The sequence below is a fragment of the Ursus americanus genome, chromosome X (genome assembly GCF_024610735.1).
Source record: "Ursus americanus isolate L20-20 chromosome X, mUrsAme1.1.p, whole genome shotgun sequence".
Classification (NCBI taxonomy): Eukaryota; Metazoa; Chordata; class Mammalia; order Carnivora; family Ursidae; genus Ursus; species Ursus americanus.
In genome coordinates, this window is record NC_142164.1 from 19018815 (window position 1) to 19090903 (window position 72089).

The 72089-nt window shown below is 36.4% G+C and overlaps 2 protein-coding genes across 2 annotated transcripts; both read left to right on the plus strand.

Moving 5' to 3' along the window:
- The first annotated feature begins 15330 nt into the window (after positions 1 to 15330).
- Positions 15331 to 16290, plus strand: LOC123780191 (olfactory receptor 5AP2-like). The gene has a single exon (XM_045778979.2). It carries the CDS (start codon positions 15331 to 15333, stop codon positions 16288 to 16290), a length of 960 nt encoding a protein of 319 aa, XP_045634935.1.
- An 18285-nt stretch (positions 16291 to 34575) lies between these two features.
- Positions 34576 to 35481, plus strand: LOC123780190 (olfactory receptor 11L1-like). The gene has a single exon (XM_045778978.1). The coding sequence runs from the start codon at positions 34576 to 34578 to the stop codon at positions 35479 to 35481; it is 906 nt and encodes a 301-aa protein (XP_045634934.1).
- Positions 35482 to 72089: the final 36608 nt, after the last annotated feature.

Consider the following 72089-nt stretch of genomic DNA (forward strand, 5'->3'; position numbering starts at 1 on the left):
AATGTCTAAGAATAGAGGTTTGTGTCCAACAGTTCTTTATATGTGCCAAACCAAACATTGTGTTAACTGAAAAAGAGAAACATGTCTACCAGAGATCCATCAATATGGGGAAAGCTTTAAAAACTCATTTCATCTGACACATGGGTGAGTGTGTTGTGTCTAATCAGTGGTCCGCTTAAGAAGGGTTGCCCAGAAAAGATGAAACAGGTGGGCAGGTGAATAATCTGTGTTGCTTATCCAGAAACCAAGAAGGTAAGAGCTAGAGGCTGAATAATCCATAGCGTTCTCAAGAACCAGGCCCAAAATGTTAACAATTCAAAGTTCTCAAGAGCCTGGTTAACAGCTGTGAGGCAGGCCCACTGCAGCTGCTGCTCAGGTTTTGGCCCTACAGCCCTTTCCTTGTTGGTTCTGCCACTGTCTGCCAAAGCTTGGGTAGGACCCTGAGAATCTAGAGATTAAAAGATATAAAAGGGACATGAGAACTCCTTTCAAAATCTACAGGGCTGAGTGGCAATTATTACTATGCCCAGTTTACAGGTGAGGAAACTAGAGCTTAAAAGGTTTAGGTAATGGTTCAATAGTCACATTGCTAAGGAATGGCAGAAATGGAATTCAAACCCAGGTTATCATTCATTCAGGACTTTATGTAATATTTCCTGAGATCTGCTTATGGCAAACAGTAGGGCTACAATGGTAAACAATACATAGTCCTTGCCCTCAGAATGCTTGTGTATACCTTAAAACAATGCAATCAGGTTTAGAATATTTCACATTATGTTATATATTCATGTGCTGAAGAATGGTAGCTTAAGTGGAGCTGGACTTTAGGGTACATGGAGAGAATGATGGGAAGTGCATCTGGAAAACTGATTTGGGTCTAGAGTGTATTGGCCTCAAAATGTTATGCCCAATTGAGTGGACTTTACACTATATAAAATGGATAATTCTAAGCATTTCCAAAACAGAAGAATGACATGATCAACTCCATTTAGTAAGATAACTCTAGGAGCAGGTGAAGAATGGATTTGGGAGAGCTGGGAAGAAAGACAATTAAACTCACCGTTACAATAGCCCACATAAGAGAAGATGAAGGACAGAACTAAGACAATAATAGTAGAGACATGCAAAGATGTGGATAAACAGATGTGAGAGCTTTTTGGAGGTTTGAATCAGTAAAATTTTGTGACTGACTCTACATAGGGGGTAAACACAAGGAAGCCAATACTGATACTGAATTGGTAAAATATTAGACAATGGAAATGAGGGATGCAGGAAGAAGGCTGGTAGAAGATTGAAGGAGGTAGAAGATATTTGGTTTGGGACACATTGATCTTATGATGATTCTATTATATCCAGGAGAGAATGTCCAGTAAACAGCTAGAAACAGGACTGAAGTTGAAGAGAAACTTTTGGGTTAATGTTAGGAATTTGGGATCATCAGCTCTTTTGAGTTGGTTGAAGGTATAAGAAAAGACTAAGACAATCTGTTTTGGAAAGCATAGAAGAGAGGAGAGGAGAGGAAGGGAGTGGAGGGCAAGAGAAAGGGGAGGAAGGAGGAAAGGGCAAAGGGAAGGGAAAGAAAGGGAAGAGAGAGGAAGAGAGGGGAGTTATAAACAATATGCACAGACTGTGCTGTGATACATAGTAGGTGCATAATAAGTGTAATTGTAAGTTAAATTAATATATAAATGAGTGAATGAAAGTACCTCCAAAATTAAAATTTGGGTAGAACGAGAGGAACCAGCAAAAGACTGAAAAATATTGGTGAGAGAAGTAGAACCTCCTAGAGGGAATGGAGTTGTGCACACCAAGAAAGAATAAAATTTTGAGACTGGAACTGACTGTAGGGAGGACTAAAAAGGCCATGGGAGATTGTCTTGAAGGGCTTGGGATCTAGTCAGGGGCCTGAATTCAGTTACTCATGGTAGAAATATATGCATGATTGTTAATAAATTCCAGAAACAGCAAAGAAAGGAAACTAGGTATACAGAGAAAGCAGCAATCAATCAGAGACACTTTTTCTGAATAACATTTTGAGCTGAAACTTAAAGGAACAGAATTTTGGACTACTGAAAGGAAAGGAAAGGAAAGGAAAGGGAAATGCACGTAAGCATATTGGTCAGTATGAAGACACAGAAGGTGGAATGAACTCAAAGAGTATGAAGTTGGAATATCCCTAATAGCTGGGTTAAGAAAATGCACATACACCCATACATACTCCTTGTGGCACCATTGTGGCACCACCTTGACCTGCATATGCTTGATGTTGCAGTCTGATCACCAAGAGATTGCGTTAATGGTCAGCATCCTGGTCTTCTCTTCTCCCCTCAGGCTCTGCTCCCCAACATTTACCCTAGGGACTGTGTAACAGGATCAGGATGGTGGTATCTTTTATCCCTCATGTTTTAATGCTTATACCTCATCCTGAGAAAGAATGTGATTCTTACTGGTTGAAATCTCCACTGTAGGTTTTGTAAATGTGAACAGTAAAAACCAAGGATGTCAAATCAAAAGATCTGGAGAAGAAAGTTTTGGGGGAAAAAAAACTGTTTCTTTTCAAAATTCCATCTATCATTGTTTTCCACCTGTTCAGATGAAACTTTCATTAAATTTTGAGTAACACTAGGCTAGTTCATTAAAAGTAAACAACGGCTGGCACATATTCCCTTACTGCAGACTATATATAGATTTTATAAAGTTCAATAAAGTAACACATTTCATATCAGAGGTACTGATTTTAATACACTACCATTAATGAAAGATTTGCTTAAAGGTAAGGGATATGTTCAAATATTTGTTATTAAAATATTAATGTGCAGATATGGGCCTGGTTTGTTGTCTCTGCTGAGTCTCAGAAATTTCTGCATGATTTGTCAAAATACAAACTTGTACTACCTGCTTCAGTAGCATAGCTGGTTCCTTATATATCATGATTCTGTGGAACGAAGTCCATTATACAAGAAACCAAGGCTCAAATAGGTAAAATCCCGGGGTCACACAGATGGTATAATGATAGCACTGGGATTGGAATCTTCTTATGTCTGTTTTCAGAGGTTGTACTCTTTGCACTATGTATTTCTGACTTGAGATCAGCAAGAATGCCCATCAAATGAGGATTAACTTGGAGGTATAACATTCATAGGGCACTTTAAAAGATCTTGAAATTTTAAGTGGCTTGATTGACCATTTGGAACTCACTTCTGACAGAGATTGTGAGACTTAAACCTCACATATAGTGATAAAGGAAGCATGTTTTTGAATCAACCATTTGGAGACTGAAATGTGATGTTTATTTTAGCTGAGGTAAATAAAAAGCCTACATCTCTCCAGTCATAATGGAAGTCAGAAAGAAAACATGATTTTATATATGGTAGGCTATTTACTTCACATTCCATTTATTATGAATGCACTTAATCTATAAGCCCTGCATGGCTGGTACCTGATTTCCTCCTGCAATCACTTACACATTTCCTTCTTGTACAATACATTTTAAGTTCACTAGTCCCCATTGCTAGGATAATGCACTGCCTGAGCTCAGATGGCACTCCATAAATATCAAATGACTGTTTCCCTGGTTCATGTTTCTCTATTTCCCATGTCCTTCCATTCTGCCACCAGAAAGTCTCATCCACAATATGAGGGTCAGAATCATCTTGACCTCCATATGCATTTGTTTGACACTGTAAAAGCCTCCAGGGCAGAAGGTTTCCCTTCCTTCTTCCCTGTCTCCCTCCCTTCCTTCCTTCTTTCCATTTTTTTTCTTTTTTGCATAATAGTATTCCATTGTATGTTTGTACCAAAGTTTGTTTCACCACTCATCCATTGAAGGACGTTTAGGTTGTTCCTAGGTTTTCATTATTATGAACAAAACTGCTATAAACAATCATATACACTTTTTCTCTGAATGTAAGTTTTCTTTTTTTTTTAAAGAAAAATTACCAAGAGTGCAATTGTGTGGTTGTATGGTAAGTGTATGTTTAACATGATAAGAAACTTCCCATCTGTTTTCTAGAGTGGCTGTACCATTCTGCATTCCCAAGAACAATGCGTAAGAACTCCAGTTGCTCCACATCATCACCAGAACTAGTGTTCCAGGATTTTTAAAGACATTCTAATATATGTATAGTGTTATTTTATCTTGGTTTTAATTTGCATCTGCCTAATGGCTAATGATGTTAAATATCGTTTCTTATACTTATTTGCCATCTGTATGTCCTTTTCAGTGAAATGTCTACTCACGCCTTCTTCCCATTTTCTAATTGGATTGTTTTTTACCGTCAAGTTTTCAGAATTATTTCTATATCCTGGATACAAGTCCTTTATTGCACACATGAATTGCAAATATTTTCTCCTAGTCTTCAGTTTGTCTTTTTATCTTCATTACAGGGCCTTTGACAGAGAAAATGTTCTTAATTTTCATAAGAACTTATTTATCTGTTTTTTCTTTTTATATATCATGCTTTTGGTTTCCTTTCTAAGAACTTTTTCCTAAACTCAGATTATATAGGTTTTCTCCTACGTTTTCTAAAAGTTTTAAAGCTTTATGTTTGTTTTTTAAATTTTTTTATTATATTATGTTAGTCACCGTACAGTACATCCCTGGTTTTTGATGTAAAGTTCGATGATTCATTAGTTGCGTATAACACCCAGTGCACCATGCATTATGTGCCCTCCTTACTACCCATCACCAGCCTATCCCATTCCCCCACCTCCCTCCCCTCTGAAGCCCTCAGTTTGTTTCTCAGAGTCCATAGTCTCTCATGCTTCATTCCCCCTTCTGATTACCCCCCTTTCTTTATCCCTTTCTTCCCCTACTGATCTTCCTAGTTCTTATGTTCCATAGATGAGAACAGACACTTTTCCAATTTTTTTTTAAGATTTTATTTATTTATTTGACAGAGATAGAGACAGCCAGCGAGAGAGGGAACACAGTCAGGGGGAGTGGGAGAGGAAGAAGCAGGCTACCAGCAGAGGAGCCTGATGTGGGGCTCAATCCCAGAATGCCGGGATCACGCCCTGAGCCGAAGGCAGACGCTTAACGACTGAGCCACCCAGGCGCCCCTAAAGCTTTATGTTTTATATTTACATCTTACACCATTTTGAATTAATCTTTGCATTAGTTGTGAGGTCGAGGTCAGGATTCATTTCTATTTTTCATTTTCTTTGCATATGGATGACCACTTGTTCCATTTGTTGAAAAGACTACAATTTATTTCTCCAAAGAATTGCTTTTACATCTTTGTCAAAGATCAAATGGCCACACTTGTGTGGGTCTATTTCTGAACTCTCTATTCCTGTCCATTGATCCAAGTGTTTATTCCTTTGCCAATGCACACCATATTCATTATTGTAGCTTTATAGTGAGTCCTAAAACTTAGTAGTGTGAGTCCTCTAACTCTGTTCTTTTTCTCAAAATCGTTTTAGCTCTTTTTTTATTTGTCCTTTCATATAAATTTTAGGATGTAGAGTTTTAGAAATTCCTGTTGTCTATAGTGATGATAACCACAAAAAACATTCTAGGATTTTCATTGCTATTGCACTTTGGGAAGAATTGCCATCTTTATTACATTGAATCCTCCAGTCCGTGCTCATGATATGTCTCACCATTTATTTATCTCTTTGTTGGTATCTTTCCTTAGCATTTTGTAGTTTTCAGCATACAAATCTTGTGCAAATTTGTTATATTAATACTTAATTTTTTCATTTTGGAGGCATTTTAATTGGTATACATATTTTTTATTTAAATTGAATTTAATTAACATATAGTGGATTATTAGTTTCAGAGGTAATTTAGTGATTCATCAGTTGCATATAACCCCCAGTGCTCATTCCATCAAGTGCTCTCCTTAATGTCCATTACCCAGTTATTCCCTGCCCCCATCTACCTCCCCTCCAGCAACCTTCAGTTTGTTGCCTAGAGTTAAGAGTCTCTTATGGTTTGCCTCCCTCTCTGTTTTCATCTTATTATACATATATATTTTTTATAATTTTGACTTCCAATTGTGCATTGCTTAAATTTAATTTTTAAAGATTTATTTAGTTGAGAGAGAGAGAGGGAGGGAGGGAATGAGATGGAGGGGCAGAGACAGAGGGAGAAAGAATCTCCAGCAGATTCCATGTTGTGCATGAAACCCTACACAGAGCTAGATCTTAAGACCCTGAGATCGTGACCTGAGCCAAAACCAAGAGTCAGACACTCGACTGAATGTGCCACCCAGGTGCCCTTTATTGCTTGAATTTGGAAATACAATTAAATCTTGTGTACTGACCCTATATCCTGTGACCTTGCTAAACTCATTTATTAGTTCTAGGAAGTCTTCATTTTACATTGCTGAGATTTTCTACATAGATAATCATATTGTCTAAAAATGGGGACTATTTCTTCCTTTCCAATGTACATTCTTTATTTTTCTTATCTTACACTATCAGCTAGAACTTTTAGTATGATGTTGAATAGGTGTTGTGAAAGTAGGTATCCTTGCCTTGTTCCTGATCTTAGAGGGAAAGCATTCAATTCTTCACCATTACGATGCTAGCCATAGATTTCTCATAGATGTCTCTTATCAGGTTAAGGAAATTTCCTTTTACTCCTAGTTTGCTTAGAGGTTTTTTTTTCTATATTATTTATTTGCCAGAGAGACACAGAGAGAGAGACTGAGAGAGCACAAGCAGGGGGGACAACAGGCAGAGGGAGAAGCAGGTTCCCTGCTGAGCAAGAAGCCCAACAAGGGACTAGTTCCCAGGACCCTGGGATCATGACCTGAGCCGAAGGCAGACACTTAACTGGCCAAGCCACCCAGGCATCCCTAGAGTATTTTTTTTAATCATTTATGGATGTTGTATTTCATCAAGTATTTTCTACATCTATTGCTATGATCATGTAGGTATTTTCTTCTTCAGACAGTTAAAATGGTGGATTATATTGATCAATTTGATTGATTTTTGAATATTGAACTGGCCTAGCATTCCTGGATTAACCCCTTATTGGTTGTAATGCTTTACTCATATTGCTGGTTTCAATTTTTAAATATTCCGTTGGAGTTTTTGGCCTCTATGTTCATGAGGGATATTGGTTTGAAGTTGTTTTTTTTTTAACTATGTTATTTTCTTTCTTTCTTTCTTTCTTTCTTTCTTTCTTTCTTTCTTTCTTTCTTCTTTCTCTTTCTTTTAATTTTTTTGCACTATCTTTGGTTTTGGTATCAGAGTAATGTTGTCATCATAAAGTAAGTCAGAAAGTCTTTACTGCTATATTCTGGAGTAGATTGGTATTATATCTTCTTTAATTATTTGGTAAATTTTATCTGAGCCTGCAGGTGTATTTTTCAGGAGAATTTTAACTACAAAATCAATTTCTGTAATAGTTAAAAATTATTCAAGTTATCTATTTAATCTTCAGTGAGTTTTGTTAATTTGGATTTTGAGGTGTTGGTGACTTCATCTACGTTGTTGAATTTCTATATGTAGAACTGTTTATTGTATTTCCTTATTTTCTTTTTAATATCTGCAGGATCTGTAGTAACATCCTCTCATTCCTGATATTGGAAATTTGTATTTTTTCTTTTATATCTTTTCAATATTTTTAGGCAATTATCAATTTTATTACTTATTTTCGAAGAACCAGCTTTGGCTTCATTTATTTTCTTCCTCTCTTTAAAAAAAATCTTTGGGGCACCTAGGCGGCTCAGTTGGTTAAGCGTCTTCCTCCAGCTCAGGTCATGATCCCAGGGTCCTGGGATCAAGCCACACATCGGGCTTCCTTGCTCAGCGGAGAACCTGATTCTCCCTCTCCCTCTGCCTGCAGCTCACCCTGCTTGTGCTCTCTCCCTCTTTCTCTTACTCTCTCTCTCTGTGTCAAATAAATAAATAAAATCTTTAAAAAATCATTGATTTATGCTTTTTATTATTTCCTTCCTTTTGCTTGATTTTGGTTTAATTTGCTATTCTTTTAGTAATTTCCTAAGACAAATACTTACATAATTGATTTGAGACCTTTTTTATTTTCTAACACATGCTCTTAATGCTATAAATTTTCTTTCTAAGCACTACTTTAACTGAAATCCACAAATTTTATGTTGCATTTTCATTTTCATTCCATTTCAAATAATTTCTAATTTCCTTTGAGATTTCTTCTATGATCCTTGAATTATTTAAGTGGTTTAATTTCCAAGTGATTGGATTTTTTTCTTTTGGCTATTTTTCTGTTATCGCCTTCTAGTTTAAATCAGTTATGGTCAGAGACCATACTTTGTATGATTTCAATTCTTTTCAAATATGTTATGGTTTGCTGTATGGCCCAAGGTATGGTCTGTCTTGCTAAATGTATTCTGTTAATTGTTGAGTGGAGTGTTCTATAAATATAAATTAGTTCCAGTTGGTTGATGATATTGTTCAGTCAAATACTTTTTATTATATAATGCTCTTGATGATAGAGAATGTTGTTTATTGAGTGCTTTCTATGTTACAAGTGCTGTATAGACAATTATTTGTAATACTGATTTAAACACTGCAAGGTAAAATCCCAGTTTACAGATTAGAAAACTGACACTCAGAGATGTTGACTACCATGCCCAAGATCACATAAAAATAAAACTTTGAGAACAAAATTTGAAATAAATTCTGTCTGACTCTGAAGATCATATTCTTTTCATTATGCCATCCTACTTTTGGCTTGATATATTTACTGGTTAGCATGTTCTTTGGAGGAATGTTAAAGTATATATTTTGTCTCTCTAACCAGATTGTGAGCTTTCTGATGTTAAAGATTGTCTTCTTTTCCTTTTACATAGTGCCCTTTAAAACTTTAGTGTACAGTAAGGGCTTGATAGTTCTGACTGACAAATTGACTGACCAACAAATTGACTCACCAACAAGTCCTTTAAACATTCTCAGTGGGAACAGGATGATGGTGATCGTAGCCACTGCCATTGAAGGGGCAAGAAGTCAGATCTCAGACCTGGATTATATATTATTTCTCAATAAAGACGCTATTGGTATTTGGAGTTTGAAGATTCTTGTCATGAGAATTGCACAAGACTCTTAAACATTATAGAACATTTAGCATCCCTCACTACCTATGACTTAATATTGGTATTTCTTAACAATTATTTTCACAATCAAAAAATCTTCCACACAATTCCAAGTTTCCTTTATAAGGGAAGTATCACTCTAACTGAGAGCTACTAACAGTTCCTGCAACATACAGGTGTTCAGTAAAAGTTTGTCGTATAAAAGAGAGAGAAAGTGCACCCCTCAGGAAAAGTACTTCATAGCTTTGAGAATTATGATCAAGGATGTGTCTCTCCAGATCTCCTGGTGGGGAAGGGATGCAAATGGTGTCTACAGTCACTCCTGAAATGCCTTCATAAGATTCCTTGGATTTGTCCAAGATCACAGTTCACTGTTTCAATGACAGTCAAGATTCTATAGATAAGGAAACAACTGTGAAGATCCAAAGTCAACCATTGTGCAAAGAGCTCTCCCTGATTGTTGTATTGGGTGAAATCTGTGAAGTCTTTCTCAGACCCTGTGAAGAATCAGGCAAGTAGGGTTAAGTATGCTCTTTATAATCAGGAAACAGGAGAAGGAACACAGCACAAAATTCTAAATTTGTAGTTTTCAACTCTGGTAGTACATTACAGTCACTTCAGAAGTTTTTTTAAAAATATGATTGCCTATGCCCTACCTCAGACCAGTTAGATCAGAATCTGAGAATGGCATCTGGGTATGATACATTTTTAAGCTCCCAGGTGATTATAATGTGCAACTAATGTTGAGAACCATTAGATTTAAAGTAAGGGGATGAGTAGATTAGCAAATAAGGTTTTTAAAAAGATGATTTCAATGTGCTATGGCAGAAGATTGCTAGACTGTGGAGTCAGAAGGACCTGGGTAATATTAGTTACATATCATCTACGTGATTCTGAGAAGAGTATTTACTTTCTCTGAGCTTCACTTTCTTAATCTGTAAAATAGAAATAAATATAGGATCTACCGTATAGTCTTGTTGTAATAACATAAAATTTGTGATTGAATTTAGCACATTTCTTTATACTGACTGATTCAATAACTCTTTTAAAAACATGTAGCATGAAACTGTAACTTTTGAGCTACACAATACACATTCAGAAGCCAGGGAGAAGTTAGAGAAAATTTCATTTGGGACAGCAAATGGCCAAGATGACATCATAATTAAGGTGGGGGGGATGCTCATTTCAAGGAGAATAGTAAAACTCACCATATTCCAGGCTCCGTGAATATGGATCTTCTGCCTTCATTCACTGCAGACCAGTGAAAGAACATCTCCCAGGATCTGTCGCCAGGATAGGTGATTCCTCCATCAAGCCATAAGCACAGTAATACAAAAGGGGGAAACACATTTGGGTATCATCAAGCCTGTTCCTCACATCCTTTCAAAATGCATAGCACAGATGGAGAAACAAATTAACATCAGAATGGTCACCTGCTTCGACATTATGAAGACGAGAATGCTTTCATCTAGGCATAAATTCACAGCCCTCACAATTTGGAGGACTGTTTTACTCCATTGCCCCCATCAAATAGTTTGGGATGACACAGTACTTGATAACGCACAGGGCTGAATGCCCAGCAGGCATTGCATCTACATTATTCAAATGTCTACAGGCAGTGACAATGGATAAAGACAACCCCATTAATATATCACAACATGGGAAAGAGATACAGGTTCTCTAGATGAAAATATTTAGGCACCAGTTTGGTCTGCTGGCACAATACCTCATCATCCCTGAGCATTAATGAGTTAGCCTTTAGGTTGTTATCCTGTAACCTCCATTTCAGCAAAGGCTGCAGTTGTGATGAACAAAATGGCTCATTTTATCCTAGGCGGTGCTGATGCCCCAAGATAATTAAATCTGGGGACAATGTTCTTCAATACGTAGAGTCAGCCCATCATGCCATAGCAGACGCTCATAAACTTGTTCAAATATCACCTAATGTACCACAATTTAACTAGAAAAAAAGAGAGTAATTTCTCTATTTAAAGTCACTACAAAATCCTGCATAGCCAAGCAACAGAATTAAATGAATCTGCCCACAAAAGACTTTATAAAGTCCACTTTTTAAACAATTTCTTTGCTTTAAAATCAATAGCACAATGACAGGCACATGACAGATGTTTGATAAACATTTATTGAATGGAAAAAATAAAATAAATGCATAGAAACAAGTCTTTCACAACTCAAACCTGGTTTAATAAAAAATGAAAAAGCATGGTACAAGGCAGCTGGCCACCACATACATCTCAGGTACAAGAGTATTTTATTAGAACACTGAATGGCAATTAGAGACTTTATTGACCACATAAAAACTAATTAAATAATTCTTTGATGTTTAAAAGTGATTTATAGTTTATAATCAGGATAAAGGGTTGAGTAAACAAGATTATATGACAGATCATAAAATGAGAAATACATTCTTACTACCATCTTCTGTATTGATCATTTATCTATAATTCCTTTAATCCCTATGTTTGGGGAAACAACTGGTATTTTAATTGTGACCAAGACTTTTTAATATGACTAAGAATGTATTTTACATAAAAAGTTTATGACACAATCTATCTCATAGTCAATTTAACTTTTCCAATTGTTCCCAAAGCATCTCAGTGGTGACTACAGGTCCCCAAACTCTCAGTATGAATCAGTGAAAAAACCCCATTGGGAATGGCCATTTTGGACGTCACAGCTACTCATCAGCCCCTGGGCTTACTTTTCTCAGCATCTCAGGAGAACAGTCAAGAAGGCAGAAACTTTGCTATATTAATGATTCTGCCAATTACACAGAAATGGCCAAGCTTGGAAGGAAGTTGGGAAAGAGAGTATAACTTGAAGCTTAGTTCCAGAGGCTTTACTGTTGTGGGCACATGAGCTTTTCTGGGCCTGTTAAGGGAACATCTGGAAAAAGCCCAACAACTGATGCTGGCCTGAAGCATTTTGGATAAGTACAGAAACAGAAAAGTGGTGAAAACTTGTGACTTCTAGAGACATTCAAAGAAGAAAGGTGGGTGATAAGGGACAGAAATGTTTGTAGATAAAAGTTTGAATGTTCCACTTACCTAGTCATTCCTAGTCAGCTTCTACTTGAGCCTTATCCCAACAGCCCTGGGTAGAATTAGGGGAACTGGGTTCTATTCCTGACCATGTCAGTAAGTGTGTGTGTACTCTGGATCTTTGTACGGCTAGCTCCACTCCATTCAGATTCCAGGTTTTATTTTTTTTTATTTTTTATTTTTTTGAATTTTTAAAAATTTATTTTTAATTGAAGCATAGTATATACAATATTATATTATTTTTAGGTGTACAATATAGTGATTTGACATTTATCTACATTACAAAATACTCACCACAATAAGTATAGTTACCATCTGTCACCGTACATTATTACAATATTATTGGCGATACCTGTTTTAATGTCAACTCCTTAGAGAGGCTTTCCCTTCCACTTTACCTAATGTTGCCCCTCCAAACCCTGAGCTCTTTTTATTTCATTAACCTGTATTGTTTTCTTCATAATTAAAAAAATAATTAATTAATTTGTTTGTTTACTGTTCATCTCTTCCTTTAGACTGTAAAGTCCATAACATTACCCCTAGTGCCTATCACATTGCCAGGAACACACCAAGCACCCAATGAATATTAGTTGAAAAAATAAATGCATGCATGCTCAAGAACAATGTACTTAACTTCTGTATAACTTAGATTCATCATCGGTAAAATTAAGAGAAATCATTTTGGTTATTTTCAAGATTAGCATGATAACAAAGGAAGAATAGGTTTATAAATCCCTTGAAAAAACTTTAATAATCTTTAATTGTATGACTCTACATTTTGAAAAAACAGAATGGATACAATAGTAGCATTAGAATATTATAGACCAATATTTAAATATAAATTCTGCCATTTAACCAGCTATGAGATCTTGAGCAAAGCATTGGAGTGCTCCCAGACTCAGTTACCTGGTTTGTAAGATGGGAATGATAATAGTGGTTATTTCCTAGGGTTGGTAAGAAGATTAAGTAAAATAACTCATATTAACCATCCAACATAATATATGGCAGTTTTGGGGTACTTTGTTTTTGGTAGCTATTAATATAGTCAGTATAATATTTTAAAACTTAACAACCAGTACTACATATTGTGGAAACTTCAGTTCCCAAAGATGGCTATAAAGGTGACTCTAGTGGAACACCAGTTATAAGCAGGCAGCCACAGGCTGAGAGTGGCAGAAGGGCATCAGACATTTACTTACAAGTTGTGAGAGGCTAATCTAGTTTTCTCTTTCAGGGTCTGATTTGGAGCCCACAAGAAGATGGAGGTCAGTGTTGTGAAAACCAAGGTGGACTGACAGGTGCCAGGGCAGCTTTTAGGGAGGAGCAGGCTCCAAAGGAGCAATTTAACAATTGTTATAGAAGTTTTTAAAACTTAATTTGATTTTCCCATTGCATGCTTTCTGAGTATTGACTCTGACTATATTGACACTTCACAAGTATTTTCCTACATATTTCACTGGATCTTTGCAGCAATCCTGTGAGATCAGAAAAACAAGTGTTATTGTTCCCATTTTATAGATAAAAATCCTATGACTCAGAAAGGACTTGCTGAAGCCTATAGAGATAAAATAGTATGGAATCAGAATTCAAACCCAAGTGTTCTGACTCTAAATCCAATTATGTAAATCCTCTGTGCAATGCTATATATTGTCCCTCATTATCCCAGCTCTTAACAGGAAAAACTATATAAAAATAAAATACAGGTAGACAAACACTGTTACAGAAGGGAAGGGGTGGAAGAATGGGGTAACTGGGTAATGGGTATTAAAGAGGGTGCATGTTGTGATGAGCACTGGATGTTATACGCAATTTATGAATTGTTGAACACTACATCAAAAGCTCATGATGTGCTATATGCTGGCTAACTGAACATAATAAATAAATTAATTAATTAATTAATATCTCGACTGAAAAAAGAATACAGCTAGACATTGGCAATCTCCCTGATTAACAGAAAAGATAGAAATGGCCCTAAGAAGAATTCGACATTGTGATTTCTCAAAGATCTATGGGTGAAGCAGCCCCCTATGTTTTGATAAAGACATGGATGCTATGTTTCTGAAAAAGGAGGGGTCTGAGGTTGTTATCTCTCCCAAGTAGGAGGAATACTGTAGACAGGACACCTGGGTCCCAGTTCCAGCACTTACACCACATCTCTGGGAAACTATGGGCAATTTGCTTTCCCTTTAGAGGTCCTGGTTTCTGGATTTCTCCATCTTTAAATCATTAGATAAAAGCAGTAGCTCTTACCATTTTTACTGATGCAACACACACACTGGAGAATTACAACACAATGATTAGTAACAGGAGCTCTGTTAGGAAGGAATACTTTGCGGGGGGCAAGTGGGACAATCTAAAAGAGGCTTGTGTGTGGTCTGAACAGACTTACCAGGAGATTCCCCCAATCATAATAATAGCTAATATTTACCACATGCTTATTGTGTGTTAGGTGCTTTACATGAATTATCTTATTTAATCTTCACAGTGAATTAATGAAGTAAGAAATATTTGGTAATCTTGTCTTAAAGATAAGGAAACTAAGTCTCAGAGAGATTAAATCCAGGGTCACACAGCTAGCATGTCATAGAATTGGATTCTAACCCACATATAATTGACCCTAGAGTCCTCTTACCTCTATATTATATTTTTTGATATTTCCACTCTAGTCATTCCCCTGCTGTTCCTCAAACACATAACTGATAATGAAAAAACTAGTAAGTTTCTAGAGTTGCTCCCATGTCTAAGATTTCTGTCCTGCACTTTATGCTCAAGTTAAGCTTTGGCCGAGAACAGGTTCAGTGTTAAAAAGAAAGGTGTAGAAGGAGGAAGGAAATCAGAATTATTTAAGTACCTACTCTTCTCTTGCCTTGCTAGACATTGTACATACATCCACCATCACCTTTAATTTTTACAACCAGTCTTACAAGATTGGTGTTTTGTCCCCATTTACAGAGAAGACTCAGGTTAAGATACTAGCCCAAGATCACAGAGACAATAAGTGGCAAGGTTGAGATTCAGACCCATTCTTCTGGCTCCAGATTTCATCCTCATGCCTTTAAACCTTATATCCAATAGGCTGGAGGATGGCAAGAGATGAGTAAGCCAGAGTGAAGCCATAGTTGACACACCCAGTAGGGTGTCCTAGGTAGCCAGGGCCAGACCCTGCTGGTCTCTGTTTAAGGCCTTGAGCCATACATGTTTCGCTATTGTCATGCATGTTCCCTTTGCAGACCTGTAGTGGCACAATGGGTGCAGGCAACGGCAGCAAGTTGAGTGAATTCTTCCTCGTGGGCCTCAGTGATGATCCTCAGTTTCAGCCTGTATTCTTTGCCCTCTTCTCCCTGATCTATGCAATCACATCGGTGGGAAACCTGGGCCTCCTTGCCCTCATTGTGGTCAGCCCTAGACTCCACACTCCAATGTATTTCTTCCTCAGCAACCTATCTTTTATTGACTTCTGTTATTCTTCAGTCACTGTTCCAAAAATGTTGATGGGACTTTTCTCTGGTTGCCAAACAATCTCCTTCTCTGGTTGTGTGGTACAGACAAGCTGCTTTGTGATCTTTGCTGTCACTGAGTTCTTCCTCCTGGCTTCCATGGCCTATGACCGCTATGTGGCCATCTGCAACCCTCTGCTCTACCATATCATCATGTCCCCAAGGTTTTGTTTGCAGCTAGTGGCTGCCAGCTATGCAGTGGGCCTGATGAACATGGTGCTCCTCACGAGCACAACCTTTTATCTGACCTTCTGTAAATCCCATGTCATCACTCACTATTTCTGTGATATCCCTCCCCTTTTAAAACTCTCTTGCTCTGACACGCAGATCCTCCAACTTCTCCTCTTTGCATGTGGTGGTTTTAATGTGTCTGTGTCCCTGATAATCGTCCTGGTCTCCTATGCATGTGTCTTCTTGGCTATCATCAGAATCCCCTCAGCCCAGGGAAAACACAAGACATTCTCCACTTGTGCTTCCCACCTGACTGCTGTCAGCCTGTACTATGGAACCACGGTGTTCATTTACTTGCGCCCATCCTCTGAGTACTTACTGGGCAGAGACAGGCTGGTCTCTGTATTCTACACAGTGGTCATTCCCATGCTTAACCCCATGATCTACAGTCTGAGGAATAAAGATGTGAAGGAAACATTTGGGGATGTTCTCAAGAAGGCCTCACAATTCTCCCTCCCCACACCCAGATTTCCATGATGTCAAATGCAGTAAAGAAAGGGTAGTAAAGAGAAGGAGAGAGAGGTGACATATATTTGGCCATTCACCATGTCTCAGGCATTATTCTAGGATTTTTAAATAGATTATGCCTTGAATCCTCTTCATAACTCTGGAAGTCAAGTATTATTATCTTCATTTTATAGACGAGGAACCTGAGACCCTGAGAGCTTTGGCTATTTGCCCAAGTTCACATAGCTTGTATGCAGAGGAATTTGAAATTCAAGTCAGCACCGTCTGACTCTGAAACTCCCTTTCTATTACATTACACTGTTTCACTATAAGGCAAGATGCCACCCTCTCTCTCTCTCTTTTAAAGATTTATTTATTTATTTGATAGAGAGAGCATGCATGTGGGCAAGTAGAGAGAAGGGCAGAGGGAGAAAATCTTCAAGCAGACTCTCTGCTGCGCTAGAGCCTGACTTTGGGCTTGATCTCGCAATCCATGAGACCCATGAGATCATGACCTGAGTCAAACCAAGAGTCAGATGCTTAACTTCCTGAGCCACCCAGGCGCCCCAAGATGCCACCCTCTCTCTTTATCCTGAGTCAAGGGTTTCCAAATTTTTTCCCTTTCTGGTAAATCTGGTCCCTAAAATTTGTAATAGATTCAGCCCCCTAAGACCTATTTCCTTTCCCATAGCCAATTTTCTACTTCTGGCTTTGGATCGTGTCTAATCAGGTCACTAAATTAATTGAATGCCTATTACATACAGAGCCCTATACCAGATGCGGGGTGGAGACAAATCACAAGGAAGAAAGCTGTGACTATTTATCTTTTGGCAGCTTACAACTCATTTAGGGAAGACAGAACATCCCACCCAAAAAGGAACCGAATTATGACTTTTTATTTAAATTGAACTTTATTGAGTTTTTTTCCTATGTGGTAAATGCTAAATCAGTTATTTCATAATCCTCCCAAGAACTCTATATTGTAGGTAAAATTGTTGCTCCCACTTTATGGATAAGAATGGTGTAATTAAAAACGCTTAAGTAAACCACTCAAGGTCACACAGCTAATGAATTTTGAATACAGGACTTGAATCAGGCCTGCTTGTCCAAAGAGCTTGTGTTCTTGCTATATCACCTCCTGGATTACTAGGATGCCTATCAACAAGCACCAAGAAATATAAGTTGTGAGGTTGGGACTCAAGTCAACAGAAGCAGGTTGGGTTGTGTTTGTAAGAAAGCATCTAGAAAGAGGTGTGTAGTTTGAATAAAGTCTATACAGAGTGAGAAGTGGTAGGAATGGCTGAGTAAAGAAGGGAATGAGGGAAACTAGGAATCAAAGACTAAGACAGAAGAATCTAGATGCCTAGAGGGCTGGTTTGGCAGAATGGGCAAAGTTAGAAGCAAAAGATATTGATGAAATGGGGAGATAGTTGGGTAAACACAAAAGATATTAAGGAAATGGAGAGATGGTTGGGTAGGACTTACATACCTTCTCTGAAGGTCTTACTAATATCTAATCAATCCCTTGCCATCATAGGTGGGTAAGTTTCAAACAGAGCTTTGATTTCCCTAATTTGACCCAAGATGGCTTTGAGCATATGGTTGCTTAGAGTTGTGGTAAAAGTCATGTTTTATGGAGGCTAAGACCTCTATAAAACTTTATTCTGTTCTCTATCTACAGTTCACATTCCTCAAATTGGCTAGACAACTAACAAATTTTGAGTCCTTGGTCACAAGGGGTCATCAAGGGATTATTTCCTGACTGAAAACTTATGTTCGAGTTAGTTTGGGCAAGATCTAAGCAAGTGTAACCTAGTGAAGTCACTTCAAATCTAAAGGCACCCAGATATAGAGGAGGATTTTGCAGGGTGACACCAGATTGGGAATTCCTCTGTCCTAGAGCAAGCTTTTCTTTATTTTATCATTTGCCTGGACAATTGCAGTATCCTCCTAACTGGTCTTATTGTCTCCAGGCTTGTCCCTGAGTGATTTATTCTCCACACTGCCGGCTTATGAATATTCTAAACAGAAATCTGACCACATCAACTGTTCTACTTTAAATTCTTCAGTAGCTCTTAATTGTCCTGAGAATAAAGTCCAAATCCCTTAACTTACAAGGCTACCACAGTTAGAAACTTACCTCTCAGACCTTATCTTTTACAGCTCCTCTTCCCTTCCTTGCATGTCGTATCCTCCCCTTTGCACTTACAACTTTCCTCATTTACAACTCCCTTACTTTTCATCAGTGAAGAATCCTCCTCCTCATATTTTTAATCAAAAGTATTTACTCATTCCTTGGAATTTTAGGACCAATGGTTGCAGCATGCAATCATCCTATACTCATATACTGCCTTATTCCATTTCCCTTTTCTTACCACCATTTGTTGCCTCCTCTATAAGATTGTATGCCTTGGCGGGGAAAACTGAGGTATCTCAGAACTATGTAACCTAGTACCTGGGACCAAGTTGGCATTCAATAAATGTTGTTTATGGGAAGAATAATGGATTCGTGTGTACTGCGTCTTTGGACTTTTCCATGGGCATATATGTCTACTTTTGAATCCTCCGAAAAGTCCAGAGATGTTTCAGTAATCCATCCCCTTTCCTTTATCAATATTCTACCTCTTCTCCAATATTTATTTCTAGTTTGATCTTTTCCTATGCCTCTGCCCCCAGCATTATAACTCATTTGCAAATCCATTGTTTTCTATTGATCTGATGTATGTGTATGTGTGTTGTATTCCTAACTAAATTAAAATCCCTTGAGGTAATGAGTCACATCTATATTTGTCTTTCCCAGTAATAGTGAGCCATGAAAAATAAGCATACATTAAATGAACAAATAGGGGCTTGTAGTACCTAGTTGATGTGGAATTGAAGACGGTTTGTGTAGAGCTTAAAGCAGGGCAGAGTTAACTAGATGTGATTTTAAGAAAGAAGTAGGGAGATAGCATTTCTTGTGGGCCTACCAAATGCTAGATCCTCAGATTATCTCATTTAGTCATCACAAAAACCTGATTTGAAAAATTTTTTAATTAAGACTTTGTTTTTGGAGTTTTCTGTTCACGGCAAAACTGAGGGAGAAGGTACAGAAAGTTCCCATATTCTCTCTGCCCTACATATACTTTCTACATTACCAACATCCACTTGAAGAGTGGTACATTTGTTACAATTGTAGAACATACATCGACACATCATAATCCAAAAGCCATAGTTTACATGAAGGTTCACTCTTAGTGTTGCACATTCTATGGGTTCAACAACCTAATTTTATCCTGATTTTTTACATGAGGAAAAGGAGTATCAGAGAAATGGTGATGTGCTCAGTCACACATACACAGCCAATATGGGATAGAGTCAGAATTTCAAACTCAAGACTGAATCTAGAGCCTCTGTGTTTAACTACTTTACCAGTTTGCATCAGGGTGATCATTTCACTTTCTTTAAATACTTGATTTGTCATGAGCACTATGACATCAAGACACTGTGTGATGAACACTGAACTGAGTGAATAGCAACACATTTTGTTTAGATCGAGTTCTCACATAACATATCTGAGGCACAACGGAAAGAAAAATAAGGAACTCAGGCAGGCAGGAAGGAAGGGAGTGAGGGAGGGAGAGAGAGAAGGAGGGAAGAAAGGGATTAAAGCAAGCAAGCAAGAAAGAAAATATCCTGAAATATCTTGCCATCTTATTCTTTCAGAAAGTGTACAGTTGGGAATGGAGGGTCACCATATCATCTGGTTTCTTCTTTGGACTCTTTCCTGAAACTAGACCCAAGAAGGAGAAAGAGAGCTTTTCCAACAGTCTCTTGCTCTGATACTTCAGAAAATACAATTTCTCATAGGAAAAGTGCCAAAACCTCTGAAAACATATTTTAAGAAAATGTCCCTTGGTAGTGTCTAGAATTTTAAAATATTTTACCAGTATCCATGTGTTCTTCAACTTCATGAGGCTCCAGGGCCCTAGAGCCCCACTTAGCTAAAGCAAGGATTCTGAGGTCTGGCCCCTGCCTTGTTCTGTCATTGCTCACTCTACCTCCAAACCTTAGATGACTTGCAGAAAGTTCCTAAGACATGCTCACTCTAGAAGCAACTGTTTTTCTTGGTGAATTGGATGACCCCTAATTACCACTGGTCCTGCCTAGGTAATATGACCTAGTTAACTTGATGTAGTATATCTTGCTTGGGCTTTATTTTGGCTGATGTGCCTCTCCATCCAAAACTAAGCCATCTTGAGGGCAGGGCGTGGATTTACTAATAATATGTATAATAGTAATAATGACCAAGGAAGAGCACCTTTGGCTGATTGAGTGCCTACAGTCCCGGTATCTGTTGTTTTACCCACAACTTCTCATTTCGTTTTACAGATGAAGAAAATGAGGCTCTGAAAGATGAAGCAATTTGACAAAAGAAGAAATTTGACAAATCTTTACTAATAGAGAAGAAATTTTAACACACCCTCTCAGAAACTGATAAAGCAGATATATAAGAAAATATAATATTAACAAAATTATGAAGCTTGAGTTAATACATATACACAATACATACCTAATCTTGGGCCCCAAAATATAGGGTATATGTTATTTTCTTTTTTTATATAATAATATTTTTAAATTATATTATGTTAGTCACCATACAGTACATCCCTGGTTTTTGATGTAAAGTTCGATGATTCATTAGTTGCATATAACACCCAGTGCACCATGCAATATGTGCCCTCCTTAATACCCATCACCAGCCTATCCCATTCCCCCACCCCCTCCCCTCTGAAGCCCTCAGTTTGTTTCTCATTGTCCATAGTCTCTCATGCTTCATTCCCCCTTCTGATTACCCCCTCCCTTTATTCCTTTCTTCTCCTACCGATCTTCCTAGTTGTTATGTTCCATAGATGAGAGAAAGTCAAGCAGAGAAAGACAATTATCATAGGGTATACGTTATTTTCAATCACATTTACAAAACTAGAACACAAGTATCAAAGGAAGTCTCAATAAATTCCAATAAGCTAATCATATTAATAACATTCTCATAAAGATGCAATAAAATGGAAGCTAAAAAAATACTCAAAAAGTGGATGTACAGAAAAAGGAATCCTTGTGCATTGGTCATCTTGCCATATGATCCAATAATTTTGCTATTGGGGGATACTTACCCAAAGAAAATGAAAATACCAATTTGAAAAGATATATGCATCTCTATGTTTATTACAGTATTATTTTTAAAAAAACTCCATGTATTTGGACACAAATTCTTCTAAATGGAATAAAGAAAAAATTAATTGCACATAATTATTACTGAATGACATACCAAATTGTAGAGTGTACCTGATGTGATATTTCGACTGATGTGACATATTGTGTGCAACATGAAACAAAATTACTGAATATTAATATATTAAGAATTCAATTCAAAGGGCGCCTGGGTGGCACAGCAGTTAAGCGCCTGCCTTCAGCTCAGGGCGTGATCCTGGCATTATGGGATCGAGCCCTACATCAGGCTCCTCCGCTATGAGCCTGCTTCTTCCTCTCCCACTCCCCCTGCTTGTGTTCCCTCTCTCGCTGGCTGTCTCTATCTCTGTCGAATAAATAAATAAAATCTTTTTTTTAAAAAAAGAATTCAATTCAAGAAGTTAGAAAAGAACCATGAACTAAACCAGAAGAAAGTACAAGAAAAGAAATAAATATCAAAAGAAAAATTAATAAAATAGGAAACAAAAATTAAAAATGCTTAATAAAACCAAAACCTAATTTTTTAAAAAGCTTAATAAATAGGCAATACTCTGATAAGATTAAGTGAAAAAAGAATCAAGACCTGGATAACCTTTATTAGCAATGAAAATGGGAGCATTACTAAACAAATATTCATATTTTTTAAAATAATAAGAGTATGCTATAAAATTTTTTATGCCAAGCAATGTGAGAACTCTGATGACATGGACAATTCTATAGAAAAATACAAATCAACAATTTTATTCAAGAAGAAATTGAAAATTTGAGTAGGCCATTAGACATTGAAGAAATTCAATCAGTAACCAACATCTCTGCCATCAAAGGCACCAATCCCATATTCTTTTAGGCAAGTTTTATCAAACTACTAAAGAATAGACAATCTCTACATTATATAAAATATTCTGGAGAACAGAAAAAGAAGAAAAGTTGCCCAATTCATTTTATGAATTTAGTAAAACCTTGATACCAAAGCCAGGCAAGCTTGTTAGAAAGATGAAAAATTATACCCCAATCCACTTTTGATAAGTCTCAAAAGTCCTAATTAAAATGGTACTTGAACTCAACAAATGTATAAAAAAGTACAATATGATCAAATGGGCTTAATTTTAGGAATTAAGGGGTAGTCTAATTTTAGAAAATCCATTACTACAAGTTACTACTTAAGCTGATCAAAGAAAAACAATATGCTATTGTGGACATTGCTGCTATAAACATTGAGGTGCATGTGCCCCTTCAGATCACTACATTTGTATCTTTGGGGTAAATATCCAGTAGTGCAATTTCTGGGTCATAGGGTAGCTTTATTTTCAACTTTTTGAGGAACCTCCATATTGTTTTCCAGAGTGGCTGCACCAGCTTCCATTGCCGCCAACAGTGTAGGAGCGTTCCCCTTTCTCCACATGCTCACCAACATCTGTCATTTCCTGACTTGTTAATTTTAGCCCTTCTGACTGGTGTGAGGTGGCATCTCACTGTGGGTTTGATTTGTATTTCCCTGATACCAAGTGATGTTGAGCACTTTTTCATGCGTTTGTTGGCCATTTGGATGTCTTCTTTGCAGAAATGTCTGTTCATGTTTTCTGCCCATTTCTTGATTGGATTATTGTGAAATAAGTCAATCAGAGAAAGACAATTATCATATGATCTTTCTGATACGTGGAATTTGAGAAACAAGGCAGAGGATCATGCGGGAAAAGAGGAAAAAATGAAATGGAATGAAACCAGACAGGGAGACAAAACATAAGAGACTCTTAATCTCAGGAAACAAACTGAGGGTTGCTGGGGTAGAGGGGGTGGGAAGGATGGGGTGGCTGGATGATGGACGTTGAGAAGGGTATGTGCTATGGTAAGTACTGTGAATTGTGTAAGACTGATGAATCACAGACCTGTACCCCTGAAACAAATAATAAATTATATATTAATAAGAAAAAAATATGTACTCATCTCAGTAGATTTAAAAAATTAAATGAAATCCAACATCTCTCTATAGACAAAAAAAAAAACCTCTAAACAAATCAAGAATAGAGGGAAAAGTTTAACCTGACAAAGGACATCTACCAAAACCTACAATAAACAGTATACTTAGTGTAGAAATTTTAGAAACATTTTCATCAGAGCCATGAACAATATGAGGATACCCCCTCTCCAAATTACCATTAAACATTGCATTGGAAAGATCATTGTCAAATTAATAATACAAAGAATAAAAATAGATTTAAGCATTGGAAAGGAAGAAAGTGTCATTATTCATGGACTATCTGACTGACTACACAGAAAACAAAAGAGAATTTTCAGACAAATTATTTTTACTATTTAGTGAGTTAATCAAGGTTGCTGCATAGATGTTTTTTAAAAACTGATAATAAGATGTTATGAGCACCAGGGGTTATACACAACTGCTAAACTGTTGAACACTATCTGAGACTAATGCACTGTATGTTGACTAATTGAATTTAAATTTTAAAAAATCGATAATAGTCCTATAGAGTAGTTGGGGAGCCTGGGTGGCTCAGTCAGTTTAATGTTTGACTCTTGGTTTCAGATCAGGTCATGATCTCAGGGTCATAAGGTCCAGCCCTGAACTTTGCATTCAGCAGGGAGTCTGCCTGAAATTCTCTTCCTCTCCCTCTGTCCCTCCCACACGTGCTCTCTCTCTCTCTCAAACAAATAAATCTTTAGAAAAAGTCCTATATGGTAGCAAAAACAATTAGAAGATATAATTTTTACAAGTTACCATTCACTGGCTAAAATTTTAAAAAATTTATAATGTTAAGTATTGTTGAGGATGTGTGACAACTACTAAAATTTGCATACATTGTTGGTGGGAATGCAAAATGGTATAGCCTCTTTATAAAACAGACAGGCAATATTTTATAAAGTTGAACATACACTTACAACATGACCCAACAATTTCACCCTTGGAGTTTTCCCAAGAGAGATGAAAACATGTTCACACAAAGACTTGTCATGTGAATGTTTATAATTGCTTTCTTTATTACAGCTAAGACCTGGAAACAGCCATGAGCTGGTGAATGGATCAACAAACTGGTACATCCATACAAAAGAACACTAGTCAGCAATAAAAAGGAAACTACTGAAACAAACAAAAACATGAATAATTTCAAAAGCATTATGCTGAGTAAAAAGCATAAAAGACTATATACTATATAATTCCACCTATATGAAATTCTAGTAGTTATATTATTGTGTCAGGCTACATATCAGTAGTTGTCAAGGACCCATTGTGGGTGGAAGAGACTCACTTTAAGGGGCATGAGGAAACTTTCTGGAGTGGTGGAAGTGTTCTACATCTTGGATGTAGTGATGATTACACAACTGTATTCATTTGTCAAGACTCATCACATTTTAATTGGTGAATTTTATTGTTTATAAATTATACTTCAATAAAGCTAGTTAAAATAAAGCTACCATTTGCAACAACAAGCAACACTATTAAGTAACTAAGTATAAATCTAACAAAAGATGCCCATGATCCTTATGGAAAATATTGTAAGCACTACTGAAGGACATAAAAGACTTTAATAAAGGGAGATAAATATCAGTCTACATATAGGAAAGCTCATTAACTTAAAGATGTCCACAGTCCCAAAAAGTAATCCATAAGTTCAATGAAATTCCAAAGTTGCAAAACTATTTTTTAAGGGAACTTAACAAACTCATTCTAAAATTCATATGAAAAATTAAAAGACCAAGAATATTCAAGACAATTATAAAGAAGCACAAATAAGAAAGACTTATCCTATAGATATCAAGACTTAGACAACTAGAGTAATTAAAAGAGTGTAGTATTTGTGTACAGAGAGGCAAACAGAAACTCAGACACAAATCTGAAAAAATAAGTAACCTTGATATATGACAGAACTGGCATTGTGGATCATGAGAGGAAAGGGTGGATTATGCAATAATTGGCATAAGAATAATTGCTTGTTTACACTGGAACAAATAAAATTAGTTTCCTACATTGCATTATATACACAAATAAATTCCAGATGGATTTAATAACTAAATGTTTTTTTTTAATTTTTACATTTTCAAAGAAATTTAGAATAATATATGGTATCAAGGTAGAAAAGGATTTCTTGAATAAGACACAAGCAACACAAATATTAAATGATTGATGAATCTGACCACATCAAAAAAAACCCTCTACCATTCTATGTTATAATAAACAAAGTTAATAGGCAACTGACAGACTTGGAGAAGACATCTGCAAAAAATATATACCAGACAGATACAAACTATATAAATGACCACCTTTAGTTAAAAAACAATCCTAACTAACAATGGACAAAATATTATTGGACAATGCACAGAAGAGAAAACATGCTTTTATCCTTGCTAATAATCAGGGAAATGCATATTAACTTAGCACAGAGAAACTATTGGGTAGACATCAGATTGCCCCAAATAAAAACATCTGCTAATACCAAATGTGGGCAAGAATGTGAGGAAATAGATACTATTATACGCTGCTTGTGGGAATGTGTGTTTTTACACCCATTTTAGAGAGCAATTTGGTAGTACCTAGTGAATATGAAAATATGAGTATACTCTGAATCAACAATTCAACTCTTAGGTACCTTAAAGAAATCCAAGAAACATATTCAAGGATATTCAGTGCAACATTGTTTGTAATGACCAAAGTTTATTAATAGAAATGTCCATCCTTTTCTAGACCAAAACATTTTTAGGTTTTCAATTTATTAGAATCTTTTATCTTTTTATTAATCCATCCAGTGCAACCTCAAAACAAGAATGTGAGAAAAACAATTCCAGTTGCAGGACTCTTCATTTTAGCAAGTAAGCTATAAGGGAAAACAAACCCACAGTATTCAGTATAACAAAGAGCAAGGTAAATCAACAATAAGTAAATGAGAACTACATGTATCGACAGGGATAGGTCCGAAAAAAAACAAATGGAGAGGAGGGGAGAAAAAGCAAGTTGCAAAAAGTTATGATGCCATTTGTGCAAAATTTAAAACATACAAAATATTACCACGTATTGTTTATGGATACATTCATATGTAGTAGAAGGATAGAAGCATAAACATGGAGGATACACATCAACTGTAGGATAATGGATGCTTCTGGGGCTCAAGAGAAATGGGATTGGAGACAAAAGGAATTTTCACTGTACTTACAATGTTTTACTTCTTAGAAAAACAAGCTCTATAACAAAAATAAATAAATAATGGCTTATCCATATGCCAGAGCACATTGCAAATGTTACAATGAGTAAGACTGATTTGTGTATGCAGATACAGAAAGATCTCTAAGATAAATTAAAAGCTCTGTAGAATTATTATGTACTGTGCAATAACTTTTGAGTAAATATGAAAAATGTAAATGTATATAATGCATAAGCATACAAAATTTCTTGAAGCACCAACAACAAACTGTTTACAGTAGTTGCCCCTGGGGAGAGGGACTGGTGGCCTGAAGTTGAAAGGAAGATTAGTTACACTGTTTTAATTTTTCACTATTCACAAATTATGTGTTGTTCATTAAACTGAGTTTTTGAAAAATTCACAAACTTAAAATCAAAGACCTTATGCCTTGTGTGATCTTTAGGTTAGTATTCTTTGTGTATTAAAGATTACGTAACATTTACTGGATTTTCTTTTAATAAAACTTCCCGCTGGGCCTTTGTGATGAGCAAACTGGCAATTAAGTAAAAGGTGTCACTTCGGTGAGCTGTCCAGCTGAAAGATTTTTTTCATTTCCCTCAAGGCCAAGAGCTATATCTGAGACATCTTTGTACCTCCCACCATAACTAGCACAGGCCCTTGCTTGTGTTAGTAAATTATACCCATACATTTATTCTTTCACTCATTTATTCATGCAACAAATGTTATTAGAGAACAAGTATATTTCACTGCAAAGTTTTTAAAAGAACTTTGTACTTTAAACAGCTTTCTCTGGGACGGCCAGGTATTTGGAACTGCTGTTGTTCTATGGGAAATGTGAGTTGACATTAAATAAGCAAGTCACACACGAATTTCAGGGTTATGATCCATTTGCATGTTTGCAAATATTCAGAAGAATTATTATCTGGGGCATCTGGGTAGCTCAGTTGGTTGAGTGACCAACTCTTGATTTGGGGTCAGGTCATGATCTCAGGGTCATGAGATTGACCCCCACATGGAGCTCCGGGCTGGGCATGGAGCCTGCTTAAGATGCTCTCTCTCTCTCTCCCTCTGCCCCTCCCCCACCTCTGCTCATGCATGCACATGCGTGCTCTCTCTCTCTCTAAAAGAAAAAAGGAGTTATTTTCTTCCACAAACTACTTTTGATAAATTCGAATGATGATGAAGGGAGAATATGGTCTTAGTGAAAATGACAATGTTGTTACTATTGTCTGAAGCCATTGCTCTCCTTTTCTGATGACCACCATCCTCTCCTGAATTCCTCTCCTCCTCCCTGGACTTCCTGCCTTGAGTATTTTCCTTTGCCTCTAATTTATCATTTGCATAGCCACCCAAAGTATATAGTTTTCTAAAATACAAATATGACTATGCCACTTCCCTATTTAAAAACTCTTTAATGGTTTCTTATTGACTTCAGGGTAAATTCCACACTCTTTAAGCAGTGTACAGGAACCTCTGTGCCTGTCTATTTCTCTGCCTCCTCTGCCATCACTCCTTAAGGGGTGCATGCTAGTCTCTCTGACTGAAACTCTCTTCACCCCCTTATTGGCTTAAAATACTTCTATTCATCTTTCAAAACCCAATGAGCTATAAAGATTAATGAAATAATAGATGAAAAAGTGCTTTGAAAAAAACATGCAAACCAAAAATCCCAATGCAGATGGCGGGCCCTCCAATAGATCTTCACTGCTACTAGTTCTTCTGCAAACTGATCCCCAAGCTCCTTTCCCTGTGCTACATCTACATGTTATACAGAGTCCTATTGTATTCATTATGTTGCAATTCCATCACTTTCTTTACACATCTGTCACTTCCACTAGTCATTGAGCTCCAAAGTCATGAGTTCAGCTTCCCAACCTTCCTTCACCTTTATATCACCAGCATTTAGAGTACTGTTGAACACAGAGGGACCCAATATTGTTTGTGAACTTCAAAACCAAATGATGACAATGATGGTAGTCTGGGGTAACAGGCAGTGATCACATCTCTGCAAGTGCTCTGTCTTATATGATGTTTACATAGCACTATAGGATGTTCACATAGACATCAAAGAAACTGGAGAGAGGACTCACCAAGTGCTATACAAAGAGGTTTTACTACCTCCAACCAACACTTTTCTGTATAGCCTAGAAAGAAGATAGAACCAGCACTAAAGAAATGTGCTCAGGAGGCCAGATGCAGTCTGTTCACCTAGGATGGAAAAATGACAAGTTAACTAGTTTAAGAAACTACCTCCAACAGCTTGTATAAGAGGACTTTTAATTTGATTTTAAAAACCAAACCATAGCAGTTGTGCTTTTAAGTATAATATAGAATCACTTAAAGTTGACTGAAGGCTTTGGGGCAAGGGGATTTAGATGTTTTCAGATTAAATTTCATGATGTAAAAAAGTAAGGGTTTTACTTCCAGCTTTAGGAATCCAGATATCTTTGAACTTAAGGACTAAACTTCTATGATCAGCAACATCATTCATGCTTCTCAAATATGATATTAGCATGGAGCATGTAAATTCTAGTTGATAAAGCCTTTCCCACACAATCATCTCATCTGAGACCCACACAACCCTGTGGAGTCAGCAGAGCAGGGATTATTGCCCCCATTCAAAGGAGAAAAAACTGGGATCCAGTAAAGATAGTGAGACACCAGATTGCACATGCAGTGGGAAAACCAGGTCTAGAACCTAGATTTTCTGTCACTAGTTCCAGTGATTTTTACATTTACCCTCCCCAAGCTATCACTTAGTGCTTTCAGTAGCCTCTGGAGGCTGGCTTAGATGGATTGTGGCTCTCTGACCCATGTGACAATGTCAGATACTCCAATATCCAATTTCACACCATTTAGTCAGCAGTCACTGAATGGAAGTTCAGGATGTCATGAGAATCAAACATTGATCTTTCAATTAAAAAACAAAACTCCCTCAGGAGCCAAACTTAAAAATAATTGGTTTTCTTATTTGAACTGTATCTTACCAGTCCCTGCTTGCAGAAGGTTAGGAGTGCTTAAAAGATAGGTACATTGGCAAGCATTATACTCTTCCTAAACCCAAAGGAGCTAAAAATGTTTTGGCTACAGCTACCTGAAAACTGAAAGTGCTTTTATGTGATGAACACTTAGTTCTTCCTTTTGGAAGAAGTATAGTTGCACAGAGATGAAGGGTTGGAAAGCTGTGATTTTTAAGGTCCTATTGAATCTTTCTAAAGGATATATAATAACATATCTGTCATGCTGTTGCTGGGTCTACTCCTAGTCAAACAACATAGTAGTGGTGCAGCACATAGCTACCTGTCTTAGCAACCCACTTTGGTTTCCACTAAGTATTTTGGGCTCCACATATACAGATGAAATCAGGAGACAGGCTCTGAGGAAGCAAAGAGAACATCTCTACCATGGGCTCATCATAGTCATCTAGGGATGGCTTAAGTTTCCAAACTCAAGTGGAAGGAAAACGATGAGGTAATTATCTTGATAATCACTATCAACACCTATCTTTACTCCCTCTCCTCTTCTGAAAGGCAATCTTTCATTCTTGCTTGAAGATGATGCCTCCACTTGTGTATTCCCCATGCCATCCCCTCTAACTTTCTGAGAACCTCTTTGCTCCATCACTTATCTCTTTGCATGTCATTCATATTTTCTTCTCTCTGGACTTAGATTCTTTGCCTAAAATCTTGTTCAAGTTTTTCCTTTGCTGAAAAACAAAAGTAAGAATAAACAAATATCTTCTGTCAATCCTCTTTGACCTCTAGTGTTTTTTTGTTTTGTTTTGTTTTGACTCTCTCTCCCTCTCCTTTACTTCACCAATAGTCTTTTTGAAATAATAGCCCACATTTGTGGTTTTTACTGTTCACCTCCCCACCTCAGTACAGTCAGGATCCTTGCCCAAGTGTGCCAATATTCAGGGACCCTTCCTTACTAACAATTGTGATGGTGCCTTTCCTCCCTTGGACTCCATGGTATCACCCTCTTGGTTTCTCCCACTTCTGTGACCCATTTAAAAAATCTTTTTTCTGGTCTTTCTTTCTCCAAAAATACATGTGCTCCTCCCTTTTCTGTCCTCAGCCTCCTACTCATTTTGCTCAAGCAATGTTTCTGAAATCAATGGTCAACACGGTCCGCAGGTTACTGGTTCTTTACTCACATTATTCCCTCTTCCTGGAATGTCTTCCCTCTCTTATCCTAAAAAGGTACTACTTTTGCTGGGCACCCACCATAGCTCTGAAATAATTTCCTTAATCCTGACCTCTAAAGCCCTTTTTTCTAAAGCAGAATTTGTTACATCTCCATCATGGAAATCTGCCTCAATTTCTTAATTTGTTGTTCAGCTTGAATGATGGCAATCTCCATATGGCTCCTATTATCCAGTTACCTGACAAAAACTCCTGGCTCATAATATAATTAGGATCTTGTAAATTTACATTTACACCAACATACATAAGATTAACTTTTTATCTCCAGGAGAAAGAGTTATAATTGAAATACAAGTACAATGTAGTAGTGAAGTAATCATTATTCTCAGTTTTTTCATCTGAAAAATCAATTGAGACAAATTAAAGACCTACTCCCAAATACCTAATAAGATAGTTGGGAAGATTAAAAATGATGATGGATCTAAAAGTTCTTTGAAAGATATTAAGCTCCCGACATGTAAATTACTAAATTGAAGGTAAGTCTTTCTTCAGGTACTTACGTATTACACATTAAGGGCGGGGCACTAAAGGGAGATTAAAAGAGAGCAAAAAGTATAAAAGCGTGCTATAATGGAAGGAGCAGAACTGAAAAATGAGACCTGGGTATCCATTCCTACTCTGTTACTGACTAGATCTGAGATGCTAAAAAAGGCACTTTACCTGCCTGGATCTTCTTTTTCAGTTACAAAATTAAAGTGTTGGTCAGATGATATTTTGAAAGTCCGTTCTGTCTTTAATAATCCATGGAAGGAAGTGGGAGAGACTTAACACTTATCATATGGTTCTTCCTTAGAACTGTTATTTTCAAATACCCCCCAACTCTCTTGCCCTTCTTTTCTTCCATTGTTTTCATTTGGCCAAATTCCAAACCTGATTGAAACCAACTATTTGCCTACTCCACCCTGGAAGCTAAACATTGCCAGAGAATATCATTCAAGAAAGCAGTTTGGTTTCACCTTCTTAAATTTATGATCTCAAAGATCAAATTGTCAGTCAATACTGCCTGACAATCATAGTATTTGTTCTAGTAAGATAGCCTTTTTATTTCCAGATATGACTATTTTACAGTTTTTCCTCCCTCAAACTTCCCATATGTCCTTCTCTCCCCTCACTTTTACATCCTACTTCTTTGAGAAAACAGAAACCACTAGGAACAAACTGCTGCATCTTCCTACAATTAAATGTACCAACTTAACTATGAATCCGTCCATTTTATCTAGCCTTCTTGTTAAAATAATGAAGTGTTCCTGTCTTTACCAAAGATTAACCCCTCCTCTTGTGCACTGTATCCCATACCCTCCCACTTTCTAAAAGATTTCACTCCCAAAATTTGTTCCTTATTTACTTGCTCATCATCAATATCCACTCTATGCTGGATCATTTTCATTAGCATACAAAAGATAGGGTCAATGCTCATTTCTCTATAGTTACCACTCAATTTCTCTGCTCTCCTTCAGTCTCCACCCCTCCACTGACTCTATTAGTCGTGTAACCAAATACAAGAGACTATTCCCTGTCTTCTCTTAATCTCACAACTGTTTTTGTCACACTCGATTCTCTTGAAACATGGCTTCTACTATTCTATTTCCTCTTGGTTTTCATTCTACCTTATCGACTCCTCTTTTTCCATCTACTTCTCTTGTCCTATATCAGGTCTAAGAGAAAAAATAAGGTCTTAAATATCAGTGTAAGGCATTTTTGTATATCCATAATTTCTCTGTAGGTCAGCTTGCCCATTATCATGGATTTGAATATTATCTATATTCTGATAATTCCTGAATTTATATTCCATCCTAGCCCTTGACTCTCAAATCCAACTGTCAGCTTGTCCTCTCCACTCAGAATTCTCAAACATCTCAAACTTATTATCTCCAAATTGATCTTGTGTTTACCCTAAACTTTTCCCCCACATTATCACCATCTAAGTAAATGAAACCAGTTACTCAAACCAGAAACTCGGTGGTTATCTTTGATATTTCACCTTTTAGCACTCCTCACATTGAATTTATTAGTAAGTCCTAGTATTTCTACTTCCAAAATGTATCTTGAACCTGTCTTCTGTCCATTTTTTGTGCAACCACTTTATCCAGGATTACTATCATGCCACTGAAATTGTCTCTTAACTGTCTCATTCTCATTCCTTAAATTTTCCTTTTAACTCATTTATTAAACAGAACCAAAAGTGATTTTAAGCTCTAAATTTGATTACAATGCTGCTTAACACCCTCCAATGAATTCCTATAGTATTTGAGTTTATTTTTATTTATTTATTTTTAAGTAATCGCCACACCCAATGTGGGGCTCAAACTCACAATCCTCTGATCAAGAGTTGCATGCTCTTCCAACTGAGCCAGCCAGGGGCCCGCCTGCAGTATTTAAAATTTTTGTGCCACGGCATGGCCTACAAGGACCTAAATGATCTGGGCCTTTCCAATTTTTCCTACATCCCTCTTCTTCATTTCTCTGTCTCTTTGCCTTTCTGTTTATTTTTCTCTCTCTCCAACTCCCCCTCTACCATATGTTAGGGGTTTTTTTTCAGTTTACTTCAGTTTTTCTAACACATTAAATAATTCCCTCAAGTCCTGTTCCCTCTGCCTAGAATACTCTACTACCCCCACTCTCAACTCTTACATGACTATCTCCTTCTCATTTTTTTAAGTCTCGATTTTTCATGCTTTTATTGACCACAGCAACCAAAATAACCCTCTCCCAAACACACATACATATAACATATTTCCTATTTTGGGTCCTTGTTTTTTACATTCATCGTAGACAACTTAAAATTATTTTATGAGTCTCTTTCCTTGGTTTTAGTCTTTCTTTCCCACTAAAATTTTAAGTCCATGAGACTTAGAGAGTATTCCTGACTTGCTAAAAAATTCTTGACTTTTTCCTTATTTTACTCTAAGCATCTTTCAAAGAGTTTTGCACATAGTAGGCATTTAATATTGTTGAATATCTAATATGGACCAGTGATTGTGAAAAACATGTAATACAGAATCAATATGCTATTCTACAGATGAAGAAACTGACTGTGAGATAAGTGATGTGACTTATTCAAAGGTACACGGCCATTAAGTAGCAGAGCTGGAATTTGAATTCAGGTATGACTCTTTTTACTATAACCATCATCTTACCATCAGTAGTTCACTTTCACTCCACTATTCCTCTTCTACTAACATTTAGAGAACTTGTTATCAAATAAGTTTTAAGGATTAGACATCCTTCAACATAATGCATTTCAATTCATGTGATTTAATTGGTATGGAATTTCTAAAACAAGAAACAGATTTGATCATAGACCTTATACAATTTATACATAAGTGATTTAGAATACTCACTGCTGATGAAAACAACACTAGCAGCTTTAGAAACAAGCAGAATAAGATCTCCAAGGATAGAACATTTTCCCTCTGTTTTTTTAAAATAAATATCAGGAAATATGTGCATATTTATGTCACAGTCACAGTTTCAAGGGCCTATACATTCTATATATAATGGGGTAATTGAAGTAATGGATGAATTTTCCAAATGGCTCCTGGGGGGACTGTGGTCAAATTTATTAATTAAGATTAAGAATCTTGAACTTCCAGAAAGAAGCCAATTATGATTGATACGTATGATGCCTCTAAGCAGTTTGATACTTTGTCTAAAAATAGTATTTGACCAATGGTCATTCTTTTTGTTTTTGTTTTTAGATCTAAGTCATGGCTAACCCTGAAGAAGAAAATATGACTCAAATTACAGAATTTATCCTTTTGGGTTTTGGGGATCTCCATGGCCTTCAGTTTCTTCTTTTTGGGGTATTTCTGGTCATCTATGTGATGACTCTCATGGGGAACATTGTAATCCTAATTGTGGTGTCAGCTGATCACTCCCTTCACACCCCCATGTATTTCTTTCTTGGCCACTTCTCCTTCCTAGAGATTGGCTACACCACTACCATTGAGCCCATGATGCTGAGGACATTGTTATCAGCTCATGTGCCTATTTCCTTCCCAAGCTGTGCTTGCCAGTTTTATTTTTTTGCTGCTCTGGTGGCCACTGAATGCTTCTTCCTGGCTGTAATGTCTTATGATCGCTATATAGCCATCTGTAACCCATTGTATTACTCCAGCATAATAGACTACTGGGGTTGCTTACAGCTAGCTGGTGCCTCTTGGGTAGCTGGATTTCTGGCACCCATCCTTCTCATGGTCCTCATTTTTCGGTTAACGTTCTGTGCTGCCAATGAGATTGACCACTTCTTCTGTGATTTGAAGCCCATCATGAAACTGGCTTGCACTGATACTCACGTAGCTGAGATTACCTCTTTTATATGTACCTTTTTATTTGCCGCCGGCCCCTTCATGTTAACTCTAACATCTTACACTTACATCATCTCCACCATTCTGAGGATTCCTTCTACCACAGGGAAGCAGAGGGCCTTCTCCACCTGTTCCTCCCATCTAACAGTGGTCAGTTTATATTATGGGATGCTGGGCATTGTCTATGGCTTCCCTTCAGAGCCTCAGCATGAAGACTTATTGAAGTCACTTTCCCTTCTGTATACAGTACTTACCCCTGCCCTCAACCCTATTATTTACACCCTAAGGAACAAGGATGTAAAGGTAGCTCTGAGAAAATTGGTACAATGAGGAATGTATACCTCACCGAAAGAAAGCTTGATTTTTCTAGTGGTTCTTGGCACCTTCTGAAAACCCTGACAAAGTGGAAATTTTTCTACAGTGTCAAGAATAGTTACTGTGAAATTGTTGGGTTTTCCTTTGTTCCATCAAATTTCCCCACATTAATGAACAGGAAGTATGTTACACTTTCATTTGTTGAACATTTTGTAGGTACCAGGCACTGTGCTAAGTTCTTTGCAAGGATTATTGTGCTAAATTTCCACAGCAACACTGTGAGGTGGCTACTGTTATTATCCCCATTTTACAGATATCGCAGCTGAATCCCAGAGATTAATTCACTTGGTCAAAACCATCCAGTCAAACAATGATACCAGAATATGAATTTGAACCCAAGGTCTGGTGGCACCAAATCCACGATCTTTTCACTAATTCAGGGGAACCCAGAATCTTGGACTGCCTAAAATGGTTATCTTGGACCATAGAAGACATTACTGCAGATGACTTTTCTTAGGAAAACATGAGTTAGATGTGAAGTGAGAGGTAGAAAAGTAATGTAATGCAATCTAAATCTAAATCTGTCTCTTTTTCCCACCTAAAATCTTGATAAAAATCATCAAATAAACATGTCATGGGATTAAAATTTATTTTAGTTTTTCATTTCAAGATTATTGATAAAAATAAAAGATTAAAATCAACCTAACTGGTTCAATAAATTAAATCACATACTCACAATGAAATGCAGTACATCCATAAACAAACAAAAATAGCATAAAGGAATGAGTCAGCTCTGCATATGCTAATATGGAAAGCTTTCCATGATATATTGTAAGTACAAAAAGCAAGGTATAGCGTGGTGCGTGGTGTGTATCATATGACACCATTTATGTAACAATAGATGAAAGAAATAATAGTTATACTTAATTGTAGATGTATAGACTATTCTAGGAAGGTGCATATGAATTCAGTGGTATCAATTTCTTCTTGGAAGAGAAATTAAAGGGAATAGCAGTGTACTTTTTGAGGTAGGGATTATATAAATTATTGAAATGGCATCAAAGTTTAACAAATCATTGTAAATAATACAAAAAGCAGAATTCTTAAACAGCCCACTTTTATATATCAGCATGGAAGCACCTCTAGACATGTAGGAAGCTTCTCTTCTCTTACAGGTAAGTTGTACACTCTCTAAGGGCAAAGACCTTGTCATTACTACTGTATTCCCTCACAGTGCCCTAAATACCAAAAAAGTGTGAGTAACATAGATGTTTACCATTTGTTACTATCATCCAAGACAGGGGGGCTCAACATCCACTGAACATAACAATTCTTAACAACTTAATGTATTTCTATCTCTATAATGGAAAACCAAAGGGGGGAAAGTACAAGCTGTGTATCTAATGTTCTTCTCATTCTTCTATGGCAGTGCAATCATAAAGGCTGGCAAGGGGTTAGACATGAAATGAGAATGGTTTCCTAGGCTCTTACACTGTCACCAGAGTGATCTTCCTGCAATGAAAATTTGTCCACATCCCTCCTGTGTTTAATCAGCCTTTGCCACAAGGATCCCCAATTAAGAACAGAATAAAGGTCTCATACTTTTTATAACTCCATGACTTTGCACATGGTGCTTCTCCTTTTACCTCTGCCTCACCTCTTCCAGGTTTCTTCTCCCATTTTCACTCTTCAAACCCAAGTCAAATATCAAAAATCAAGTGTTGCAAATTCTGTGAAGCATACCCTGATCCTTCATCACCCCTGTAAAGTCAGGCTTTCTTTTTCCCTATGTTACTAAAGCACTTTGCATATATTTCTATTTTAGCATTGATTATATGATACAGTAATTCTTTGCATATGTCTTTCTCTCCATTTAATGAGTTCCTTAAAGACAAAGAATATGTCCTATTTATTTCTGTCTCTACCTTACCTTCACCTCCAATTCTTCCCAGCACCTAGAACAGGGCCTGACATAGAATAAGTATTCAAATAAACATTTTAAAATAAATATGATTATTAAATGACTAAAGTCACGCAGTTAATTAGGGGATGGTTATACCTTTGTTTGACTCCTAGTAAATTGTTCGTCTATTATATAATACTGATATTTGTTCACCTGCCTAAAGTAGAGTCTGAACTATATAATGTCTTAAGGGTACTTCTAGTTCTTACGATCAGAGATTTGTCTTGGGGCAAATTTGACAGTAGAATTTGTGGTAAGGACTGAAGAATCTTGAGCATTTCCTCTAGGATCAGAAACCAGCATTGTCTTGAGTCAATGAAAAGGCAGCCTAAATTATTTATTTATTCGTATTTTAAGCACATTTGTTAAATATAAACTTAACTTATCAATATGTTAAGTAGAAATTTAAATGTAAACACCCACTATATATATATATGGAATATATATATGGAATATATATATGGAATACATATATAGAATATATGTATGGAATATATATATGGAATATATGTATGGAATATATATATATGGAATATATGTATGGAATATATGTATGGAATATATATATGGAATATATATATATGTATGGAATATATATACATGGAATATATATATACATGGAATATATATATATATGGAATATATATATACATGGAATATATATATACATGGAATATATATATACATGGAATATATATATACATGGAATATATATATACATGGAATATATATATATATGGAATATATATATATGGAATATATATATATATATGGAATATATATATATATGGAATATATATATATATGGAATATATATATATATGGAATATATATATGGAATATATATATATGGAATATATATATATGGAATATATATATATGGAATATATATATATATGGAATATATATATATATGGAATATATATATATATGGAATATATATATATATATGGAATATATATATATATATATGGAATATATATATATGGAATATATATATATGGAATATATATATATGGAATATATATATATGGAATATATATATATATGGAATATATATATATGGAATATATATATATATGGAATATATATATATATATATATATATATATATATATATATATATATATGAATGACACTGTTAGGGGCACAAAAGGAATATGAATTTTCCTTGAAAACTCTTCATCTAAACATTGGACCACCTACACTGTCCCAGACATATAGCCTGCACCCAGTAAAAATTTGTTCAACTGAACCAGGCCAAGGGAAGATTGAGTGGCCTGAATTTCTGGGAATAGGACTGGCCTCTGTTGAGAAGATCATCATTTTCTAATACCCATGTTCCTAAATCTGGAGTAATAGGCCTTGGACATTTGTAAGTTGTAGAATACATTGAAGGAAAAAAGAAACGTGAAGAGGAGGGAATATCTTCACTTGGAAAATTTAAGAATCATTGACTCTTCCACAACACCAGCTGCCATCTGCCAATGAGAAAGCAACATATCCGTGGAGAGTGGCAATTAGAGCTAATTGGGTTTCTTCTTTTTAATAACCTGAAACAGGGCCCCATTGAGATCAGGGAAGGAAATCTATTAAAGGCAAGCTGTTCTCTGTATATCACTTAATTCAAAGTACTTAAGGAAGCTGATTATATGCCATGCTCTCCAAGGATAACTGAAGCTCAAAATGGTGGTTTGTGTAAGTTTAAGGACTTGATTCTTAAATCAGAATGCAAATAAGAAATCCTTTGAGAAAAGCCTGAATTAGTGTATGAAAGCAATGCCTTGAGAAAGGGTAGATACTTTTGCACAGGACACAGTTCAATTTGGCCTATATGAAGACAGGCATCTGGATAAAAGTGAGAAATTTAGGTAAATATTCAGCTTTAGGGGCACTGCTTATGCAAAATTTTCAGGTACCTCTTTGTATTTTTCACTACCTGAAAAATTACAGTATTCAATTATGCTTAAAGAGTGGCCTCACCACTCAGACAAACTAGCTTGTGAGTCCTGGCTCTGTGACCATAAATAAGTAAATTAGCCTTGCTGATCTTTAAATCCCTCATGTGTAAAATAGAAATACTAGTATCTATCTTACCTCACTAGGCTGTTATAAGGATTAAAAGAGATAATGCATGTAAAACCCTTGCACATAAGAGATATTCAATACATGTTAATTAATTTATTAGTAGTTATGATGATGATCATAATGCTGATGTTGTCATCGGGCCCTTTCCCACTTCGATATAGTAAAGAAATATTGACTAAGGAGGTATCTAATTACTATATAGGAGTCTGACCACTGAAAAGAGAAGCTAGAGGCCAAGCTTCTGAGGCTTCTCAGTTTTACCAGAGCCTCACTTTACTATCATCTCTGGCAGATAAAATACAGTCTATTTCATATATTAGTTGATTGAGCAGCTTTTGGAAGTTTTGAATTCTGCTGTCCAACATCTGGCTTTTAATGGCAGCCCAAGCAATAAGACCAGACTGACTCCACCTTATTCTTTTTGCCAGAACCATATTTCTTTCTTTCTTTACTTAATTGCCACGTTTCTCTTACTAAAATCCTTCTGACAACGAGTAAAGTGCAGAGAAACAAAGGGGGTGCTAACAAAAGGTAGAACACAGAAAATATAGTCAATGGTACTGTAACAGCATTGCATAGTAACAGATGGTAGCTACACTGGTGGTGCGCACAGCATAACTTATAGAGTTGTTGATTCACTATATTGCACACTTGAAACTAATGTTAATACTGTTTGTCAACTATACTAAAAAATGAGGGTGTCTGATAGGAGACGAAGGCAGGCTAAGGGAGAATGGACCTGTTAAACTACTAAGAGTATGATCACAACTTCATCATATGTTGTTAGTCTATGTTCTCTGGCCACATATGGGATCCTCTTTCAGTTTCTTGCATCTGTAAATTCTTTTCTGCTTCAGAGTGGTTGAGTGTGCTATTTCCTCTGCCTAAAATGTTGTCTCTGAAAACCTGATATAGTTAGCTCCTTCCTATCCTCTGTACTCTCTAAGTTGACACCAAAGAGACAATGTCTGGCCATCCCTTCTAAATTAACTTCCCTGCCAATACCATCACCTCCATCTAGTTAGGTTCCATTTCAATATATCATCATTTTTCTTAGCACCTAGGAAAGTAGTAATAATGTAATCATTTATATACTTATATTTTTCCTGTCTGTGTCCCAGAACTTCTGTGCCTGCCTCATAGTAAGCACTCATACATATTTGATGAATAAATGAACTAATGCTTTTAGAATTCTCGCCCCTTGGTTAGTCAATGGGTGGGTATTCAATGGTTATACCTTTGATAGATGGATAACTAAGGAGGGTTTGAAACATATCCAAAAATTGTTTTATATTCCTCCTATCAAAAGATAGAATTGGTGTCATCTCCCTAATCTCAAAGGGATTATGCTAGTTTGGACCAATGGAGCATGACTAGCGCATGTGGGCACAATAGTAGCACCCAGAATCTAAAGAGTGACTTCCAAGGCTGGGTCATAAAAAGTGATGCGGCTTTTGCCTTGTTTTCTGTAAATTTGCTTTGGGGGCACTTAGATAATGTGCGAAATTCAACAATCCTGAGGCCACCATTCTGTGAAAAAGACCAAGTCACATGGAGAGGCCATGTAGAGGTGTTCTGGTTGGAAGTTCCTGGGAGACAGAAGTGATATCTATATAAAATCTGTAGCGTCTATTTCATATCTTTAAATTCTTCAATAGTCTGCCCACTGAGAAGGAAGATCTATGTCCCCTCCTTTTAAATATGGAATAGCAATGACATCTTGGACCAATATAGCATAACCAGAGCACTAAAAGAGGGTGACTGTGACAAACAGCATCAATTGGAGACATGCAAGCAAAAATGCCTCTAGCTGTCTGGTCCCCTCTAGTCATAAAGTTTTCCAAGTTGAGGACCCAGACATCATGAGCTATCCCTGCTGTGACCTGTCCAAATTCTTAACCCACAGAATTCATGAGTATAATTCAATTGTTGTTTTATTTCACTAATTCTTCAGGTACTTTGTTATGGAGGAATAGTAACTAGAATAGTGGCCTTGGCATTCATGTCATTTTAGTATGAAAAAAGTAAGTTCAGAAAATTCAGCTATATGGTAAAATGCCTCTTGACTGATATTGGATTTTTTAAATATATATTATACCATTTAATACTTTCCTACACTTGTTTGAAGGCCTGTTTCCGTGAAGAGAAGCTTCCTCAAGCCTTCCAAGCAGAGAGGAATACATCATCCCTCCTGGATGTTACCACTGTGTCGAAGATACCCCTCTATTAGTGCTCTTGTCAGACTTGTTGGACATATTCTCTCTCCCTTCCAAAAATATCCAGTCTATATCATTCAGTTAATACATTTTTGGTGATTAAACAAATGTTTCTAATGATCATTTTAATCTGGTCTGACTTCGATCTCCTCTACATGCCAGGTTTTACCATGTACCAGGTTGGCACAAACCTCCAACAGAATTGGAATATAGATGAGGGTCTGAGCCATCTGTGCTGTTCTGTTTAAGATCATCTGAGGCTTCAACATCCAGATTTCACCATTAGTATTTTATAGATTCATTTCCCACAGTTCTGCTTCCTACAGAAGTAAACACATGGAGAGATGATCACAGTAATGAGGAAGCCAAGGCTACAGCTAAAAGCAACAATAACTATGATAAAAATAACTGCAACTAATAATTAAATTTTACTGTGCTCCAATCAGTGTACTAATGTTTTATATACATGAAATCGTAACATGAAATCTATAGCAGCCATACAAGACAGACACAATTATTATCACCATTTTACAGATGAGGAAATTGAAGTTTAGAAAGAGAAAATGCCAAAATTTCACTGCTAGCATGTTGTAGCATCCAGTCTATCTGACTCTAAAGCTTAGTCTACTGACAAGTATTCCCATCAATATGCTAGCTTCCTGGGGATTTTTAAGGAGATTTATTTTTAATGGCAAAAGAAAAGAAACCCGAGTATGGAATTTATTATTTATTTATTTATTTATTTATTTATTTATTTATTTATTTATATTATGTTCAGTTAACCACCTTATAGTACATCATTAGTTTCTGATGTAGTGTTCAATGATTCACTAGTTGTGTATAACACCCAGTGTTCATCACCACGAGTGCCCTCCTTAATGCCTATCACCTGGTTATCCCATCCCTCCACTCCCCTCCCCTCTGAAACCCTCAGTTTGTTTCCAGGAGTTCATAGTCTCTCATGGTTTGTCTGCCTCTCTGATTTCCCCACCTTCAGTTTTCCCTCCCTTCTTCTATAGTCCTCCGCTCTATTCTTTATGTTCCACATATGAGTGAAACCATATGATAGTTGTCTTTCTCTGCTTGACTTATTTCACCTAGCATAATCCCCTCCAGTTCCATCCGATGCAAATGGTGGGTATTCATCCTTTCTGTCGGCTGAGTACTATTCCGTTGCACGTATGTACCACATCTTTATCCATTCATCAGTTGAAGGGCATCTCGGCTCCTTCCACAGTTTGGCTATTGTGGACACTGCTGCTATGAACGTTGGGGTGCATGTGCCCCTTCTTTTCACTACATCTGTGTCTTTGCGGTAAATATCTAGTAGTGCAATTCCTGGGTTGTAGGGTAGCTCTATTTTTAACATCTTGAGGAACCTCCGTACTATTTTCCAGAGTGGCTGTACCAGCTTGCATTCCCACCAACAGTGTGAGAGGGTTCCCCTTTCTCCACATTCTCACCAACATTTGTTGTTTCCTGTCTTGTTAATTTTTACCATTCTAACTGGTGTAAGGTGGTATCTCATTGTGGTTTTGATTTGTATTCTCCTGATGGCTAGTGATGTTGAACATTTTTTCATGTGTCTGTTAGCCATTTGTATGTCTTCTTTGGAGAAGTGTCTTTTCATGTCTTCTGCCCATTTTTTGGCTGGACCAAGTCTGGAATTTAAAGGCATTTCAGGCAATAACTTTATTGAGAGAAGGGAAGGATGTGCTGAGGGTTAGGCTGGAACACGGTTTTCTTTTTGGTATGAATCTATCGCCGTAAAGACAGCTGTGCAGATGACTGTATTAGTCATTTAATAGGATCAGGGGCAGGGAGGTGGATGTATGTGTGTTGAATTCAGTCATTTTCCCTTACCTTGTGACCCACTTGCCCCTGGAGTTCCAGATAGTGAGATTCAGAACCCATTTCTTCCCTTATGTTGCCATTATTAGCCATGCTTTTCTCCTCTGTTCCTACCTGAAATCCCTTGGGAGGTGGCACCGAGTACCCAGTGAGGTTGGCAGAAGGCTGCATGAGAAAGGGCTGGCTCTTGATGGACACTTGCAGTTGAAAGGGCAGTATGAGTGGCAGCCAGAAATAGTTATTAGGTAAAAAACCCCAGATTTTATCTTCTAAGGATAACAAGTGCTTGATGAAGGTGATGATTAATGCCAACTCCATATCTGCACTGTTGACATGGATACAGATGAGGGATATACAAGAGCTAAGAAACTCAGGAAAGAAACTAAGAATGTAGTTTAACTGTGTGGAAGTAATACTAATTACAGGCATTAATGTGAACTGTTTACAATTTATGCCTAATTGCCACCCAGCACAATAACAATTATGCATATCATTAAATATGTGTCAGATTAATTTTGTTGTAAATTTTGATTATAACAGCAAACTCTATATGTGTATACTCTGTCTTCATAATTTGTTGCTCAGATTGCTCACAATTTAGGAAAAAATGAGACATAATATTGGCTAAGAGGCCAAGAGTAGGGAAGTTGCAGAGGTGGCTGCCTGGGGTTGAATATTTACTATGGGTAGTGCACAAAGTGGATAACCAACAAATGCATAAATCCCTGCAGCTTAACTTCACCAGAGCCCTGCAGACAGCTCCACAATCTTTTATTCATTTATTGTTGATTCTTTGGCTTTATTTATGCCCACGGCATGTCCCAAAGCTTTTCTGATCTTTTTGGCCTCTCAACTTATCCCTCCTTTCTTGACTCTTGCTCAATAGGCAAGGATCACCTCATCCTGGACTTCACGGAGCAGGGCTGGCTGGTGCTTCCCTACTCTGCCTCCCAAATTTCTTTCATGTTGCAATCCCCTTCTCCCATGGGCCTCTGGCCTCTGACAAATAGGTGTGCCCTTACACCTGTGCTCTGGACCCTTCCCCTCCCACCTCCTCAAAGACTGGTTTCCTGCCCCATCATTTCATTAGGTCTTCAACCTCTTTCTGTTTTGTTTGTTTGTTTTTTTTACCATGCACAAGTAGGCAATCAGTAAATCTTTGTTGGAATTTCCTTCAGACACACATGGAACATCCTCCCTCTCTCTTTCTCTCTCACACACATACAACTGTCCTTGCTATTTCTCCAGCTACCACCATTTTCTCTCCTTCCTCTAATTTAATCTTGTACTTATTGTACATTTTATGTATCCAATTAGGTTAGAAATTCATTGAGAGAAAGGAGTTTCTGTGTTATTATTTTCTGATTTTTTAGCACAGCTTGAAGCACTCAAAAAATCCTAAATGATCCTCACTCATGGATCTTCACACACATTATTCTGTAGAAGGATGGGGATGTCTAGCACTTTCTTCTCCAGCTTGCTCTTAGCCTGAGTAAGATAATAGAAAGCATGTGTCTTTGGCATCAGACAGACTTGAGTTCCACTCTAGGTTCTGCCACTCAGTGATTAAGAGATCTTGGGCAACTTGCTTCATCTTTCTCAGGTCCAATTACCTCATCCAAAAAATGGGAATAATAATAGTGCCTATCTTACAGGGTTGTTGTGAGGATGAAATGACAAGCTGATGAAAAGAGCCTGAAACGCACTTGTAATGATTCTTCTCAGGCAGAAACTTTTTGCTCCAGTGGTTCACTCACACTGATGATTTGTTCCTTCTACTTTTGTAATAATGAGCCAGGATTTCAACAACCTCAAGCCTTACATATTATCCATATTCATCTTGCCTTCTTTGCACTAGATCAGTAGTTCTCATTCCAATGAGACCTAATACTCTCTCCTGATAACAAATATTTTGTGACTCCCCCTTCACTATCCTGAAATGACGTTCATAGATAATATAACCTACCTACATACATAACTTCAAAAAAATCAATGTAGTGACCTAACTGAAATATGAATGAGAAATGAAAGGAAAGTAATTCATAATAAAATGATATTTATTTCAATATATAAATGCAAGGGCATGACTACATCAGACAACATAATGAAATACATGATTGCACCAACTTAAAATGAATAAGTTCATATTTAAGAAAAGCAAAAGGATTGGATGTCATTGCATATAAGAAAGGAAAGGATAAATAACAGGAAAACAGTAGGATAAAAGCTACTGTTGAGATAAGACAAAATTCAGATAATTATAAACACTTTTTCTCACCTATATTATTAAGACTCACTGAAATATTTTGAACTGTGTGGAATACAGGATAATTGTTTATTATACAACATTATCCCATGCATTTCAGAACAGCTAGCATCACTGGCCTCCATCCACTAAATGTCAGTGGCACCTCCCAAACATTGTGACAACCAAAATGTCCCCACAATTTTCCAAACACATCCTGATAGATGGAACTCCGTTAGTTAGGAACCAGTACTCTAGAACATGCCAAGTAAGGAAAAAGCAAATATGGCAAGGGCCATGAAACTTACTTTCCTAGGATGTGGGAATCTCCATGGGTTGGAGTTCTTTGTCTTTGCAATGTGACCTCTTTGGGATTCTGAGACACAAGGGCAAGATTCTGATAGTGATATCAAACAACTACAGCCTTTGCTCCCTTATGTGCTACTCTAGTCCTACTGTATCCTTTTGAATATCTGTTACCAATTCAGCACTATCTCACAGATTCTGCCCATTATTTTGTCCCATGAAGTAATTTCTTTCTCAAGAGAGGTCAACCATCCCACACATAACAGTAGCTTGGTAACAATTGAACGTTGCCCAATGGCCATAATGTCTTTGGCTACCACTTAAGTTTCTACCAACTTCAAACACTCTCACCTCCAGTCACTTTGACACCAAGCCTTTGACATCCTGCTAGTAAACGTTTTATGGCTTATACGTTTTCTTAATTCCATCTTGACCATTTTTACAGTGCCAAATATTTATTTTATTTTGTTTAAATAGTAATATGTCCAAAATGTACTCTGTTTTATTAAAGTGGTGGTACTGAGCATTATTATTTCTTTGATGTTTTATGGTTACTGTTCAATTGGAATTATTCATTTAATAACTATATTTTCACAAAATTTTATCATAAAAATCTTCATAATTGTCAGAACTTTGAACATATTTTAAAATGAACATCTAAAATTCCACAACCTAAATTCTACCATTAACATTTTACTACACTTGCTTTATCAGATATGCATCAGACTCCCTCTCCAACCAGCAATCCATCTTACTGTTTGTCACATTTCAAAGGAACTTGCAAACAATACACTCATCCCTAAATTCTTCAGAATGTATATCAATAATTAGAGTTAAATATTTGACTATAGATTTTCTTTTGATGTGAATTTTATATACAATGAAGTGCAAAAGCCTTAAATCCACATTTGAAGAGTTTTTACAAATGCATAAATGTGTGCAACTTCAATACCTCAAAAAATATAAAACATTACCATTATCCCAGAATGCTCTCATTCCCTAACCCAGTCAATCTTTGTGCGATCCCCCCAAAGGCAACACTGTTCTGATTTTTTCCTATAATAGGTTAATTTTGTCAGCCCTGGAACTTCATATGCATGTAATAACACAGAAAGTACTTTTGTATCTGAAGTCTTTTTTCACACAAAATAATTTTTTAAATTTTTTATTATTTTTTAAAAGATTTATTTATTTATTTGAGGGGCGGACCATGTGTGAGTGGTGGGGGAGGGGCAGAGGGAGACAGAATCTCCAGCAGGCTCCCTGCTGAGCGTGCAACCTGACATGGGGCTCTGTCCCACAACACTGAGATCATAAGCCATCCAGGCATCCCCAAAATAATGTTTCTTAGATTCATCTTTATTGTTCCATGTAGTCTGTAGTTTGTTTCTTATTATTGTAATGTTTAATTTTATGAATTTTTATGAATATGGCAAAGTTTATCCATTCTCATATTGATAGACCCCTGGGCTGTTTCCAGTTTTTGGCTATTATGGTTAAATTTTTCTTTTTATTTTATTATGTTTTTACTTTTAATTCCACTATAGTTAACATATGTGTTATATTAGTTTCAGGGGTACAATGTAGTGATTCAACAATTCTATACATTACTCAGTGTCATCTTGATAAGTGTACTCTTAATCCCCATCATCTATTTCACCCATTCCCTACCCACCTCCCCTCTGGTAACCATCAGTTTGTTCTCTATAGTTAAGAGTCTGTTACTTGGTTTCTCTCTTTTTTTTCCTTTGTTCATTCATTTTGTTTCTTAAATTCCACTTCTGAGTGAGATCATACGGTATTTGTCTTTCTCTGACTGACATATTTCACTTAGCATTATACCCTCTAGCTCCATTCGTGCTGCTGCAAATGGCAAGATTCCATTCTTTTTATGGTTGAATAATATTCCATTATATAGATATAGATATAGATATATATCACCTCATCTTTATCTATCTATATCTATATCAATATCTAATCTACCACCTCTTCTTTATCCATTCATTTACCAATGGACACTTGGGCTGCTTCTATAATTTGGCTATTATAAATAGTGCTGCAATAAACATAGGGGTGCATGTATCCTTTCAAAATTGGTGTTTGTGTTCTTTGGGAAATACCCAGTAGTATAATTACTGGATCATAGGGTAGTTCTTTTTTTAATTTTTTGAGAAAACTTCATTTTCCACAGTAGCTGCCCCAGTTTGCATTCCCACCAACAGTGCAAGAAGGTTCCTTATTCTTCACATCCTCACCAACACTTCTTGTTTCTTGTCTTCTTGATTTTAGCCATTCTGACAGGCATGAGGTCATATCTCATTGTGGTTTTGATTCACATTTCCCTATGATCAGTGATGTTGATCATCTTTTCATATGTCTGTTTTCCACCTGTGTGTCTTCTTTGGAGAAATGTCTGTTCATGTTTTCTGTCCATTTTTAATTGGATTATTTATTTTTTTGGCATTGAGTTCTATCAAGTCACAGTATATTTTGGATACTAACCCTTTATCAGATATGTTATTTGTAAATATCTTCTCCCATTCAGTAGGTTGTCTTTTGGTTTTGTTGATTGTTTCCTTTGTTGTGTAGAAGCTTTTTATTTTGATGTAGTCCCAATAGTTTTTTGTTTTGTTTTGTTTTTGTTTCCCTTGCCTCAGGAGACATATCAAGAAAAATGTTGTTATGGCCTATGTCAGAGAAATTACTGCCTGTGCCCTCTTCTAGGATTTTTATGGTTTCAGGGTCACATTTAGGCCTGTAATCCATTATAAGTTTATTTTTGTGTACAGTGTAAGACAGTGGTCCAGTTTCCTTCTTTTGCATGTAGCTGTCCAGTTTTCCCAACATCATTTATTGAAAAGACTGTCTTTTTTCCCAATGCATATTCTTGCATCTTTCGTCAAACACTAATTGACTATATAATCATGGGTTTGTTTCTGGGCTTTCAATCCTGTTCCATTGATCTATGTGTATATTTTTGTCCAGTACCATACTGTTTTGATTACTACAGCTTTGTAGTATAACTTGAAATCTGGAATTATGATATCTTATTGTGGTTAAATCTTCTATGAATGTTCATGAAAAGTTTTTAGGTGGACATATATTTTTGTTTATGTAGAGTAAATATGTAGGAGTGCAATTGCTTGGTCCTAGGATAATTTGGTTTAATAAGAAATTGCAGGACCATTTTCTAAAGTTGTATAATTTTATACTTCCACCCAAATGTAGCAAAGTTTTGATTGCTCACATCACTGCCCACATTTGGTGTTGACAGTCTTCTTAATTTTATCTGTTCAGGTGGGTGTGTATTGATTATCTCATAGTTATAATTTGCCTTTTTCAGGTGACTAATGATACTGAGTACTTTTTCATTGTGTATTGGCCATTCATATATTTTCTTTGTAAAATATCTGTTCAAAGCTTTTATCCCCCTTAAAAATAATTTAAAATAAGTTTAGATTTATAGAAGACTTGCAGGAATCCTATGGAGAATTTCTGTATTATCGTCATGCATCCTCCTCTAATGTTAACACATTCTATAACCATGATGCATTTACCAAAATTAACATTGGCACATTACTATTAATTAAACTACAGACTTTATTAGGATTCCACAGTTTTTGCACTGATGTTCTTTTTCTGTCGTAGGATCAAATGCAGAATGCCATATTGTATTTGTCATAGCTCCTTAGCTCCTCCAATCTGTGGCAGGTTCTTTGTCTTTCCTTGTCTTTCATAATCCTGGCACTTTTGAAGAATGTTGGTTAATTATTTTGTACAATATCCCTTAATTTGGCCATGTCTGATGTTTTCTCAAGATTAGACTGGGGTTATATGTTAAGGAGAATACCACAGAGGCAAAGTGCCCTACTCAGCACATGATATCAGGGGGTGCATGATCTATCACTGGTGATGTTAGCTTTGGCCACTTGGTCAAGGTGGTGTCTTCTTGATTTTTTACTGTGAAGTTAACACACATACTCAGTATATGCATACATACTCAGTTATAGTTCATAGTCTTTCTGATATAAGCAAGTCACTTAGTCTACCCCATATTTAAATGGAGGAAAATTAGGACGCTTGGGTGGCTCAGTTGGTTTGGCGTCTGCCTTCAATTCAGGTCATGAACCCAGGGTCCTATGATCGAGCCCTGCATTAGGCTCCCTGCTCAGCAGTGACTCTGCTTCTCCCTCTCCCTCTGCCTCCCTTGTGCTCTCTTTCTCTCTCTCTCTCTAATAAATAAATAAAATCTTTTTTTTAAATGGAGGAGGATTAAACTCTACCTCCTAGAGGGAGGACTACCAAAAAATTTGTAAACATATCTTAACGACAGAAATTTATAATATTTGAAGGACATGCAAATATCCTATTTCCCCTTAAAGTTTCATTCACTAAGCTTGACATTTATCAGTGGATCTTGCCTACAGAAATTCTTGCATTGTTCTGTTGGTGATTTCCTATTTCTTTCATTCTTTCTACTATTGTTGGAATTCTTCTGTAATAAGAATTATTCAATTATTTATTTATATTAGTATGGGCTCTCTTATTCTTTGAGTTAAAGTACAATAATATCATTATTTAGTTTGTTGCTCTAATTTGTCCAACCTCAGCCATTGGGAACTCTTTCAGGTTGGTTTCTATACTCTTTTGACATAGTCCTATTCTTTTGGGGGTTTTTAAAGCACTTCCTGGCACTACAAGATATTCCAATTTCATCTTCCATTTTCCCTGCCTTAGCCCTAGAATCATCCATTTCAAGAAGCCCTGGTTGTTTTTATTGGAGAACGATGTTTAGAAAACAAGATCTGTGCCTAGGTGTGCTTGTTCCTACTGGGCTGTTATTACTTTTAGGCCTCCTTGGTGAACAGAATTAGAAATTTATGCATATACACACATATCTATATTTTAGTCTACATCTATCTGTGTATATGTTAAAATAAACATGAATTTATACTGAAAACTCTGACTCTAATCCAACATGATATGGTTTATTTTATTATTCCTCCTGTGGTAGGGAGAATAACCAAAGATGTCCACTCCTAATCTCTGAAACTTGTGAATGTGTTACCTTACATGGAACAGGATAATTAAGGTTGCAAACGGAATTAAGGTTTTTCATCAGGTGACCTTAAATATGGGTATTATCCTGAGTTATATGCATGGGCCCAATATAATCAAATGAGTCCTTAAAGGTGGAAGAGGGAGGCCAAAGGGGGAGTCAGAGAGAAATGTGATTATGCGAGAAAGACACGGAGAGATGCAACATTGCCGGCTTTGAAGACTGAGGAAGGGTACCATGAGCCAAGGAATATGAGTGGCCTCAAGAAGTGGGAAAAGGCAAGGAAGCAGATTATCCCCTATAGCCACCAGAAAGGAATGCAGCCTGCTAACACCTTCATTTTAGCTCATGTTGGAATTTTAGTTTATAAAATTTTAATATAATAAATTTGCATTATTTTAAGCCACTAAGGTTGTGATCATTTATTGTGGCAGTAATAGAAAACTAGTACACTCTCAGTGCTTATTTGTAACTTCTTTCTCTGGTAGAGAAATCTGGCTCTCACTGTCCATAATATGCTGGCTTTTTTTTTTTCTACCCAGTATAGGTCATAATATAGTTTCAGAATTGCTTAACCATACTGCTGTAAGAAATGTATTTACCAACTAGAGTACAATGTTTGTGTACAGGTCTTTTTTCCTTTATCTTTAAAACAGTACCTAGACAAACCATTTTTCCAAAATTATTAAGTCAGCTCCTTTCCTCTCTACCTCCTCCAGTGAAGTTATATCATATTTGTAATAGAGTTAGATTCATTTGCCATAGTCTTCATTCTATCCTGGGTTCCCCAGACATCTGGTTGAGTTTTTTAAGTCTGCATACAATAAGTCACTCTCATGGGGTACAATTATATAGGTTTTGACAAATGCATAGTCATGCACCCACAACTACAATACTATAGACTATTTCCATCACCCTGAAAATTCTCTTATATGACCACTTTGTAGTCAACTGCTGGATCCCCTCCCAGCTCCTAGAAACCACAGATCTGTTTTATGCCCCTATATATTTACCTTTTCCAGAGTACCATATAAATGGATTTATACACTAACAACCTTTGTAGTCATGTTGCGTTCACTTAGCAAAATGCAGTTAAGATTCATCCATGTCATTGCATGAATCAATCCTTTGTTGCTTTCGATTACTGAGTAAAGTTCCATGGTACTCCATTCACCAGTTGAAAGACATCTAGATTGTTTCCAGTTTGGGGAGATAATGAATAAAGCACTTCACACCTTCATGCACAGGAGTGTGATTGCTGGATCATATTGTAACATTATGTTTAACTTTGTAAGAAACTACCAGACAGTTTTCCAAGAAGATGCACAACTTTTGTCCATTTTTAAATTGCTTTTTTGTCCACTTATTATTGAATCGTAGTTGTATTTTGGTAATTTGTATTCTGGATAGTAGCATTTGAAATATATATAGTATTTTCTTCCAGTATGTAACTTTTCTATTTGTAACAATGTACTTTGATGAGCACTAGTTTTTAATTTTGATGGAATCTATCTTTATCAATTTTATATTTTTATTGATCTCTGTGACCTGTATAAGAAACTCTTGCCTACATACTTAATAACAAAGTTATCCTCTCATATTTTCTTCTAAAATCTTTATGGTTTTAACTTTACCATTAAGCCTATGATCCACTTGGAATTAATTTTTATGTATGCTATGACAAAAAGTTTGAGATTTATTGTTTTTACACATGGATTTTTGTGTATGCTTTCACAAAAGATTTGAGATTTGTTTTTCATTTTTTTCCCCATATGGATGTCTAGTTATTCTAATACCATTTGTTAAAAAGCAATTCAAAGCACAACAGAACAAAAATAATTCTTTTCTCTCACCAGATTCCTTGGGCACTTTTGTCAAAAATCACATGACTGTATAAGTTTGGGTATGTTTCAGCATTCTCTGTTCTATTCAAATGACGTATCTGTCATTCTTAAGATGAGTACCACACTATCTTAATTATTGTACCTTAATATTAAGTCTTTAAATCAAGTGATGTATGTTCTTCAGCTATGTTCCTTTTAACATTGCTTTAGTTTTTCTAGGTCTTTTGATTTTTTCATATTAACTTTAATTTTTTCAATTTCTATAACAAGATCTGCTGATATTTTGATTGTGGTTGTGTTGAATCTGTAAATCAAATTTGGGAGAAATTATTTCTTAACAGAGTCTTCTACCATAAACATGGTGTATTTGCCTCATTTATTTAGTATTTCTTCGATTTTTCTTAAGAATTCTTATACTTTTTAGTGTAGAGGTCTGCATATTTTTGTTAAATTTACTGAAACTATTACTGCAAATAGAATTGCTTTTTAATATCATTTTCCAAAGGCTTTTTTTTGGGGGGGTGCTGTACAAAAATGCAGTTGATGTTTATATAGTAATATTGTATCCTGTGGCATTGATAAATTCCAGGGGGATAGACATATAAATCGATGAAACAAAACTGAGAACCCAGAAATAGACCTGTGCAAATATGCCAACTGATTTTTGACAAAAGTACAAAAGTAATTCAATGGAAGAAAGATAACCTTTTCAGGAAGTGGTGTTGAAACAATTGGATATCAGAAGGCAAAAAAAAAAATTGACCTAAACCTCACACCTTATACAAAATTTAAATCAAAAAGAATCATGGATATAAATATATAAATACTATATATAAAACTATAAAAACCTTGAGGAAATAATGATAGGAGAAAGTCTTCAGAATCTAAGTTCAAGCAAATCATTCTTAGACTTGACAATAAAAATATGACCCATAAAAGGAAAAATTGATAAATTGGACAGTATCAAAATTTTAAAATTTGATCTGCAAAAGTCACTGTTAAGGGGATGCAAAACACAGCACAGATCAGGAGTAACCATGTGCAAACCATATATCAAATAACTCGTATCTAGAACTTAAAAAGAATTCCCCAAACACAACAGTTATGAAAATCAATCTAATTACAAAATGTGCAAAAACCACAAGCAGTTATTTCACCAAAGAGGATACAGAGATGACAAAAAAAGCATATGTAAGATGTTGGATATCATTAACCATTGGGGACTCCCAAATTAAAACCATGGGTTACCATTACACAGCTATCAGAATGGCCAGAATAAAATATAGCGATAACATCAAGTGGTGATGGGAATGCAGAGGAACTTGACCACTCATACATTGGCAAGAGGAATGTAAAGGGGCCTAACAACTCTGGCAAACAAGCAATTTCTTATAAAACTAAGCATGCATCTACCGTATAAGCCAGCAGCTGCATTTTGGGGCATTTATAACATAGAAGCAAGAAGCTCAGTTTACACAAAAAGCTAAACATAACAATTTTTAGTAGCTTTTTAAATAATAGTAAAAAATTAAAAGCAATCAAGATGCTCATTAATGGGTGTATGGATAAACAAAATTGTGGTGCCTCCATACCATGGTGTACTACTCAGTGATAAAAAAAGCAAACTATAGAAACATGCAACAACTTGAGCAACTATTCAGGGAATTATGCTGAATGAAATAAGCCAACCATGAGAAGTCACATATAGTTATGATTCTATGTAACATTTTTGAAATGACAGAATGGAGAACAGATCAGTGGTTGCCAGAGGTCAAGGATGGGGAAAAGGGTACAGAAGTGAGTATGGCATCAGGAAGGATCCTACCGAGACAGAACTATTTTGTATTAATGTCAATATCCTGGTTTTGATATTGTTTTATAGTTTTGCAAGCTGTTACCATGAGGTACATGGGAAAGTGGGTAAAGAGTATATTGGATTTTGTCATATTATTATTATTATTTTTTTATTATTATTATTTAGAGAGATAGAATGTGTGAATGGGAGGGGCAGAGAGAAGGGGAGAGAACCTTAAGCAGGTTCCAGCTCAGAGCAGAGCCTGACGTGGGGCTTGATCTCATGACCCTGAGTTCGTGACCTGAGCAAAAATCAAGAGTTGAATGCTTAACTGACTGAGCCACCTAGATGCCACAGGACATCTTGACTGGATTTGTTTTTTTGGGTGTTGAGTTTGAGAAGGTCTTTATAGATCTTGGATACCAGCCCTTTATCTGTAATGTTATTCTTCTCCCACTCTGTGGGTTGCCTCTTAGTATTGTTGACTGTTTCCTTTGCTGTGCAAAAGCGTTTTATCTCGATGAAGTCCCAAAAGTTCATTTTTGCTTTTGTTTCTTTTGCCTTTAGAGGTGTGTCTTGAAAGAAATTGCTGTGGCCGATGTCAAAGAGGTTACTGCCTATGTTCTCCTCTAGAATTTTGATGGATTCCTGTCTCACATTGAGGTCTTTCATCCATTTTGAGTTTATGTTTGTGTATGGTGTAAGAGAATGGTCCAGTTTCATTCTTGTGCATGTGGCTGTCCAGTTTTCCCAGCACCACTTATTGAAGAGACTGTCTTTTTTCCATTGGATATTTTTTTCTGATTTGTCAAAGATTACTTGACCATAGAGTTGAGGGTCCATTCCTGGGGTCTCTATTCTGTTCCATTGATCTATGTGTCTGTTTTTGTGCCAGTACCATACTATCTTGATGACTACAGCTTTGTAATATAGCTTGAAGTCAGGCATTGCAATGCCAACAGCTTTGGTTTTCTTTTTCAACATTCCCTTGGCAATTCAGGATCTTTTCTGGTTCCATACAAATTTTAGGATTGTTTGTTCCAGTTCTGTGAAAAATGTCGATGGTATTTTGATAGGGATAGCATTGAAAGTGTAGATTGCTCTGGGCGGCATATACATTTTCACTATGTTCATCTTCCAATCCATGAACATGGAATGTTTTCCATCTCTTTGTGTCTTCCTGAATTTCTTTCATAGGTGTTCTGTAGTTTCTAGATAGATCCTTTGCCTCTTTGGTTAGGTTTATTCCTAGATATCTTATGGGTTTTGGTGCTATTTAAATGGAATTGATTCCTTAATTTCTCTTTCTTCAGTCACATTGTTAGAGTATAGAAATGCTACTGGTTTCTGTGCATTAATTTTGTATCCTGCCACATTGCTGAATTGCTGTTTGAGTTCTAGTAATTTGGGGGTGAGGTCTTTTGGGTTTTCCACATAACATACCATGTCATCTGCAAAGAGAAAGAGTTTGACATCTTCTTTGCCAATTCGAATGTCTTTTATTTCTTTTTGTTGTCTGATTGCTGTTGCTAGGACTTCTAGTACTATGTTGAACAAAAATGGTGAGAGTGGGCATCCCCGTTGTGTTCCTGACCTTAAGGGAAAAGCTCTCAGTTTTTCCCCATTGAGAATGATATTCGTTGTGGGCTTTTCATAGATGGCTTTTATGATATTGAGGTATGTTCTCTCTATCCCTGTATTTTGAAGAGTTTTAATCAGGAAAGGATGCTGTATTTTGTCAAATGCTTTTTTCTGCATCAATTGAGAGGATCATGTTTCTTGTTTCTTCTTTTGTTCATGCGATCTATCATGTTGATTGATTTGTGAATGTTGAACCACCTTTGCACCCCAGGAATAAACCCCACCGGGTCGTGGTGAATAATCCTTTTAATGTACTGTTGGATCCTATTGGCTAGGACCTTGTTGAGTATTTTGGCATCCATGTTCATCAGGGATATTGGTCTATAATTCTCCTTTTTGATGGGGTCTTTGTCTGGTTTTGGGATCAGGGTAATGCTGGCCTCATAGAACAAGTTTGGAAGTTTTCCTTCCATTTCTGTTTTTTGGGACAGCTTCAGTAGTATAGGTATCATTTCTTCTTTAAATGTTTGGTAGAATTCCCCTGGAAAGCCATCTGGCCTGGAGTCTTGTTTTTTGGGAGGTTTTTCATTACTATTTCAATTTCCTTGCTGGTTTGATGAAATACAATTTATAAATTGTTTTTTCATTTATGGATCATACCTTTGGCATTGTGTCTAAGAAATCATAGTCTAACCCAAAACTATGAAGATTTTCTCATAATTTTTTTCTATAAATTTTGCAATTCAGAGCTTTAAATTTTGGTCTAGGATGTACTTCGAGTTAATTTTTGTGTGTGATGTGAGGTGTCTACTCTTTCTATTCCTACACAATTAAGTACTTTTCATCATGAAAGGATGATTGATTTTGTCAAATGATTTTACTGTGTCTATTGAAATGGACCTGTAGCTTTTGTCCTTTAATTGATGGTTTATTGCATTGATTTTTGCATGTTAAACCAACCATTCATTTCTGGGATAAATTCTCCTTGGTCATGACTTATAATCCTTTTTATGTGCTACTGGATTCAGTTTGCTACTATTTTCTTGTGGATTTTTACATCTAGATTTATTAGAAATATTTGCCTGCAGGTTTGTTTCTTTATGATGTCTTTGCTTGATTTGGTATCAGGTTAATATTGACCTCACAGAATGAGTTGGGAGGTGTTCCTTTGTCTTCATTTTTTTTGGAAGCATTCTGAAGGATTTGATGTTATTTTTTTGAAAAAGTTTGGTAGATGATTGGTTAAGGAAGATGTGGTATATCTATACACAATGGAATATTATTCAGCCATCAGAAAGGATGAATACTTCCATTTACATTGATGTGGTTGGAACTGGAGGGTATTATGTTGAGTGAATTAAGTCAATCAGAGAAAGACAATTTTCATATGATTTCACTCATATGTGGAATATAAGAAACAGGGCAGAGGACCACAGGGGAAGAAAACTGAATGGGAAGTCATCAGAGAGGGAGAAAAACCATGAGAAATTCCTTTTTTCTTTTTATAATAATTTTTTATTATGTTATATTAGTCACCATACAGTATATCCTTAGTTTTTGATGTAATGTTCCATGATTCATTATTTGCATATAACACCAGTGCTCCATGCAATATGTGCCCTCCTTAATACCCATCACCAGCCTATCCCAGTCCCCCACCCCCTCCCATCTGAAGCCCTCAGTTTGTTTCCCAGAGTGTCTCATGGTTCATTCCCCCTTCTGTTTACCCCCCCTTCATTCTTCCCTTCCTTCTCCTACCAATCTCCCTGCTATTTCTTATGTTCCATAAATGAGTGAAACCATATGATAGTTGTCTTTCTCTGCTTGACTTATTTCGCTTAGCATAATCTCCTCCAGTCCCATCCATGTTGCTGTGAATGGTGGGTAATCATTCTTTCTGATGGCTGAGTAATATTCCATTGCATATATGGATCACATCTTCTTGATCCAGTCATCTGTTGAAGGGCATCCATGAGAAATTCCTAACTATAGGAAACAAACAGGGTTGCTGGAGGGGAGGTGGGTGAGGGGGTGAGGTAATTGGGTGATGGGCATTAAGGAGGGGATGTGGAGTGATGAGCACTGGGTATTATACACAACTGATAATTTATTGAACACTACATCTGAAACTAATGATGTACTATAAGTTGGCTAATTGAATTTTTAAAAAGCATGTTTGGTATAATTCACCAGTAAAGCCATCTCTTTCTGAGCTTTCCTTTCTTTGGAAATTTTTATTACTAATTCAATCTCTTTATTTGTTATATGTCTGTTTAGATCTTCTATTTCTTCATAAGTCAGTTTTGGTAATCCGTTTCTGGAAACTTGTCCATTTCATTCAGATTATCTAACTTGTTTACATACACATTTCATAGTATTCACTTATAATCTTTTTTATTTCGGTAAGGTTTTTGTTTTCCCCTTCTGGTTTCATTCAAGATTCCCTCTTTGTATTTGCTTTCTGCAGTCAGAATATGATATGCCTCTGTGTGTGCATGTGTATGTGTTTACACTTTATCTTGCTTGGTGTTTTCCAAACTTCCTGGATCTGTGATTTGGTATCTTCAAATTTTGGAAAGTTTGTAGTCATTAATGCTTCAAATATTTCCTCTGCCCTGTATTCTCTTTCTTTTCTTTCTGGTATTCTAGACACATGTATATTACTCCTTTTGATATTGAACCATAATTTTTCCATATATATTTTTTTCTTTCTCCCCCTCTCCCTGACAGAATCACTAGAGGATTTTTCCTGATCTTCATTTTGAGAATATTATGGGATTCCTGGAGGAAAAATCCACAAAAGTGTGGGGAGATCCCCCTATGTTTGTAGCTCCCAGGAGTTTTTCACTCTTACACTAGTCCACCCTTAACCTCCAACAACTTTTCATAATATTAGTGAATTAAGCAATTCTGCTGCTGATGGCTTTTAGCAGGTCTCCTCCAGGTAAACAGTTCTGATGCATCTGTCACTCCAGATTTTGAGATGTTTGCTTGCCCTGCTATCTCAATCCTCTGAGTCCAAGAAAAGTAATTAATTTTCTGTTTGTCCAGCATTTTCTTTTTCTTTTTTAAAAAGATTTTATTTATTTACTTGACAGAGAGAGATAGAGTACAAGCAGGCAGAGTGGTAGACAGAGGGAGAGGGAGAAACAGACTCCTCGCTGAACAGGGAGCCCGATGCTGGGCTCGATCCCAGGACCCTGGGATCATGACCTGAGCTGGAGGCAGTTGCTTAACCAACTGAGCCACCTAGGGGCCCCTGGCATCTTCTTATTGTAAGGATGGGAAGACAACTGCCAAGCTTGTTACATGTTAAGGCTGTTAGGAATTTCCTGTATTTTTTGATTGAGAGAAAAAAACTTTTATATTTACTACTATCTTTATCCTTTTCAATAATCTTTATTTCTTCCAGAGTATCTGAGTTTCCAACCAGTATTATTTCCATTTTGTTTATAGAAATTCCTTTAGCAGTTCTTGTAGTGTCTACTGATGACTACATTCCTTAGTTTTCTTATGTGTGGAAACATTTTTATTTTTGCCTTCATTCTTCAGGAATATTTTTACTTGATATAGAATTCTTGGTTGATTGTTTGATTTTGTGTTTAGTTTTTAAAGATGTCATCCTAATATCATCTGGTCTCCACAGCTTCTGATTAGAAATCCATGGTCATTTGAATTATTCATCTTTTTGTAATGTGTCATTTTTCTCTGGTGGCTTTCAAGATATTTTTTTCCTATCTTTGGCTTTCAGCAGCCTGTGATATACCTAGGAGTTGTTTTCTTTGTATTTATTCTGCTTTTGGTTCATTGAACATTTTGAATCTGTAAATTTATGCCTTTTGTCAAACTGTGAGAATTTTTGGATATTATATTTCCCCAAATATAGCTTCTGCATCTTCAGCTGACACTCCATATAATTAAGACTCTGTTCACTTTTACTGAATTTTTCTCTCTCCTTCATATTGGATACTATCTATCTATCAATAAGTTTACTATTTCTTGTCTATGTTATTGTACTTCAGTGAGTTTTTATATTTCAACCATTGTGTTGTTAAGTTCTGGAACTTCCATTTAGTTCTTTTCAATACTTTTTTATAATTTATAATTATAATGAGATTTTTTTCATTCTTTGTAAGTATATTTTCCTTTTTGTCATTGAGCATGAATATAATACTTTTTAAAAAATCTTTTTCTGATGATCTAACCTCTGCATCATCTTAAACTTGGCCCACTTTATTATTTTTTCTCTTGTTCCTAGGTCACATTTTTTTTGGTAGTGTGTCAAGTAATTTTAGATTGTATTGTGGACACATATTATGTTGTGGAGATTCTAGATTATTTCATATTCTTCTGAAGAAGATCAGTATTTTTTTAGCAGGTATTAACTTATTTGGATTCAAACTTTGAACTCTGTCTTTTTGATGACAGATTAAATCTTGGTTAAATTATCTTATCTTTAACTGTTCTTGATGTCTCCACACAGATATAGTTCAGGGTTCATCCAGAGATTTTGGCAGAGATTGCATACAGACATTGGGGCTCATCCTCCATGGCTTTCCCCTTTATGGGATTTTCCCTTTCACCTTACAATGTCAGTATTTGCCCCAGACTTTGTGCTATGATTCTTCAGGTTGGAAAGACTGTGGGTTTTCTACTGGAATTCTGGTTTTTCCACATGGCACTGACTGCATCTGTTTCTAAGGCTAAAAATCATGAAAATAGTTAACTTATCCTATGTCATCTTTTTCCAAGTGTTAGCTCCTAGAATCTGTTTGCTTTTATCTACTCTACAGAACTTTCAAGTCATTTTTTCTTGTATTTTGTCCAGAATTTATGGTTGTTATCTATGTGAGGCTAAGAACTTTCTTGGCCATATCAGAGGTGGAACTCTCTGATCATTGTTTTGAATTTCTAGTTTTCCTTCATAATAAGTCATAAAATTCATCATGAAACCACTTGCCTTTTTCAATTCGATATTTTCATCCAGCATGGGATTTCCACCTGCCTCTTTTAATGGACAGCCACAATCTCTACCATGCTGCACTGTGATTTGTCTATGGGACTTTAGTATATCAACCAGATTAATTTACCATGATGTTATTTTTCTGATCTGTACTCTTGTCTTCCCAATTATGAAGTCAATCATTTTCATATTGACAAACAAGGGTGTAGAAAAGTTTTTTGAGAAAGATACTCAGTGAGGTCTTTTGAGTGTGATTTAGGATTCCAAACTGGCTTCAATATGACCAATAAGAGGCCCCATATTACTGCAGAATAGTTAAGGTGAAATAACTACAAGTAAAATAATTTTAACTTTTTTTGCTGTTTCTAGGCAATGTCCACCTTTTATTCAAATAGCCAGACTTACATTAAGCTCTGGTAATGTGCCAAGCACTGTGCTGGGCTGGGGCTCTGTATTCATCTGCTTGGGATGCCATAACAAATTACCACAGACTGACTGCCTTAAACAACAGAAATTTATTTTTTTACAGTTCTGGAGGCTGGAAGCCCAAGATCAAGGTGCCAGTATGTTTGGTTTCTGATGATAGCTCTCTTTCTGGCTTGCAGATTGTTGCCTTTTCTGTGTCCTCACATGGGGAAAAGAGAAAAAGAGTAAGCTTTCCAATGGATGTCTCTCTTATAAAGACAATAATCCTATTGTATTAGAGCCCCACCCTTATGACCTCATTTAACCTTAATTACCTCCATAAAGGCCCTATCTCTATATAGAGCTACATTGAAGCTACAGCTTCAATATTTGTATTTTGTTGGGGCACAACATTCAGTCCATAGCAGGCTCCAAGGTGAATCTGACAGAAGGATCACTGTTATGTACAATCTGCTTGTACCTAACAGAAATAGGCAAATGAGCTTCAGTGAAGAGGGATGTAATATATTAGTCTTAACTTTAAAATTTGATAAAATGAAAGGGAAGAGAAGGAACTTGAATTTTACATTGAAATTTTCACTTCGTTCCCACAGATCATAGCTTAGCAGCAGAGCATGTAAAAAATGTAGAGTAAGAAGTCAATAGTCACTCAGTGTATATCCACATTAGCCACAGATTAAAAAGCAGCTATCAGTGTAGATTATAAGAGTAGAATATCTAAAATGAGGGATGTGATAATCTTGCTGTTATCTGTGTTTGCAAGATGACACCTGCAATATTTTATTCAGTTCTGGATGCCAGAATTAATGAAGAATATAAATAAACCAGCATTCACCTGGATGAGTGACCAGGGCAAGGATGGGTGAGGAATGCAAAACTATATCATATAAGGTGACTTGGGTGACTCAGTCAGTTGAGCGTCCGACTCATGATTTTGGCTCAGGCCATGATCTCAGGGTTGTGAGATCAAGTCGCCGTGTCAGACTCCATGGAGCCTGCTTAAGATTCTCTTTCCCTCTGCCCCTCCCCTTCCCCACCCTCAAAAAAACCCAAAAATTGTATCATATAAAGAGTGGTTGAAGAAACTGGTAAGAGTGGCTCAAAGAATAGAAAACTAAAAGGGCTATGATCTCCACTTTTTAACATGTAATTGAATAACACAAAAATTAAACATGTTACTTTTTGGAAACATAATTGATTATAAAGGAAGAACACTCAAATAGTCAGAACCATCTGAAGATGGAATGGGTTGAGTTGAGACATAGTGAGCTCCCCATCATTAATGGAATGTAAGTACCAACTGGATGACCACCAGCAGGGATGTTATAGAAGGAATTCTAGCATCAACAGAGGATTGGACTAAAACACCTTTCAGGGCTCTTCCAACTTGAAGATTCCTAAAGAGTATGACTGTTAAGATCACCAAGGAATTATTTCTTCTACAAAACAATCTATCAAGGGCTTTCATTTAAATATTAAACAACTCTGATGGATTTTATCTGAAATTCAACTTTCTAATTGGGTAAACTGAGACACAAATTAAACTGCAAATGCACTTCTTTCCCATTATATTTGTTTCTTATTTGTGATGGAGCTATTTTTTTATTACTAACCATCTTCAATAATGGGTATAACACAAGCCTGCTTATACATCTTATTTTATTGCCTCATGATAGTACTCGATTGGCAAGTATTTTTGAGAATTCATTCTATGCTTAGCACTGGATAGGGCCTGGAAAGTAATAGAAATCTCACACAGAGCCCCTGTCCCCAAGGATTTCCACTGTCCTCAGGGAGTCTAGAGGCACACAAGAGCCTAAGGGAATGGACCAGACTCTAGGATTTCACACAGGTTGATGTGGGTAAGAGTGGTCAAGAGTATATAACATAAGCTAAGATGTACAAGACTGAACTTTCAGCACTCCCTGGATACCTGTTCCTCTTTCTTGCATCCCTATCTCAGGAATGTAATCACCTTGCACCAAGTTTTCCAAGCAGAAATTTGGGTCATCTTTAATGTCACCCTACCCCTCTGTGCAAATCATCAACTCTATTGGTAGATAATGTCAATTTTACCTTTATCTCCTACAGTTTTTTTTCTGTTTTACCTGTCACCACCTTAACCAAGGATGCTTGGAAAATTGCAACTTCCACTAACTGGTTTCCTTGCCTCTCCTTACCCTATTTGTTCTTTACACTATAGATGGAATGTTTTTCACCAACTCCAACCTGAGCATGTCGCTCTTCTACTCAGACTTCTTCATTGGTATCTCATTGCTCTGAAGATAAATTTCATACACCATTGATAGGGTACTGAAAGTCTGGCCCTAACCTCTTTCTCCAGCATCATTTCTTGCCTCTTTCATCATCTGTATTCCTGCCATACTTATATCATTTAAAATCTTAAATTTCCTTCCCCTGCTCTTGCTTGCCTCCAGAACTTTCAGCAATCTAGCTCTTTCTGCATGGAGCACTCTTTCCCTTGTGTCTGGAGAACCCAAATTACTTTTTTGTCTCCTTTTAGGTTATATCCTTTGAGAAATCATTTCTGACCACTCCCTCCCCAAATCTAGGTTTGGTTCCTTTCCTCTGTGGTACTAATACCCTGTGTTTTCCACCACCATATGACCCTTTCCATACTATAGTGTAATGGCCTGCTCACTTATCACTATATTCCATTAGCCTGTGAGCTGTGTGAAGGCAGTGACTTCAGCAATCTTGTTAACATATATTTAATTGTTAGCACCTGTTACATAGTCGGCACTGAATAAATAGTTGAATAAATGAGGGTGAGGCATACCAGAACACGGAGGGAGACTAGTATCAGCAAAGGCAAATAGACTGAAATAAAACATGGTACATGTACACTGGGGAGTAAGCAGAGAGGACATATTGTATGAAGTGAGCAGAACTGCCTGATAGTAGTCAAGTGTGGGCGTGCATGCATGTGTGTACAAGCAGTCAAAATTGGAGAGGCAGAGTGGAGTCAAATTGTGGAGGACATTGAATACTGGAGTGAAGAATTTCAACTTGATGAATAATATAATAAGAAATTCTGTGAACAAATATTTTTAAATCTCTGCTTCGGACCCCCAAATATCTACTTTCTATCCACTGCTCCTCCTGAAATATAAGGGGAAAAAAACAAGGGTAGCACCACTTACTGGTAGGTTGACCTTACACAAATTTTTTTCAAACATTTGTTTTTATCAGTCATTATTGAGAACTCACCAATGGTAAGCATACAGTTCTACAAGTTGTGACAAATGTTTATAGACATGTAACCACCACCACAATCAAGATAAAGAACATTTCTTTCACCCTCAAAACTCCCTCATTCCCTTTTGAGGAAATCCTGTACTACCAACGCTGGACCCTGGCAACCACTGATCTGTCTTCACACCTATAGTTTGCCTTTTCTAGAATGCCATATAAATGGAATCATGCAATATACAGCCTTTTAAGCCTGGCTTCTTTCACGTGGCATAATGTCTTTAAGATTCATTTATGTTTGTTACAGTATCAGTAGTCTGTTATTCACTAGTTGATGGGCATTTGAAATATTTATAGTTTGGGGCTATTATGAATAAAGTTGCTGTGGGCATTCAAGTAGCAGTGGTGCTGTGCTCGCCTAGCCCCAGAGACTTTTGGACCAAGAAACCATGAGGATTTAACATTCCTCTCTCGCTTCACCCAGTCTAATCTACAGCAGCATCGTTGTAAGGGTATTGTTATTGGTGACCACAACTTAAAAAATAGTGATTTTTCATTTCTCATTCAAAGATTTTTGTGACTACAAATGCATTGTAGTCACTCAAATATTTGCATCTTCTTTCTCTCCTTCCCGTTTTCTGTATTTTCCTATTTACATTTATTTCTCCTCGGTTTCTGTACTTCTTTTCTCCTCTTTTCCCCCTTTTCTTCCCTTCCTTCTCTCTCTGTCTTTTCAATCTGTCCTTCCCATTTCCTATTACCTCCTCCTCCTCTGTTTTTCGTTTCATTTCCTTCTTCCTTCCCCATCATCTTCTGCTATAGAAAGTTGTATTTACGAAAGGTTTAAATCAAGGATGTAGCCAATTTATGTGAACTGTTATACACCATAAGCATTTTGTGCACTCCCAACTCATTTTATTTACTTGTTTTAACTGGGAGGAAACTAAGCACTCAGTCCCATTTCTATTACATTAGATCACATCGTTCAATTACACTTAATTTCCTATAGCGATTCTGAGAATTTCAGCTGGATAGAGATTTCAGTTTTGCTTTAAAACACGCAGTTGTTGATTCTTATGCTGCATACCACTGCCAACCCTTCCTGTCCCCCATTAAAACTCTTATGTTTTGACAAATTGGAGTCATTAGTATTTCAGCCCTCTGAAATAGGTTTAATCATTCAGGCAGTGATGTTCTATGTTCAAACTTTGTATTAACAGACTCCCCCTTTTCATTTCTTGTTAAATAGGAACCTGATATATTTAAGCATCCTAGATTAGTGTTACAGGTGCACTTTCAGCCCACCCATGAAGATCTGTGCTCAGATTCCCGTGTCTAATGCCAGTGAGCACTAAGGGGACTAAAGAAGTTCATTTTATAGCTTTATTAGAATTGCTCCTTTTGTACCTAGGCCTTTTTTCACAAAGCTTTGGCTTAAGAGTCTGTGCTAGTTAACTCATATTCTGTTTCCTTTCCCAGGATCATGAAGCCCTTCCTTAAATGAAATGTAGAGATGGGGGACTTACTGTGGTCCAGTCCTGCTAGTTGTAAGTGGGGAAGCCCAAGAACAGGGGGAAGTGAAAGGGGCTACAGGAAAGTATGGTGTTTAGTGCATGTAGAGAAAGGGTACCAGCATCAAAGAATCAAATTGAAACATTACTATTTTGGGAAATAGCTTTAGGGAAGGACAGGTGAATGAAAGAGGAGAGAAGGGGCAAAGAAGAGGGAAAAGGCTAAGGGAAGCCAGGCCTCTGAGCAGTCCCTCACTTGCATGTTTTCCAGATTATTCAGCATCTGACTCTCTCCCTGCTAAGTAAGTGCATTTTAGCTTGTGGCTGCTACCCAAATGTTCCCCTCATACTGCTATTTTCATTGAACACTTCAAGTACAGGTCTGCCAAGCACAGAACTGGGCTGCACTATCATTCCTTTGTTTCCCACTCTTTCCATTAATGCAGATGAAGATGGATTTAGTTTTCTGTGCAGCCACAACACACAACTGAATCATATGGAGTTTTACAGTCCCTGAAAACCCCTGAATCTTTTTTACATGTGCTGCTACTTAGCGAAGTCTCCTCCTTTACTTGTGCATCTGGTTGTTTTTCATCTGAAATTCAGGATTTCACATTTATGTTCCATAGTTTGTGAACATTTAAAAATTATTTTTGATGCATGTGTTATTAAGCTTATTTCAGACGTTTTTGAAAATAACGTTTTGAAAATAATTCTCATCAATTTTGCAGTCAAGTAAATGTTCTGTTTTGTTTTCATTCTGAAAATTAATTTTCAGAATGAAGGCACAGATAATTAAGCTTTCAAGGGCATTTAGATTTTCAAAATTCATCTTTAAAATGTAAATGTTCTCAAATTTAACCTGTTGATAAATAACAGATTTAAATTCATTTTGCTGTCAACTTCAGCCTAAGGTGGAAAAAACGTAGCATGTACCTAGACTGTCTCCATCTTCCTAAAATGGTGCAATGCTACAAAAACAACCATAGTCCCTTGTTGTTGGGCAATGGAAGCATCAGGAATCAAACTCCCTTTATTTTTGCATTTACATATCTTTAGATGAATGTTGAGATAGACCACAAACAAATAAGTTATTTGTGATATAAATGAGATAGTTAATGTATTTCAGGAAATTTTTAGATCTTACTTAGTGTTTATGTGTTCTTTCTGTGTTTTCATCCTTGGAAAAGATACAAGTTATTTAGAACCAAAATTAAAGTTACATTAAAATAACACAATCTAACCTTATTACCTTGTGATAAACATGAGTCTTAGAAAAATCCCTTTGTTGAAGTTTTCCATTTGAATGATTTCCAGCAGATGTCATTCAGTTATAAGGTGATGGATTTATAAAATTACAGAATGGTCTTCTCATTTTAATCTAGAATGCATAATTAGTATATTTCCAGCTCTGCTCAATTGATGTCCAGTCCTTTATAACTGCTAAGAGTACCATTCAAGAACATCTTTCAAAAGTATCTTAAGTTGTTATGTCCATTATCAGTTATAATAGCTATATTATTTATATACGGCATATCAGAATTCACTTCAAAGACACCATTGCCTCTGAATAGATTGTTTCTTCTGCAATTAGGGGCTGTATACTAAGCTAGCTAAGAAAATAAGCATTAGCCTCGTGTACCTAGGCTCTAAATTTAACAGCATTGCTGTAAAGGTAAATGAACAAAATGGATTTATGGGCACTTGGGGAGGAAGGAACAACGGTGCTATACATAGATAAAAAATTATAATAACAATAATAACAGTCATCAGATCTGACCTAATGGAAATTGGACAGCAGAACTAAAAGCATTTCACAAACCTTTCAAAACTGTCTTCTTCTTTTGTTTGTTTGTTTCCATAGCAATCTGTATTTGTGTAAAAGGCTCACCATTGGGATTAATTGCCCCATTAGTCCAAACTTTTTCTCCACCTCGTTCTCCAAAAGCCCCCTACCACCTGTCCATTTAGCCAAATATCTGAGTAAGTTCAACTAAACAGCTTGTTAGTTCAGTAAAATCAGTCAAAATGCCTTAGGACTTGACTATCTCAAGATAATTTTGAAGATGATGAGCAGATGCTAGCCTTTGAGATGACATTGTAGGTAACATGGCCAACTGTGCAAGCTAGGAATGGGTTTCTTCCACTATAACACAACTACAGGAAGGAGAGGTTGGTAGTGCCAAAGGAAGGAAAATCAACAGATATAAGTGTGACAAGAAGAGTAGAAAATGTTATGATTCTGATGATTAGTTTTCTTTATCATATCTAAAATTATAATATGTATGAATTATAAATTATATATGTGAACTATAAATTATACACACACACTATATGTATATATATATATTTACACACACATTTACTCAGCTTTTTTTTTTCAATTTTTTTTTGTAATTTTTATTTTGTTACATTAGTCACCATACAGTACTTCATTAGTTTTTGATGTAGTGTTCCATGATTCATTGTTTGCATATAACACCCAGTGCTCCATGCAATATGTGCCCTCCTTAATACTCATCACCGGCCTATCCCAATCCCCCACCCCCCTTCCCCTCTGAAGCCCTCAGCTTGTTTCCCAGAGTCCATAGTCTCTCATGGTTCATTCCACCTTCTGTTTACCCCCCTTCATTCTTCCTTTCCTTCTCCTACCAATCTTCCTATTTCTTATGTTCCATAAATGAGTGAAACTGTATGATAATTGTCTTTCTCTGCTTGACTTATTTAACTTAGCATTATCTCCTCCAGTCCCATCCATGTTGCTGCAAATGTTGTGTAATCGTTCTTTTTGATGGCTGAGTAATATTCCATTGTATATATGGACCACATCTTCTTAATCCAGTCATCTGTTGAAGGGCATCTCGGCTCCTTCCACAATTTAGCTATTGTGGACAATGCTGCTATGAACATTGGGGTGCATATGGCCCTTGTCTTCACTACGTCTGTATCTTTGGGATAAATACCCAGTAGTGCAATTGCTGGATCATAGGGTAGCTTGATTTTTAACTTTTTAAGGGACCTCCACACTGTTTTCCAAAGTGGCTGTACCAGCTTGCATTGCCACCAACAGTGTAAGAGGGATCCCCTTTCTCCACATCCTCTCCAGCAATTGTTGTTTCCTGCCTTGTCAATTTTTGCCATTCTAACTGGTGTAAGGTGGTATCTCAAGGTGGTTTTGATTTGAATTTCCCTGATAGCTAATGATTTTTTGCTTTACCTACTCAAACTAGTGTGTTTGCTATAATGTGAACATAAATTTAGATTTAGAGAAATGTTACAAGAACACTATAAAAAATTCCCAGATAATATCTTGCTCTCAGATTCTCTAAATTTCAACATTTTAGTATATTTGTTCTCTCTATAAATGTATTTTATCTTTATATTATATTAATATATGTATTTCTATTACTCTCTATATAGTATAATTCTCTCTCTACATATGTATGTATGTCGACCATATAATATGTATATATATATACTTTTTTCCTTAACCATTTAAGAATAAGTTGAAAATATAATACTCACATCACCCCTAAAATAGTGCATATTTCCTAACAACAAGGAATCCTGATTATTTCTTAAATCTGCCCTAAAATGTTCCACAACTTTTTAAAAGTTCTCTTTTCAATCACAAATTATTTGTTGTCTCAGTAGAAAATATATGGATGAAGAAAAAAGAACAATATCACCAACAATTCTCCACCACATAAAAAAATGAGCAGGATGATGGGGCATCTGGGTGGCGCAGTCCTTAAGCATCTGCCTTCAGCTCAGGTCAGGATCCCAGCGTCCTGGGATCAAGCCCCTGCATCGGGCTCCCTGCTCCGCTGGGACCCTGCTCCTCCCTCTCCAACTCCCCCTGCTTGTGTTCCCTCTCTCACTGTCTCTCTCTGTCAAGTAAATAAATAAAATCTTTTTTAAAAATGAGCAAGATGAACACACTGTTTTCTTTGAAATGTTTTCTATGTAAACTTTATGGGATATCACCATATATTTGTAAAACACATAACAGTTCTCAAAAGCTTCATCAATATAATTTTTAAAAATCTAGTACTTGGCAGCTCATCTTTTATAGGGGAGAAACATTTGCATTTCTTAGCTTTGGCCGTAAAAACAGTGACAATTTTGCCTCTCACTCTTTCTCCGCACCAACAGTTTCTAGTTTCAGTGGTTTCTATCCTCACAATAACTTCCTTCCTCTTTCAGTTTTCAGCCACTTATTTGCTCAAAATTCCTGACTCTTCTCTAGGTGAGAGATACTGAACTATGAACAACACAGGTTTTAGAATCAGAGGGCTGGGATCGAATTGTAGCTCCACTGCTGACTAACATGTGTGATCTTGGGCAATCTGCTTAACCTCTCTGGGCCTCAGTTTTCTCATGCACAAGAAAGGAATACTAACAGTGATGCATTGCTATGAAAGCAGAGCCTGGTGCAAAGTCAGCATCCAACAAATGTCATTGTTGTCATTGTCAGAAGCTCCCCACAGGACTGTTGTCAAGGGAAATGTGACAATGTATGGAAAATCTTAACGTGGTGCTTGAAAAATAAGAAGCGCATGATAAATAGTAGCTAGTATTAGTGTTATTTCCTAATTAGGCATAGGAGATACACAGATGAGTAAGTCACCCTCTCTACTTTTGGAGAACTAACCATCTAGTATTTACAGCTGTCAGATTAATCTGACCATATTTCAGAGTTCAGTTCAAATGTGACCTTATCCACAAGGCCTTCACTGATCCTTCTCAGCTAAGAAGAATATTAAGAATATTGTCCTTTACTAAACTTCCATGACCAATTTTTTCTGCACTTTCTTATCAAACTTTAGCACATTGTACTTTTAATTTTGTTTATGCGTCTTTGCTCCACTTCTAGACTTTTAGTTACTAGAAGGGCAGTGAATGTGTTGTATTAATATTTTAGCTGCCAACATATGCACAGAGCATTTTGTATTCTTTGGTTCCTCCTCCTTTCCATCTTTCACCCATCATATTTCACCAAATAGTTGAGAGTTCCCTTTTTATAGTGGGCATTTAATAAAGTTGGTTAAATGAATAAGCATTGGAGTTAATCATATGAGGTTCAAGAAAACATTTGCTACCAATTCTGTCTCGTGTGTTTTCAAAAAGTATAAAATTTAAGCTATTTCTTGAGGTCTTAAGAACAAACTTCCACTTTATGTTGAGTCTGTGCTGAGTTCCACTTGGTAACTTTTTGGCGCCATCTTATAGCTATTTCAAGTGGGATTCTTTCATGGTGTACATATTTTTAAAATATTGTCATGCTGTGCCCAGGATAGTCACAGAACTTCCACAGCAAGTGCTCCTTGTTGAAGTACAGAGTTATTAATAATGACAAGTCATTTGGATACTTTAATTAGTGTCCAGCACTATTTCCATTAGTTAATATATATTTTTAACACCACAGTGCCTAATGGCAATCACAGTGTAGGTTTCCTTGGCACTGCAATTTCCCCCACTGGATTAAGCCATCCTAAGTTTTTAGAGATCTTGCTTAAAATACTAAGAAAAAATCTTCTGTAAGTAAAGGTCACAGAGTTA

What these genes read in the sequence shown, in the direction of transcription:
- LOC123780191 (XM_045778979.2), top strand. Translation starts at nt 15,331, where the DNA reads ATGGGTGCAGGCAACGGCAGCAAGTTGAGTGAATTCTTCCTCGTGGGC.
- LOC123780190 (XM_045778978.1), top strand. Translation starts at nt 34,576, where the DNA reads ATGACTCAAATTACAGAATTTATCCTTTTGGGTTTTGGGGATCTCCAT.